This window comes from Tauraco erythrolophus, chromosome 18 (assembly GCF_009769465.1).
Source record: "Tauraco erythrolophus isolate bTauEry1 chromosome 18, bTauEry1.pri, whole genome shotgun sequence".
Lineage (NCBI taxonomy): Eukaryota > Metazoa > Chordata > Aves > Musophagiformes > Musophagidae > Tauraco > Tauraco erythrolophus.
This window is the reverse complement of record NC_141482.1, coordinates 6,401,609-6,471,005: the sequence shown is the minus strand read 5'-3', so window position 1 is coordinate 6,471,005 and position 69,397 is coordinate 6,401,609. Positions and strand designations below refer to the sequence as shown.

The window sequence follows — 69,397 nt, the reverse complement described above, 5'->3', positions numbered from 1 at the left end:
GAATAAAGGCTTGCAGGAGACCTCAGTCCAAAACCCTAAACTCTTTACTTGGGCTGTTATACTGTTTTAAAACACCTTTTGTCTTCCTCATCAGTCTGCTGAAAGCTGTTTCCATCTCCCAGCTATTGAGCAGGGAAGGTGAGCTCATGTTCCAGCCAGCAAGGGACCCCGCCAGCTGGCTGGTGGCAGAGAGCCCACATCCTGAGCCCACGTTCCCCATAGGAAGGTAAAAACCCAACTACCAGCCTTCCACTCTTCACGGGAAGTGGAAAAAAAGCTGAATACTTGGTGGTTTGGAGTTTTTTTTTAAATGGTGTTCAAAAGCTGAGATCCTTGGGGAATTGTGTCAAAGGGAGAGCTCTGAAGGCAGGGATCTGGCTTTGCTGATTTTTCTCCAAAGATGCCTGTAGTTCCCCTGCATCCTTGTGAATGAATTTTTAAATGAGTTGCTGCAGAGGGCAGCTAAGGCAAAGGCTGGTTAGACCAGCAGGCACTATTTAAAAAACAAACAAACATAAAAACCAGGAGAGGCAGAGGAGGAGAACATGATTTGTTTATCACAACTGTACTTGAAACTAATTTTAAATGTCAGTCTTCTGAGAGTAAGGAAATTCCTTTAGCTTCCAGCAGTAAATAACTGGGATGCTTTCAGCTCACAGCTGACCAACAGAGGGTGGTGAGTTTTCAACTAAAAAAAATAATTAACTCTCCAGTAAGGACAGTCCATTCCAAGCGTCACTAAACAACTGCGGAAAGAGAAGAGCCCTGACAAGCACGGTTCATATCACAAATAACCCTTGAACTTTGTATCTCTGCATACTGTCCCGGGTGGCTTGACAAATGGTTTTGAACAAATACAGTTTTCAAACCAAAGAGCAGATGACAGGGATTGTGTTTGGCTGGCAGGTGTGCAATTCGGACGCCTGGATCTCGCCCACAGAGATCTCAAATGAAATCCCAAGTCCGTTTTTCTCTTACTATCAATCCTAAAAGAAATGGTGAATATTTCAGAGAAAGGGAGAAGGTTGATTCCTGTGAGCTCTCAGGGATCAGCGGATGGTGGTAGGGACTGTGTAATTTCTCCATGCCCATTCTTCTCGGTGACTGAGTCGTGAAGCACCTGAAGTTAGCTGTGGTGAGGAGGACTTCTGAAGCTCAGCTTCCCATCAGATGTATCTCAGCAAAGGGTCTGGCTGTTAGGATGCTGAGCTCTCTTAATAGTCTGCCCAACTCTATGCCAGCAGGAACTATTGGGAAGTGGGGACTTTTGGAAGTCTATCACTTATGCGAGTACTAAAAAGGAGCTGGACTTTTTTGGAAAATGGTGTTCCATCTGAAGTAGCTGAAAACTTTTCACTCTGACCGTATACTTCTGAAGTTCTTGTGGATCAACGCTTTAGGCCACGCTGTTGTCTATTTAAGGAAATGGAAGAAAACCCTGTGCCGCTCTTGTAGTGTAGGTATGTGAACTGTAAGCATCAGGACCAAATCGTAGTTCTAGAATTAGACAGTGTCCCTAATTTCCCTCATTAGTTTTAAGTGGATGCAGCATTCTTCACTTAGAGTCTCAACTGTTGTGTTGCATTGTTGTATGGAGTTGAACATCTGCCCCTTCCAGCCACAAAAGTGGCTGTGTTCCAGTGATGGGTGGTTTCTTTCTATTCAGGGATCTTCCGAGGCCTGGAAAAGCTGGAGTATTAGGCATGACATACTGTCAACTGTTGCAGATCCCTTTGGCTCCCCTCCTTCCAACATCTGCAAGGCCAGAGCTGGCCATCTTGGTTTGTCTTTCTTGCATAGCACAGATAGATCCTGGCCCTGACAGCTGCTGAACAGGGAGTGAGGCCTCACCAGAAACCTGACCATCCAATGCCAAAAACATTTGTGGTCCCAGCCTCTAGGAAAGAGAAGATCTGTTGTCAGCTCCATAGGGAGGGCTGTGTTGCTGGGACCACAGCGCCAGGGTCCTTCCCCACCCCTAGCACCCTCGCTAGTGGATGCCCATCTTCCAGGCAGCAGCTCTGCTCTGGCAGTGCTGTCCCACCGCGTGGCAGGGAAAGCAGCAGGCAGAGCAGAACGGCCATGGCACCCAGCAGACCTCTGCAGGAGGTGCCTTCCCAACATCCAAAATGGTCGGGATGCTCGAGCAGAGCCAGAGGGGAACAAGGTGCCGGTCCCACACAGGTTTCAGTCCGGTATTTCTTTCCCCCGGTGTTGTGCTGGTGATTGACTGGCGATAGCTTGGCAAAAGCCTTTTGAATATTCGTTTGGCTGACGGGAGATGAGAGTCTGGTAGCTCCTTGAAATCAGCTTGGGGAGGGGAAGCAAATAAGACAGCGTTTTGCTTGCTGCTGGTGCTACTTGAACTCCCTCAAACGCATACTTCCCAGGGATAGATGATTGCGGAGACCTCAGCCTACCTAACAAGCCTGCTCTTGTAAAGCAGAAATCACAGCGCCTGCATACTTGCCATCCTCATTCAAAATCCCCTTCCTCATTAAGATCGCTTTATACATATTCTTATGGCTCGAAATGCCATTCCTCTTCTCCCCACCCATTTCCTTGACTGGCTGTGACATACAGGAACTACACCCAGTGCTTGACTCGCCTCTCCTGACCTTTTGTAACTTGGCTCCAAACTCCTTTTTTTGGGTCTTTTGCAAAACACTGTCAGAAGGGAAAAATCCTTTGTTAAAACACAGCCAACTCCTGCCTCAACGTGGAACAGTTTGTTCTGCTGAAAGAATGAGCCAGTTCAGTGAGCAGAAAAACATTGCCATAAACCGGCGGACTCAATAAGCTGCAAAAGCCATCGGCTGCGCTTGAGGTCTGAAAGGACGACTGAAGCAGGATCCATGGGGGAGGAAAAAATAAAAATCCACGATCCCGACCTGCCAAACCCCATTTCCTTACTTTCAGCCGAAGTATTTCACAGTTGTCTTTTTGGTTATAGCAACTGTAAGCGGGGGGGAACGAGAGGTGATGCTGAGCCAGAACGTAAGGCAGCGTTTGGAGCGAGCATATTGCAAAAGGGCACAGCGGAGGAAGTAATCCAAAAATGCTCAGCTGGGAAGGGGCTGCAGCACTGAAACAGTCTTCAGTCTGTGCTACAGATGATCAGCTCCAGCGCCCCACACTCGCTGTCTGGTACTATTTAGTAGCTCGGTTTAGTCCTTCCCACCCACATCTCGTTTTAAAGCTCTGGACGCTCTCTATTTCCCCGGAATTGCTGCAGGTCTGTCCCTTACGTGGCAGCTCGGTAGCTGGTGATCAGCCCATCTTCAGCAAGCGTTCCTTCGTTGCACAAGAGACTCGGATGCTCGGTGAGAAAACAGCCTGTGACCCTCTAGCAGGCTTTGGGGTTCGTGGTTGTGCAGCGGGATCGTTTCGGTGCTGGTATAAAAGCTGACGCTGGTTTTCTTTTAACAATAAATTTGGCGCTGGCATCTAGAGCTGTGGTTCCCAAATGTGGGTGATGGCTCCCGAATAGGATCACCCCTAAGGAGGTGGATGTGCAAACCTGGAGGTGGGGTTGTGAGCAGAAGTGCTGCAGAAACACGGGCTGGGGGGCTTCCCCCAAAGTGGCTCTTTGGGATGGGCAGGCAGCAGGAGCACTGAGAGCATGGTGGGCTCCGGCGCTTTGCGTGCTCTGTTCCCATCCGCTGTAGGCTCCTCACCAGCTTGGCTGAGCGTTTCCTGCTGATTTAAGAGACTCGAGTACCCTTGCCAGAAATTTAACATGGACTGAGATGTAACTCTGGTTCTCATTTTGCTTTGGGAACCGGGAGTCTTTACTCTGAGCTTCCCCAGTAATTTTTTTTTGGCTTGGAGCCAGTTCAGCAATTGCAGATGATAAAAATACAAAGAAGTGTATCTTAGGTGTAACCTAGCCCTTTCCATGTGCATTCCGTAGGGCTGCATCCACCAAAGCTGGTCTTGCCCTACCTAAATGGTGATTCTTGATAACGAGCTTGAAGCGTGGGATCGCAAGGCATGCAGCCAGTCTGAACGTGGTGTGTCAGAAGACTACTGACCTGTGTGAGGCCGGTTGATCAAGCTGCAATCACAGACAGATCACTGACAATGCAAGCAAAAAAGAAAACCTCCTAGAGAAAGCACAAGGAGCTGAAATTGGAGCTTCTGTGCATTTATAAATGTGACTGATGTTCTTGTACTGTCCTATTGAGGCATAAAGCACCCGCTGGTATTCACCAGCTGAGTGCGAGGTGATGGGAGACCCCGATACTGATGAGCTGAGGGACTTCTTGAAGCTCCGTTAGTGCTATCTGGTGTCCTCTGCTGGTAGCGTTAACCTCGGAGCTGGCTCTGTCAGGAGATGATTATCTGTCTGCTGGACCTTCTCCTTTGGGGGAATGCCAGGAATGTTTTGCAGCATGGGCGAAATGTGAGGATTGAAGCTATGGAGGTGGGTCCCTGGGATGCTGGGACTGTGAACCCTGCTAAGGTAGTAGAACTCGGAGTGAACCTGTCATGAAGCCTCTATGCTAGAAGAGTTTGGTTTATTTTTTTAAATATGTTAATGTTACGATTGGGTAACATTTATTTTGTGCTGGATCACACGGATGAGGGCAGAGGAAAAGGCGTGAGTGAGTTAATGTTAGTGATGTTCAAACAGAAGCACGCAAAGCTCTGAGGGATGATCAGTGGTTTTGTTTGGATGTGTGTTGTGTTTTGTGCTTTTTTTTATTATTTTTTTTATTCCTGTCATTCTCCTGAAATATAGCACGCAGGCTTGTCTCTAAGGGGGGCACATTGCCAGTAGTCTAAAGGTTATGTTATCCTAGTGACCTATTTTTGTACTCTAATTGCGTTCTGTTTCAGCCGCCCCTTTCTAGCCTTCCATCTCGCCTGGTTTTGTGCTCATCTGAAAAAAAAAAGTGGAGATAATTACCATTAGTCCCCAAGTGCTACGGCAGCGAGCCAGCCTCTACCCAGGTAACGACGGCAAAGGCGGGTTGCTGCTGTTTTGGAAGCACTGGAGCAATCCGAAAACACGGCTCGTAAACGGGTGATGACTTGAAACAGGCCGATGAGGGGTGTTGTGGGGCAGAGGAGAGAGGTCTTCCCTGAAAGGCACGTTTTAAATGAAGAAGTACAGCAGTCTGTAGAAGGGCGAAATTTTAATGAATAGCTCTGTTTAACTAGCCTAAATGGGAAAGATGCTTTTCTACTCCAGGCCTGCCAAGTAATGGAGAATGAATACGATTGTTCGGCCAGCCGGCTTCCACTGCCTTTCGACTGCACCCGCGTTTTCAAAGCCAGGCTTAGGCTGCAAAGCCCCCCGACCAGTCGTCATAAAGAGAAATTGTTCCTTAGTACAAATGTTGACTATGTGATGCTGCTTGAAGCTCGAAGCTGCTGAAATTTGTGCGTCTGTTTGTACATTTGTGCAGTGGAAAATAATAAGATGCGAAGAGGCTTTTCTTGCTCGCGTGGCTTCTCTCGGGCTGCGATTGTTTCATTGCTGGTTGCTTTCCTTGTTCTTGTTGAGAGCACCTGAATTTGAGTGCCCACAGTGTTAGCGCGGTAGCGATCTGCTCTGGAGGGGAAAACCTCGTTAACTGTTTCATGGGAACTTGCGGTCCCATGCAGGGTTAAATCCCAAAAGAATTAAGTGCATCATGACCCTGGTGTGGGTTATGGACCAGGCTCTGGGTCGTAGACAGTACCTACAGGTGCCAGCCCTGGGCAAGGGCAGGGCACGGCGTGGAGATGTGCACCGCTTGCCAGGGCGATGCTCTGCTGCTGGCATGTTTAGGCTTCTGGAGATGGTCCCAACCCGTGACTTCCCTTCCAGCTGCAGGCTTTGCAGAGTTGCTCAGGGAGGATGCTGGACCCTGGCTAGCTGGGATGCACGGCTGCAGAGCGGGAGCGGAGGAGCTCAGCCCTGCCAAATCTTGCTTTTTCTTCTCTGTTACAGAGCCATGCTGGCACAGCTAAAAGAGAGGTCCTGTCTGCACCTGGGAAGTTGGGATTTGCTCTGGAGAGGTGGGCTGCAGAGAGCACCCATTCCTTGGTGCTTGCCATAGGGATCTTTTATTTGCTGCTCTTTACTTGGTGATTACTGGTGGGGAGTTGGGAAGTCATCTGTGGACATCCCATAGACAGATGTGCGTCTTTTGGGCCTGGCTGGAGGTAGAGCCTAAAGGGGAGAGAGACAAAAACTCTCAAACATCAAATTTTTTTCCCTCCTTTGTTGTTGTGTTGTTTTTTTTTTCTCCTCTTTTTTTTTTTTTACCCCATATTATGTTATCAGCTGGGGCCTGCAGAGTTTCAGCTTAAAAACAAACCACTATTATTTAAAATGCCAATATTGTGCTTGGCTTCGTATGAGACAGAAACATCAACTTTGTCACTGGCCTGGGGAGTATGTCTGCCTACTTAGTAGGCACCAGAAGTGTTGAGAAAACTGTTATTTTACTTCTGTTTTGGTGTTCATATATATTTTTTTTAATTTTTTTTTTTTTAACTGAGCATTCACTTTTCAGAGTGCATCAAACACCAGAGCCCGCAGTAGAGTACATAACCATCCTACATGTCCACGTTGAGCCTTGTCCCTGATGTGAGCATTGAGCACTCAGGAGTTGGCTGCACTGGGGGCAGAGAAGGGCAACTGTCCCATCGTGCCCGTACCTGGGTGGTGGGACCAGAGTGGCTGTGCCCAGCTGTGGGCTGCCTGGCCGGTGATGCTGCCTGGTGGCTTTTCTGGTTGTTGTTTCTAGGCGAGGTTTGCAAAAGGTCACCAGAATTAATCTTCTAACTGGGGACCTTGGCACTGTGCAGGATGAATGTTTTGCATTAACAACCTAACTCGTTAATTCACTGAAACATTTAAAACCAAACCAGTTACATCCAGCCAAGCTGGAAAAAGCTGAAAATTCATACTCAGCAGTGCAGATTTCGAAACCTCCCTTTGTTAATCTCTGCAGAAGTAAATTTTCTGAAATTGCTAAGCTCACTTTGACTGCTCTCGGCATTGTTTTCCTCAGCGGAAGCAAAGCTACTCTGCAGAGGCTAGCGGTGTGTGCCTGGACCCGCTGACGGGGATGGGAAGGCTCCTGTGCTGGGAAGGAAGGAGCGTTGGTACAGGGACTTTGCAAGAGGGGAATGCTCACAGCATTGTAGGTTTTGGGCTGTCTCTGACAGAAATGCTGCTTTGTTTTCGTAGGTTGGGACCCCAGATTTAACAGTTTCCATCTTCCTCCTCTATTATGATTTTCTGAATTGCTAGGGGGACTTGAAATCACAGTCTGGCATGTCTTACGGTGCTGCTTGTACTTGTTGGTAAGCTGGAGGTGGGTCACTGGCATGGGGCCCTTGTGGGTCTCCTACATAGAGGAGCGATGGGCAGACCTGGGCGGTGCAGGAGCCTGCAGTTCCCCTGCCCGTGTCACTGGCTCGGGGTACAGGGCTTGCCTCTTCTGAGCCACAACCCTTGAGAAACTGAAGGGTGGCCACCAACCTGGCCATCCCTGTGGACACAACGTGGTGACAACAGCGTAAAACTGCATTTACCAGTGGAGGAAGCTTTCCCGTGGTGATCTTTTTCATAGAATCATAGAATGGTTTGGGTTGGAAGGGGCCTTAAAGATCATCTATTTCCAACCCCCCTGCCATGGTCAGGAAGTTGGGAGCTGTGTGGACAAGCATTCGTGGCTCTATGTCCAGGATGGGGAATGACAGCCCAACCCAAGCTGTTCCCCAGGGTTCGTGCCTGCCATGTGCGAAGGCTGGGCTGCTCTGCCCTGTCACGCACACGGCGCGCGCACAGTTGTCTCGTTGTCCTGTGCGCAAACATGCATCAGCCCCAGATTCAGTTCCTGATGCTTTTAGATACGAGAGGAACGTACCTCCAGCCACGTGCTGGGCTGGGATCCGACCTGGCCGAGGGAGCCAGTGGGCTGCCTTTCCTTCCAGCATTAGCTTCTCTGGGAGCATCACTGGGACGGAATCGGTTTGACTCTGCTTTGAGTCAGTTTTCCCTCAAATTTCCAGCAGCAGGGGCAGTTTTAGGTGCACAAGTATTTGACTTGCTTACTCAGCTACCTCACTATTAAATCAGCAGGTATAAATTAAATAGGAACTGTGAATTTAAGTCCAATCCCTTTGTCTTCCTGGCTGTTAGGTAGCTATTCCATTCAGCTAATGTCTCTTTGCTCCAGTTCATCATAAAATTATATATAGGAAACCAAATTCTTCACGCACAGCTGTATGAACTGGTCTGAGACATTCCCAGTGGTGGTATACTGAGGGCAGGTTGCAGGGCTGGTTTTTAATTGATTAATTTTTCTGCCATTAATTTACCCTATCCACTAAAACAGCCTCATTTACTTTAATGACAGAGAAATCGGTGAATTATCCGTTCTGTTATATATTAGTGGTGTATTAAAGTATTAGTACGTTCCAGGAGGTGAGCAGTGAATAAAACATGCTCCGAACATGTGGTTATGCAACTGTTCCATGGAAATGAAACGGACAAACAGTACACTTGATTAAATATTTTTTTCCCCAGTAAATTGGCACTGTGATTCACTTCCAGCTAAATTTGCAATCTGTGTTCTGAGGTGGCATTAATATTGGAGCCCCAGCAGGAGAGCTGTGGTGGCTGGGGCTGCTTTGATTGCGATTTTAACGAAAGTTGTTGGAGAGAGCACGGAGCTGGATGCAAATGTGCTGGTAAATTAAATGCAGAGCTTTTAGGTTCTCCATAGGTGGGTCAGACCATTCACATTTACTCAAAATAATAGTGACGACGTGCTAGGGAGAGGCTCTCCGCTAACGTGGCACAATGGGGGTCTTTGTGTATCTCTGTTGCTCTGTATCAAATTTACTCTGTTGACAGATAAAAATCATCTTTTTGATACCTGGCGACTCCATAAACACCAGGTAAGATCCGTCTGGGACTCCAGCTGTCTCCATAATGGAGACTGTGGAACTGGATCTCTATCAGGAGTTTGCTGGAAACGTAAAAGCTTGCAGAGGACCCAGCAGTTTCTCCCCAACCTGTGGTAGAGCTGCAGAATAAAATGAAGTAAGAATTCACTTTTACTGTTGCTTCCCTGACACGAAACTCCTTTCAGCCTTTAAAGCTATATTTTGTAGCCTTCAGGCTGGTCTTACTGCTTTTCTCCTAATTGACTCGACTTGGAAAGGTCATCGCACCCTGTTAGATTGTGTAATATTTAACTTAGCATCAAAAATGAGGATCCTGGGATTGGTGTCAAATGGATGCTGTGCCCTGCTGAATAGCAAAGCCCATTCATAGTCATCCAAGTATTCGACTTGCTAATGCTGATGAATAACTTTCTGGCCCTCTGCAGAGGGAAGGACTAACCACGAAAAGGTGGGATGAGGATGGCATAAAGCAGGTATTGAAAGTGTGCAATTTGCACCATCTAAATCTGGATCTCAGCTTTAATACCTTTTTTATTTATAGAGAGATTTTTTTTAAAGTTATAATTTCTAGCTTTTCATGAAGCTTCAGCATAGCAAACAGTCTTTTCTGATGCCAAGTTCGGTGATGACTAACGCTATTTACAGGACTGTTTTGTAATCTCAGATCAGCCCACATTAACGGGAAGTTACGTTTTCCCCTCAGTCTCTTAAATGGTGCCTGAGAGCTGCTGAGGCCACAGTCGACCATCTAGGCTCTCCTGTTCGGAAAAAATGATGTCAGCTTTCAGAACAATCTAAAAAAAAAAATTCTGATGAAGTTAGGGAGGTCGAATTGTGCTTCCTCCATTTGATTTTTGCATTAGGACCTTACATTCCTCTGTTCGAAAAGCCACTGACAAAAATAAGCAGAGGGGGTATTGCATAAGCACCACGAAGTCATTTGCCCGATCTGCATTTCTCGGTGCATGAGATCAGCTCAGAATATCCGATATGAGAAAGCTGCTGGTGCACAACTGCTGTAGCTGATAGGAGTTACCTCTGTGAGTCATCTAGTAGGATGGTAAGTTGGTGGGTTTTCTTTTTTTTTTTTAAGTTCAAATTTTTATGAGTATTTTTATAAAGCGCTGTCTCTATTACTGTAAATCCCAGGAAAATCTGGCACAGAGTCTTTGTAATATGAATCAGTGTGTCCATATGCTTCCAAGTGACCTTGCAATCTGGAAAAACACCATTTTATCCCTGTGTTTAAAAGAAAAAAAGCAGAGTTGCTGTAAAAAAGGTTCATGTAGGGGTTAAGGCAGTTGCTCCCTCAGAAGTGCTGCCTTGCCTGTCATCTGGACTCGTCACCAGGCAAGTGACTCCCGGTGCCAGCTGCAGCAGACAGCCTTCCTGCCCTCGGCTCGTGATCTCGGGCACGGAGCGTCCGCTGCGCAGATGGCAAAGCTACGCCAGACCGGGAATAAGGTTGTGGCTAATGCCTCAGTCTTCCACAGGCTGGAGCAGTTTGGGAACTGCTTTACCTTCAGGAAGAGAAAAGGAAAAAGTATTCTCTTTCTTTTTTTTTTTTTTTTTATGACAGATCTCTGGACACCCCAAGCCCAGAAAAACGGGCTTGAGTTGCAGAGAAATTACACTTTCTTAGGAAATACCACCGATGCACTGAGTTGTATGAATGCTGAAAGCTGCAAAGGTGGTGGGAGGGGAAGGCTGGGCGCCAGGAACATGTGTGTGATGCTGCACTTGTGTTTTGGGGCCTTACCTTCTCTTGCAGCTCCAGCCAAAGACTCAACAGATGCTCTTAAAACAGTAAGGAAGTGTGCACAGGGTGGGGAGGGAATCTCACTAACGCTTTGCGGGCTTGCTGAGCGAGGAGGGCTAAAATACGTGGCCCTGGCTGCAGCCTCCTTGCTGCCTGCAGCAGAGCTCCAGGCGTCTCTGCGGGCAGAGGCCCTTGGCACAGGCACGGTGCTTTGAGCTGGAGAGAAACTTCCCAACAGGACGGTTGGAAAATGCTGATTTTGAAGAAATCTAAATGTTCTGTGGTGAACGTGTCGATTTTTTGTATGGGTTTTTCTGGTGGAAAGCAAGTGGCTTTCTCAGGGTAACCCTGGCATTGCCTCCTGCACGCCATTGACCTGGGAGCCCGGGCACGCAGGGAGCCCTGGCACCACTCTCCCTGTCGAAATACTGGTGATGGGTCTTGACAGGGCAAGGCGAGGGGAAGCTTCGACGTTTTTCCTCCTCGGATGAGAATTTCATGCAGGCTGTAAAAGAGGCATGTTTGTGTGTTTGTTTTTTAAATAGGTAATTAATGGATTGTATATGTGAAAATATGGTAAATCCATGGTCAAGTTAAATGTTTCCAGCGAAAGAGACTGAAAATGATTTATTGAGTGAAACAGTTAAATACCAGGACAGTCGTGCTTTGTCTAATGCCAAAGGAACTAACCTCTCCTCCCTCTCCTTGTCCTCAGGTTCAGTGCCAAATATGAACATTTGTCAGCATTTGACAAGAACTCCTTGGGACATAATGAATTTGCTGGAATCTAGACCACAGAGCACTTGCAATAGCGCTTTTTAAATTTTAATTTAATTTAAATGAAAGAAAAATAATCATCTGGATTAACTGTAGTGATGGCTAGCAAAAGAAAATCCACAACTCCCTGCATGATACCAGTAAAAACACTGGTGCTTCAGGAGACTGAACTGGACGCTGTAGAAGGTGATCGTGAAGCAGCAACGCAACAAGACACCCCTGTGGAAGGGCCAGCAGCAAGTGATGCTGGTGCCAGTAATAACGGAGCTTTGTCTAATGGGCACCGCGGTATTGCCGATAGTGACACTTACATCTGCAAGTCTTGTGACTTTGGATCTCAAGACGTTCATCACTTCTTTGGGCACCTGGACTCTGAGCACTTGGACTTTAGCAAAGACCCTGCGTTTGCGTGTGTTGCGTGCAACTTCCTGGCAAATAGCCATGAAGGGCTCACGCAGCACAATGCGGAGTCACACGCTGGTGAAACGAGCTTCATCTGGAGGGTGGCGAAGCAAGACAATCGTACGACTGTGGAGCAAAGTCTCTGTGAGGCTGCCGGCAGCCATGACCTCCCAGGAGAGGTCCCTGAAGAAGGGGTGGACAGCCAGTCTGAAATTATCATTACCAAAACCCCCATCATGAAGATAATGAAAGGTAAACCGGAGGCCAAAAAAATCCACACACTGAAGGAGAACGTGTCAAGTCAGTTGGGCAGTGAGTCGGAGGTAAAAGATGGAGAGCATTCATTCCCAAATGGATCCGTGCCAGTCAGCCAGCCTGCTGCAAGTTCGACAAAATCATCTCATATAGTGAATGGCTCCATCATAGGAAACGTGCCCGTTCTGCAGGCGGGTGTTGCACAACTTGTGTCACTGCAGCAGCAACCCCCCTTGCATCAGCAGCTACCTACGTCCAAGTCCCTTCCCAAGGTGATGATCCCCCTGAGCAGCATTCCAACGTACAATGCTGCCATGGACTCCAACAGCTTCCTCAAAAACTCTTTCCACAAGTTTCCCTACCCCACAAAAGCCGAGCTCTGCTACTTGACTGTGGTGACAAAGTACCCAGAAGAGCAGCTGAAGATCTGGTTCACTGCCCAGAGATTGAAGCAGGGCATCAGCTGGTCACCGGAGGAGATCGAAGATGCCAGGAAGAAGATGTTCAACACCGTTATTCAGTCTGTGCCACAACCCACCATTACAGTTTTGAACACGCCGCTGGTTGCAAATCCTGGGACCGTCCCTCATCTTATCCAGGCCACTTTACCGGGCCATGTGGTGGGGCAGCCGGAGGGGACAGGGGGCCTGCTGGTCACGCAGCCCATCATGGCAAATGGGTTGAAGGGCACCAGCTCCTCCTTCGCCTTGGCGGTGACTTCTGTCCCCAAGCCGCAGCCGGCGGCGCAGCACGGCACGGTGAGCTCCGGCAGCGCGTCGGGGGTGAAGGTGGTCAACAGCGGCCAGTCGCTGCTCACCGCCTGCCCAGCAATCTCCTCGCAGACCTTCCTGGATCCCAACGTCTACAAAAACAAGAAGTCCCACGAGCAGCTCTCGGCCTTGAAGGGCAGCTTCTGCAGGAACCAGTTCCCCGGCCAGGCCGAAGTTGAGCGGCTGACGAAAATCACGGGCCTTTCCACCAAGGAGATTCGGAAATGGTTCAGCGATAGGAGGTACCACTACAGGAACGTGAGAGGCGGCCGCGCCGTCTTCCCTGGAGACAGCGCTCTGGATTCCCTGCCCGAAATCGCCTTCGACGTCTCGCCCAGAGGAGCCGAGCTGAGCTCGGCGGCGGCCGCGCCGGCCCCTCACCACCCGCCGCGGCGGCAGTCGTGGCACCAGGCGCCCGACTTCACGCCAACCAAGTACAAAGAGCGGGCGCCGGAGCAGCTGAAGGCCCTGGAGAGCAGTTTTGCCCAAAATCCTCTTCCCGCGGAGGAGGAGGTGAACCGTCTGAGGGGGGAAACGAAGATGACGCGGAGGGAGATCGATAGCTGGTTCTCGGAGAGGAGGAAGAAGAAGGTGGCGGAGGAGAATAAGAAGGTGGAGGAGGTGGCTCGGCAGGAGGAAGAGGAGGAGGCAGAAAATGGCGGTGCGGAAGGGGAGGACTCCTCAGACGAGCTGAGAGCTGCAAGCGAGAACGGCTCAGTCGACGCCTCCGGCACCAACCCCAACTCGGCGGAGCGGAAAGTGAGTCCCATCAAAATCAACCTGAAGAACCTCCGAGTGACCGAGTCCAACGGCAAAAGCGAGTTACCGGGGACCGTCGCCAACGAGAAAGGGGACGGCAGCTCCAGCCGGCCGCCCACCCCTCCGAAAGCCAAACTGAACTTCAAAAAAACAGCCCAGCAGCGGCACCTGCTGAAGCAGATGTTCGTGCAGACCCAGCGGCCCACCAACCAGGAGTACGACGCCATCGTGTCCCAGACGGGCCTGCCACGGGCAGAGGTCATCCGCTGGTTCGGGGACAGCCGCTACGGCTACAAGAATGGGCAGCTGAGGTGGTACGAGAACTACAGGCGAGGGGTGTTCCCCGCGGGGCTGCTGGAGGTCAGCCCCGCCGGCCGGGAGGTGCTGGAGGACTACTACGAGAAGCACCGGGGGCTGCGGGAGGAGGACGCACCCGGGCTCTGTGAGCGCGCCCGCCTCGACGCCCGGCAGCTCCGGCTGTGGTTCGCGGCGAGGGCAGAGGAGGAGAGCCGGGCCACCGGCCCCGAGGATGCCTGCGCCGACCAGACGGTGGGAAGCGGGAAGGGGCCGTGCGAGGCTGGCTCGGAGGCGTCGGAGAGCGGCGAGTCGCGGGAGCCGGGCGGTCAGGAAGGCAGTGCCGGCACCCTCGGCGCCCCTGGACCGCCACCGGCGCGACTCGGTGAGGATCCCGCTGCAGGCAGGGCTCGCTCCGCGGCAGGGTGTGGGTTTCGGTGAGCGTTTCCTGTGTGGGAGACAGAGGCTTTAGGGAAGAGTTTGGTGCCCGGTTCTGCTGTTTGGGATTTAACTGATGGGAAGCAGGGGGAACCACGGCAGGAGGATGAGGAGCTGCAGGCGCCGCTGCCGGCCCGCCCCAGCCTGCCTTGGCTGCTGGATGCTGCCGCCGCTCCAAAGGCAGATCCTGGCTTTATTTTAAGCCTAAGTAATACCAACGGGAGTGTCTGGTCCCTTTACCCGCCCTGGGGGAAGGTGGCCCTTGGGTTTATTTATGAAAGAGATGGGTATTTGGAAAGGAAAGGGCCTGGCTGCTCTGTCCCATGCCACTGGCTCCTTCCATGCCTCCCCCAGCCTCGGGCAGCAGACATAACCCGTGCCTGTGCAGGCAAGAGCCTCCTTCCTCCCTTCCCTGTCCCGCCGCAAGCATCCTGGTTTGGTGCAGGGCAAGGCTTGGGTGGTGAAGATGGAGGCTGCGAGGAGGGGAGAGGGCATGGAGGGCTGGTGTTTACAGCTGACCCTATACCCCTCCTCAAGGACTCGCTTTGGAAAGGCACAGAGGCAGGAGGTGCTCAGCAAGGGTGCATGGCTTTGGATAGCCACAGGCTGCATCCTGCCTTAGCCCTGCCACTGGCCAAAGCCCAGCTCTGCTCCCACAAGGATTTTGGTTTTCTGGCCCCGCTGAATGGGGCTGGCCTTTCTCTGTAGCTGACTCCATCAAGGCTCCCAGTTTTGCCCTTCTCAAGGCATTTCTGCACCCCTTCCTCCCCACCCAGCGCCCCACCTGGGTTGCAGGCCCCTGCTGCGAGCTGGAGCGTCTCTGACACCTCTGTTCTTTTTCAGAAACAGACTGAACTCAAACCACCAGCCTGGAGGATCCGCTCTTACCCTTGAGAAGAAATTTTTGGTCTTTAAGAAACCCATGGGCCAGCCTGATCCAAACGTCAGGAGCAGGACGCGGTGATAAAGCACTGCCATAAATGAGACCTTTGAGCACAGCACACCCGAGAGCACGCATGCGAAAACTGGGCACTTGGCGCAGAGCTCTCGGTGGCCCAGCCGAGGAGATGGCTGAGAGCTGGCAGAGGGGAAAGCTCAGCTCGCACCCAGGAAATAGGATGCTCTTGTTTGCTTTCCAGTGGACAGACTTTCAGATTTCGTATTCATATACCGATGCCTACAGCTGCCTATACAAGCATAACAAATCTCAGACATTGTGTAAACAAGGTCATTGCTTAGATATGGACTATCATGGCACAGTACTTTTTATTTTTTTTTTCATCTGTCTGTTAAGGTGTTTGTTCTCTAAAGGTTGGTATGGCTGCCTATATTCTCTCCACCCTTTCTGATCCTTAAGCCCTGGCAATGAAGGGCTTTGCGGGCACACCAGCGTGTGTGTGTGTGTTAGGAAAGGAAAGGTATCTGAGAAGAAAACTGCCAGTCTTGCATTGAAGTCCAGTGAGAGCTGAGTGAGATTTTCATCCCTACAGATGGGGTTAGATACAGCATTGCATATAAGTAGCAGGTTCCCAGACCCAGACAACCCAGGAGATGGAGTCTGGTGTCATTTGTCCCTTCCTGGCTAGAATATTTTTCCCTGTGCTCCTGCAGACTGACTGTAGCAGGCTGCTGAATCTCCAAGTCTCCCTTTAATCACTGAGAACTAGCACATCATAATTTTTCCATCCTGACCTGGAGTCCTTTTCATTGTTCAGAGAGAACAAGCTGTTCTTCAGAGAACAAATGCAGAGAATATGCAGTGTTGCTGTGAGTGGTTCAAGTCATTGTTGTCTCCAAGGGATCGGCGAGGCAGCAGCTCTTCTGCAATCAGGAAGTTTCCCTCTTGCAGCCCTACATGACAGATCCTCCTGCAAGCAGTGCTGGTAACTTCAAGTGTTTGCTCCAGTCTTTTTTTTTTTTTAATCTTTTTTTTTTAAATATCTATTTTTCCCCTTTTTTTTCCCCCCCTTTTTTTTTTCCTTTTCCTCCTCCCCGCCCCCAAGTTCATCTGCAATAGTTCTGGCGAAACAGCAAAATAGATTTCCCAGTTAACCTTCCTGCATCCCAGTATCTCTACATTTGTAACATGCCCATGTTGTCTTGAGTGGTTGCTGTGTTATGCAACTACTTGAAGATTTTTTAAATATTCTTTTCTAATAGAAAACAAGGTCTAGAAGGGAAACTCTTGAGCGGAATAATCCGGCCAATGCTGTGTCAGACCATTCTGTCACAAACTAATCAAATCCCAGCTCAAAATTGGTTCCATGTCTTGCCTTCACTTTTGCTCTTGGAAGGCTATTCCAGAACTTCACTGCCTTTGAGTGGTTAGAAACTTTATTTAAATTTCTAGTTTGAATTAATTCATGGCCAGTTCATTCCTGGTTCGTTTTGGAGCCAACATTGTCCTTTAACTTAAATAGTTTTTGGTGTTTATCCGCTGATGTATTTATGGAGACTAGTCATAGCTCCTAATTTTTGCCAAGTTAACTCAGCCAAGCTTTTTCAGTAGAAGGTTTTTATTTAGTGAGAGCTTTTTAATGTGGGAGACTTTATTGTTGGTGGTAAATGATATTTATTAGAAGGGTGGGTAGCAAGTCCCAAAGGATCAGATCCAGAGATTTACAAAAAAATCTGGTTTAAAAACAAAAAAAGCTCTTTCAGAACTTTTTCCAAAGATGGTGTCTGATTTCTACCTTTAATTGCCTTTGCTTTTCCAATTCTTTCTTCGTCCCTTCTTTAAGAGGCCGCCTTGCTCAGCTGCTAGGAGGGATTTTTATCTGCTCAGTGCTTTGCAAGAGAGAGGCACTTCCTCTTGCCTGGCGGGCTGTGCCTATGTGATACCTGCCCGCGCCTGAGCTCACGTAGCTCCCCTGGCACATGATGTAACCCCCGTGGCCAAGCGTCAGCATCTGCTTCGGAAGGAGATGACCTGCACCCTAAAGAGAGCCAGGGCGACGCGCTTAGCCACGGCCACCCGCACCACTGCCACCCCTTAGCAGCCAGACAAACCCTCCCCAAAACGCTGCGACCAGGGGTTCTGTCAACTCGGAGCTCCCTAAATTTCTTTCTCTTTAGAAGCATTGTGGCTGGTCATGCCGTGGTTGGAGGCAGCATCCCCGTGGCTCTCTGGGAGAGGCAGGGGCGGCCATGCCGTGAACACAACCAGAGCCCCAGGGCTTCACCCTTGCGAGCACAATCCTGCCCACCTTAAAATGTCGCAGCTGATGGGAGAATCTGGGTGGTCCTAGAGCTCGAGGCAGCAGATCTGGGAGTCGTGCGGCCCGAGGGTGTGAGTGTATGTACAGTGTTACCTTCAGAGAACAAATACAGGTAGGTCATTTACTCTCTAGTGTCTTATGTACGTGCAGGTTTAAGTACACTTATATACCGTTCAGATATGCCATTGATTCTTTATTGCATTAAGCTGTACATGAAAAATGTACACTTTTACTAACTACTCGCTATATAAATATGTTGGAAGTGTAGTTTGCCCATTCAAGGTGATTTTCTGTGGGATTTTTGGTGTACACTTGAAGGCCTATGGCTAATTGGAAGAGTGATCCTCGCTCCATCTACAGAAACGCTTAAGGTCCCTTTGAACCATTTTTCCATACACTAGCTGAAATTTTTTGCACTTGGATTGGATTCGGCCAGTTTTCCAGAAAAACTGAAAAGAGAAGTCTTGTGAGCTAGACGAAGAATTTCCCGGTGTACACAGAAAAACCAGCCTTGAGGGTTGGAAGCTGCTGAGGTTTTTGAGCTTTGTCTCCGTGCATTCATACAAGCACAGCAGGAGTTTTCTTTCTTTTGGGTTGGAGGAATTTTAAAAAGCGGTTCCATGCAGATCCCCCTCGGACGCGGCGACGGGGCTGGCAAGCCCTGTTGCGTAAGGAGGGTGAGATTTCGAGACAAAAAAACCAAAAAGTAATCAAGTTCCCGTTCTAACTCCTACATTCCTTGTTATCTGCATTTTTTTTAGTTGACTTGAAATCTCTGTGTAAGTATAAGCTGAAGATTTTTGAGCGTTTAGCTCTATGGTCCTCTGATTCCCTATTGCAGTTTTTGAAGCTGAGGAGAAGCAGGTGTCATCTCCAAATAGACTCAGGTTTTGGTGCAGGACATCAGAAACATGTTTGCATCTGAAACTGAAAGGAAGAATTGAGAGGTGGCTTGACAGTCCCAGCAGCAGCTCTTCTGGTGTTAAGAGGAAGCGTCACCACAATTCTATGCAGTGTGTGAATATTTATCATCATCTAATCAAAGATGACCATCTTGACTTGAAAGGAGGGGGGTGTAAGATAGAGGTCATGTAGCCAGCATCAGTAAGGAAGGGAAATTAAATTCTTCACCTCCATCCTCTGTGTGTGAGCTTGGCCTTGGCAGGCACAGTAGCAACCATCATTTTTAATCCATGTGAATCTTGTTACTTATGTCTGTGAGGCTGCTTGGATTAAGGGCACAATCCAATTGCTTAATAACCCAAAACCCTGATTTGTGCTGTACCCACTCGCTCGTGTAAGGGGCTGTTGGTTCTCCTGCTGCAAGGAACAGTTACTTCATTCGTTATCAGCAGGCCCTGCCATGAGATTTCTAGACATGGCTCTGTGTTTCACTTGGGTAGCTTATTTTTCAGCTCCTTAATTAGCATCCTGGAAATCATTCTTTTTTGTTGTTTGTTTTGGGGGTTGTTTTTGGGTTTTTTTTTTAGCAGAACACTAAACAAACCATAATTTACAGGCTCCTATTTCCGCTTGCCTGGGAGCTGAGCGCTGCTGCACATCAGGCCCGCAGCCACGGCGAGAGCAATGGGCACAGGTGCTTGCTGCGATGCGCAGCACGGCGAGCTCCAGCCGCAGGGATTTAGCGTGGCTGCATGTCCCCACCCTGCCAGGGGCTCATGGTCACCACGAGAAGGCACCAGCAAAAGCAGTAGCTGCTGGCAGCTGTGATGAGACATCCTGTCCGTAGTCAGCCCACAGCTTAACGCAGAACCTTAACCTGCCAGGGCGATGCTTGCACAGAAGCTGGAGCAAGATATCTGCTTGCTTCATCTTTGTTAGGTGTCCCCTGTCTGGTCAGGAGGGAAAGGAGGATGTAGAAGGCTGGTTTTCCATTTAGGGTTTTGGGTCACAAGTTCAAGTGCTGTATTGTCTTCCCTGCAACCCCTCTCTTGCAAGACATTACAGAGGCAACCTGATGGGAAGGTGATGTTCGGATGCTGGGTCCCTGGGAATCAGGAGCAAAAAATTATTTTCAGCACTTAGACACAAATTAGAAAGTTAACATGATGCTGCACCTTCCTGTCCAGTTGCTGGTATTTAAAATGCTTGTAAACTTTCTCCTGTTGCCCAGATAATTTTGGCTTCTCTCTTTTCAAATCCATCGGTGGCCTGATGCGATTCAGCTCACTGCAGTTAGCCTCTGTTGTAATTGCTCGGTTGATGACAAAACCAGCAGGGTAAGATTAGGCAACACTACAAATAGAGGAGGGGATGAGGCACTTGCAAGCTATACCTTTTTTTTTTTTATTTTATTTTCCAAGTTTAGATTCTGCTGTATGTTTTACTGGCAGTGGTCCCTGCCAGGAATGCTGGATTGGCATCACAAAACTTTAAAGCAGAGCAAGGGAGCTCTGTTAGCTAAGCAGTGATTTATTTTATTTTTATTTTCTTGTTATTGCTTGTTCCAGTAAAGAGTGCTCTGTCGGCTGACATTGGCCATATTTTGATGGCACAATTAAAGCCACTTTTTTTCCCTGTACTGATGGAGGGTGGTATCAGGAGGACTCTCTTACTGGTGCTAGTGACGGTTGGGCTAGGAATCCATGGCATAGAAAACTTCTTGCTAAAATTGCACTTTTTCTCTGCCCCATCTGGCTCGTGGTGGTGTCATGGGTACGTGGCTGTGATTCCCCTTGCACATACTAACATTGCACTAAAAGAGAGACTTTGGGAACAGTGTGTTGATCACTTTGTTTCTCAGCAGACCACAAAGTCAGCCTAATGGGGTCTCTTTTTTTTTTTTTCTTTTTAATTATTGTTATTTAGAAATCATGCTGGTGCTGAATGACCTGGAATTTTTGCTTGGATTTATCCAAAGGAAAATGTAATTGTAGCTGCAATGGGACCTTTCATAAGGGTGGCCGTGCAGCTAGGGAGCAGAGCAAGGGCTCTGCTGTGTAAACCGACTTTGTACCGGGGAGGTGTGGGGGGTTCCAGTGGGGTTATTATTGTGTTTTTTTTAAGACCACAATTTTAGATGGTCACCTTGGCAATCGTGTGAGACAGGAAATAGTTTTTACTTTTGGTAAAGGTTTCAAAGGGGAGAAAAAAAAAAAGTGAAGCTGCCTGTGGTTGTGGGCTGTGGCTATTAGTAGGGCTAGGGTAGCTTGTACCTGCTATGGACTTTACCTGCTCTTATTCTGAGGGCAAGAACTCCCTGTAGCAACAATGCCACTTCTGAGAAGTGAACGGCAAGTTTCCCTTCCTTTTGTATATGTGGATGTGAGGGTGGGCGAGGGGAAGAGCTTGCTTGTACAGTTTGTTGAAATGAAACCAGACATTTTTGGTTGTTCCTAAATAAAGAGCGTAAAAGACAAACGTGAGTTGACTGGTGTTTGCACTTGGGTTTGGGGAAGGCCACGGGGGTGTGGGGTGCTGCAGTGCCCAGGGGATGCCTTATCCCCAGTGCTGATAATGGTGAGAGCTGCCCCGTGCAGGGGGATATTTGCTTGTCCAGGAGCAGAGAATGCTCAGTCAAAAACCTCAATGTTCATTTTAAAAGCACAACTCCTTACCTGGGGGTAAGGCTGTGAGTGTATGACCTGGCAACGTGCTGGAGCCGATACCTCTGTCCCAAGAGCCCTTCTGCAGCCTGGAGTGACTGTTTGCCCCCCAGTCTGGTTCAGAAAAGCACCGTCAGCTGCAGCACATACCCTTGCCTTACCCTTTTCAGTGACCATTAAACCTGGGGCTGCTCCTGGTTAGTAGCTGCAAATCCCTGAAGTCAGGAGGCAGGAGAGAGCAGCACAGCCCCCCCAGGCAGGGCTGCACCCCCGCTCCTCGGTACAGGGGGAGGGCAAACCGTCGGACACCGGAACCACCACGCAGGTAATACTGACACTTTTATTGTCATTTAAAGCTAGAGCGGCCTTGTAAACGTAGAGTTTCACTACTGGGCCCATAGGCAGTGGCTACACAGGTAGGTAGATGCGATGCTGCCAGGACAGAGATATGTGCTGCCGTGGGCGCTGAAGTCCCCCCCCTTGCCCAGTGCGCCGGGAACGGGTACGGCAAAGGATGGCTGCAAAGGGCCTCCGGCAGCTGCGCAGGAGCGGGATCTCCGGGAATACAGGCAGAGCAGCGGCGGCAGAGGGCTGGTTGTGGAGGGGGGGTGTTTCTTTTTTTGGAGTCTCTTTCCGTGCTATTATAGACAGTTTCGTCTCTCACCTCGGCGGCTGGCAGGCTGTATGCGCCGATGCGCTTCGTTAAGGGCTTGGTGGTGAAGGTTGGTGGGCGGTTGGGCCTGGCTAGGGGTGTTTGTTTTTTTTTTTTTTCCAATTTTTTTTTTTTTTTTAGTTCTCCACGTGAACACACTTCAGCAGAGAAACTGGAAAAGCTGCCTGAAAGTAGGCCATAGCAGTGCCGTTTCCATAGAAACCAGTTCACAGCGTGCCGTGAGATTCACAAGCACTGGAGGTGCTTTCGCCCGCTGAGATGGGCTACAGCCGGTTGTCCCCGTTGACCCGGGTCCTCCGCAGTACCCTGCAGTGGGGCACAAAGAGAGGGGACACAGCTCAGCCTGACCAAGGGATGACCAAGGACAATGCCCCGGTGTCAAAAGCCACTCCATGGGAGGAAAGGGGGAAGGGGCTCAGCACATCTCCCATCCCAGGGAAAAGTGTCACTGGCTGCAGAGTGACGGCTCCTTGTCCCACCCTACCTCCCACAGACCCCAAAGCAGTGACTCCTCCAAGGCTTGGCACAACTTTCATGCTGAAATTGAGAGTTTCCACGCAGCAAACGTGGCTGCAGCTCTGCTCCGGACGATGGGGAGGCTGCATTTATCAGCCTGCGCCGAGGAGGCTAAACTGCTGGGGGGAGTCTCATGCTGGGAAGAGCTCAAAGAGCACTGGCAATACCTTCGTTCCCGGCTCTCGAAGTGGTCAGCCAGCTGCTCCTGTGACACACGGAAGTCCTCGAAGGGCTGCTGGTACCGCGACTCGAAGGACCCCTCTCTGCCTCTGCTCGCCAGCAGCTGATTGGAAGCGTCCCCTGCTCGTTCCCGTAGGGCTGAAGCACTGAAGAGGTTTATTTCACCATTCTCCTGCTTGGATCAGGAAAAAAAAAAACCACAATAGTAAAGGGCTTGGGATTTCAAAGCGTATGTCTTGTAGTGAAGGCAGCCCCCTGGCTGCCCTGCGAGTCGCCATGCCGCATGTCCATGGCTCACTGGGGCTTGGGGTTTGCAACATGCAGCTGCTCTGTCTTTAACAACCATCGCTGGTTCCCACCAGCGTCATTTTAAATGGAAAAAGAAAAGAAACATCTGTCTCTGAAGGAGCCCTGCCCTCTGCTTATGCCAACACAGGATGGCCTTGGGCCAGCTGGGCTCCGTGATGCTGAGCTGTACCTTCCCTGGAGCGCAGAGAGACAGGGACCGAGCAAACCTGCCTCCTCCCGCTTCTGCTGAAGGGATACCCAGGCAAGTCAAACACAGCCCAGGCACGGCCCTGCCTGAACGCCCTGGCTCGCTGCAGGAGGTGAGCCCAGTGCTGCTCACCCTGCCAGCTCCCCATGCAGCACTACAGTGCGCTGCGGAAAACTTGGCTGTCCTGCACGCCCCCAGGCCAGGCAGCGCTGAGCTTGGCCGCCCCGACCCCCTGGCAGAACAGAGCTGTGCCGCTGCGGGGGCAAGAAGCAGAACACTCTCATGTCCTCACCTTGCTAGGGAAAATGTCTATCTTGACGAGCAGGGAAGCCAGCTCCAGGTTCTCGCTGTAGTTGTTCTTCAGAGGAACAGCTCGGAAACCTGCAGTGGAGACAGCCCCGGTGTCACTCGCAGCAGAGGCAGTGACGTGACAGTCTCCAGGCACAGAACTCAAGGAGGCCTTCTCCAATACCCCGCAACTCCTCCCAAGTGGCAGCTGACCCTAAGGGATGTTAGCAAATGGCTTCTTGCTTCCTTTACCAGGTTGGGATGTGACCTGGCATGGGGACAGGAGCGACTGAGCCAGCCTGGGGACTGACAGCATCCTCCCATGAAACTCAGCGTGATGCAATTAGCAAACTGGTGAGGACCACCTTGACACCCCCCCCACACACACACTTCCCCAAGCACTTTACCTGTCTTCAAGCCTTTCACCAGGAAGGTGGCCTGAGCCAGGAAGTTCTCATCGCTGAACATGTCCTCCTCGTACACCACGAAGCGGAGGAAGGCGAAGTCGGGGTTGCTGACTTGAAAGTGGAACTGCTTTGGGGTCCAGAGAGGGTTCAGGCCATTGTCCGCTGGTCAGAAAACACCATGGTTAATCGGCAGCCCCCGTGGAGCCCCATGCTCCCTGCGGAGCCCCGTGCCCCGCTGCTGCCCACCACGGCCGATGCTGAGCTCGAGGGCAGCCCCCAGCCCAGGGCCAGGCCTTGCTGCAGTGCCCACGGCTCAGCCCACGGCCAGGAGTGGTGGTGCGTCCCTCCCTTCCCTTCACTAACCCACTCACCCACGATCTCGGTTTTCTGCTTGGCATTGTCATACTCCGCACCGGACACCTCCACCTCCACAAAAGGACAAACGATTCCCCTTCCGTTTTTGGGAAGGTGCCGAGCCCCCAGGACCTGGGCAGGGAGCAGGAGAGACTTGGTAAGAGATGGGAGAAAAGGGAAAAAAACATGTTTGCCTACCAAGACATTTTCTTTCCAAATAAATCACCCTGGCTCTGCTAATTGGAGAGAGAAGAGACACTAACAGCCAGCCTGGCGCAGCCTGCCTGGCGGAGAAAAACACCTCCCACCCTGGAAGCTGCTGTGGTGTTGCTGATCACCTATGTGACTTGGAAGACATAAAAAAAGGCAACTGGGCTGCTCCAGGTTCCTGTCTGCCACTGGCACAGCCAGGCCTGGGACCACAGCATCCCTCCTCCAGCCTGCCAAGCCGCCTTCCCCTGCCTCAACACCCCCTTCTTTGCCGAAACTTCTCAGCCCTCCTGCCTTGGCTTGAGGACAAAAAGGAGCTGCTCTGCCTCCTGTTCGTAGCACAGTCCGTGCTCAACTCAAATGACAACCTGCTTCCTTGCAGGAGAAGAAATCCCAGCTCCCCCTTGCCAGCAGCCATATGTCCCTCCAGCGCACTGCCTGCACGCTGCTGCTGCAGGGGAAGGACGTGCTGCCAACGCTGGATCATGTGCTTTGAGTCATGCTGGGCTCGAGACGGCTTCTCCATCCGTGAGAGCTGGCTTCAGTGGGGGCATCGGGCAGTTTCGCCAGGGGACAAAAGGCTGAGCCCGTCTCTTAAAGGAGACGGTGACAGGCTACGGCACAGCGACTCGTGACACCTTGCAGCTGCATCCCAGCATGCAGGAAGAGTTTGGAAAACAGACAGGGATTTTTAGAGAGATGGTGGATATGGGGTTGATGGTGCAGATGGGACGTGATGGGGTGTCCTCCCTGAGCAGGGCAGCGGCTTCCTGAGGTGGGATCACTCTGAAACCGAGGTGGCCTCAGAGCAGCTGCGGTTTGTGCGTGTTGTCAGAAACCTGTGAGCACCTAAGGGCAGGGTCTCCCCTGCCTGCTTGAGACCAAGGGACTTGCAGAGGACACTGCTGACCCACAGATAAGCGGTTAGCTCGGCTCCAAGACCCGAGGGATGCCTGTACAGGGTAGTGGGACAGCCATCGGTCCAAACTTGAGAGCCATCTGGTTTGGCACAGTCATGGCCTTCCCATCCCTCCAGGAGCTTTGTCTGGCAAGGTGTCCTACACCCCTGCAGACCTTCTGCCGTGCAGCACCGGGAGCTGACACAGGAACAGTCCAGCCCCAGTCCTGCCCTCCCGGAAGAAGATTCAACGACCACCTGCAGTCCCTCCTCCGGTACCCCCCACCAGCTGCCCCTGTCCTCTTATCACCACCAGCAGCGCAACACAGAAATGGGCTGAGTAGTCTGCTCCAACCTCGAGCATCTTCCCAAGAGGGGCCATGAGCAAGGGGACATGGAAACATTGAGCCCGGAGCTCAAGTGACAAGGAGGGGACAAGACCCAGCTCTTGTGTCACCCCAGCGTGTACAATGCCAGCTCCAGCCAAGCTCTGGGGACAGAGAAGCCACCTCTGCGGCTCGTGGATGCCACCTGCTGGCACCAGACCCCGGGCAGGAGGGGTCCCGGGGGGAGCACCCAGGGATGCTCCTGCTGTTCCTCTCCAGGCACCCAAGGGTGGTCAGTGGCCTGTACTCCAGCAGCACTCATGGGTCTCCCCAAGGCTGCGCAGCGGGACAGCTTGGAAGAGGGGGCTGAGGGGGTTTTGGTGAGGAACAGCTGCAGACAGGAGCCAGGAACCCAACAAAAAAAATCACTGTATCATCACCCCCTGGGCCCCAAGCTCAGTATGACCGCCTGGACCCAACCCCATCTTCCTGGGAGGAGGTACTGACCTCAATGGAGATGGAGAGTGGCTCGACTCCCCGCAGCGTGCTCTTGTCGAAGGGGTCAAAGATGTCGTCCCGCATGTTGGTTGGCTGCAAGACGTACCCGCACTGGCCGCTGGACATGAACAAGGCCTGGTTCATCTGCATGGGCTTGTCTGGAGAGCACAGGCAGGAGATGGAGGGAGGAGGCCCTGTGCCCTTTCCACAAGCCACACCACCTGGGTTATTGGTGCCTCATGCAAGGTCCTTTGCAAGAGAACGTGGCTCATCCCTTGGTCATGCCTCGTGCACCATGGCCTCGCTGCATTGCTGTGGCCACGGGGTGACCTTCTTATGCATGATCTGCCCCACTACCCAGTGCTCCACGGGTCACTCCCTTCTTTTCCTCCCTCTCCTTTTCTCCCCGTGTTGGCTCTAGTGTTTGCCAAACCACCCTGTGAGATACTTGAATTCACAAAAGGAACGAAAAAGCCAGCAGGAGAAAAAAAAGCAGGTAGTTTTCTGGTGGGTTGTCAGCTGAATGGGCTCACAGCTGGGGAAAGGGGAAGGCTGGACTGCACGGCAGGAGCAGGAGTGGAAAGCGCAGAAAGGTGAGCAGAGCTGGGAGCTTGACTCAGACCCTGCAACCAGCCCGCATCCCAAAACTGGGGCTGCACTGTCGCCTTTGGCACATCCCCTGCCCACCCTGCTTGCTGTCGAGGACCTCGCAGGAACTCCCTACTTGCTGTTTCATCTTGTCCTTGTGGCACCACAATCTCCTGGAGCACATCCCCCCTGTGGCAACTACACGTCTGGACACAAACACTGGGTCCTGCTCCCTGCACGGGGACCCCAGAGCCCCTCCTAGATCCCCCTGTTTGCCAGGGTTGGGTTGGCAGAGGTGCAGGCTGGTGGCTCAGCAGAGGTAGAGGGCACCCAGCCACCTGCCCACCTTCTCCCACTGCCCTCACCTGGGGTCTGGAAGTTGAGTGCTACCAGCTGGCTGCCACAGATCCACATGGGCAGGGGGTCGTAGTTGGAGGAGTCCAGGCGCTGGCCCTTGGGGTAGATGCGGGAGAGCTGCAGGCGGTTGTACTGCAGGAACTTCTTGCCTTTGATCTTGTTGACGTACTTTTCCGCCTTGGTCTCGGGGAAGGACGACATATCTCGGTAACAGGCTCTCTCTGTGCCGATCTCTGGCAGGAGACAGTACAAGGTAAGCCAGGAGCACGTTCCCTTTCCACTTTGACCACCTTAGGCCCCTCCTAACACTGTCTTCTCCTCCCCTGGCTCAGTCACCACCAGGTCATGGAGACCCTGCTCTGCCCTGGCCGGTGTTTGCTCTGTGCCCAACACCGATGGCCAAAAGCATCAAAACCGCTCTCAGCGATGGGACCCAACGCTCTCCAGCCCGGCTTCCCTGGCAGCTGCTCCAGATGGTGACAGATCCCAGCAGCAGAGGGACGGGGAAAGGAACTTCCACCTTCTGGAGAAGATTTCCAGAGCTCCAAAGGAAACTGGTTCCAACTTGCTTTGGAGACCTGCCCTCTGCTGAGATCCAGCCACAGCAGCACCTCAGGGCACCCCGCAGGGTTTGTGACACCACGGTGACTGCCTGCGGTGGCCACCAGACCAGCAGATGCTCACTCTCTTCATCGAAGGGCACAGGTCGGCAATAAACCACCAGTTCTGAAAGCTCCAGGGCAATCTTCTTCCTCCTCTCCATCATCTTCCCTTCAGAGAGCTGCCAAGAGGGGAAAGAGAAGTGTCAGGGCCAAGTGAGAGCAGCAGTGCTGGATAACCCAGCTCACCAACTGCAGTCAGCAGCAGAGCAAGAACCACCAGCAAGTCTGCTGGGTCTGCAGGTGGATCACCAGAGAAGCACCCATGGGAAGGGCCCTTGACAGGTCCTACCTCCTGCCCGGAGCAGGACTGGCACCAGTACCAGTGCAGGGCAACTGTGGCCTTGTAGCTGAGCCTTGCCACCCTCCACAGATGGAGATCCCCCACCTCCCAAGGCTGCACCACCCTCCTGATGGACCAGTCTTCCCAGATGTCCAGCCTGAACCTCTCAAGCCACAATGCACGACCACTACCTCTTGCTATATCGTCAGAGATGACTCTGGCTTTATCATTTTCATAACTGCCCTGCCAGTCGTTGCAGGCTGCCATCTCACCACCTTCCCCACCAGCCTCCACCTGCTCCTTGGCTCCCGGGAAATCCAGAACTTGGGAAGATGTCTCCCCAGCCAAGGGCTCTCCAGACTCACCCGTGCGTCAGCCGTCTGGGCTGCCTCCCGGATCTTCTTCACCCAGTCCAGCAAGTCCTCGTACGTATCAGCCGCCACATCAAGGGACAAGCGTGACACCGAGGCCATGCTAATGGAGAAGACGAAGAGGCGGTTGTTCTTTCCCTCGGGGCGGATGGCTGTGTGGGGAGAGGGAGCAGAGAGCAAGATCACGAGCAGACGCTGAGCCAAGTCCTCCACACCGCAGAGGGGACAGACATTGAGGGACTCTCATGGCTGCCCCGGACTCTCCAGCTAAGAGGAGAAGCTCCCATTGTGCACAGCAAGCACACACCATAGCCTGGAGCTCACTCGCAGTGGGCACAGGGGTGCCCAGAGGCAGACAGAGACTGAAGCCCTTCGGCCCAGAAGATCCATGAACATCCCACGCAGGGCAGTACCATCCCCCAGTCCCCCACCCCTCCCTGGTGCTCACCGATCTGGCAGGAGGGCACGTCCAGGACCCCTCCGAGCAGGTCTCCCAGGGGGCTGTTCTCATCCAGCTGCTGCGGGAACAAAGCACAGGCAGGATGGCATCGGGCAGCGTGGTCGGGCAGCGTGGTCGGGTGCGGGGGGCTGCACAGCCGTGCTCCTCCCCACCACCCCTGCTCAGGCACACACTCACCTCCCGCTCTGGCTCCAGGCTGCTGGGACCAGTAATTTCCTCTACGTAGTTGGAAGGGAACCACAGCTGCTTCTTGCCACCGTAATCTCCTCTCCACCTGGAAGAGAGGGACGGGGCAGCGTCAGCACCTGCCACAGGATCCCACAGCATCCTGACTGGGGGCACAGGGGATAGGCAGCTCCTCCATCATCTGCTTTTAGGGTTCGTGAGGCTTTGGGGCTGTGCAGCTCATAGGTGATCCCCAAACAGACCCAACCCTAGAGGGGACACACCTTTGTAGGGATGGTGACACCAAGGTTTGAATGTGTCCCTGAGGGAAAAAGGGAGACCAACTCACCAGCCTCCTTCCTGTTTCTCCACATTCTGGATGATGGCATTTTTGGTGAAGGTGAGCTCGTCTTCCCGCTGTGCCTTGTAGTCGAAGAGGGCTTTGACTGCGCACTGCAATGAGGAGTGGTCCCATGAGGCCGGGCAGTGGACAGACACATGGACAACAAGTCCACGGGATGAGAGATCACCTCCCACTGCACATGTGTTAGTTCTGGGAGCTGTAAGGCACATTGTGTGCCAGCAGCATTCAATCCTGCTGCCAGAGGCTGCCAGAACCTAGTGACCTTGCAGAACAAATCAAGGCCCCCATTTATGCCAAATCAGAGGTCATGGGTCTGGCATGGCTCTGCATAGACACTCCTTTGGGCCAGAGCCACTGATGGGTTTAGTTCCAACAGTTTAAAACAAGAGGCAGCCCAGCCTGGGAACCTGCCAGCTCAGCCTGGAGTGTGTCTCCCTTCATGGTCTAGAATCATAGAATGGTTTGGGTTGGAAGAGACCTTAAAGACCATCTAGTCCCAACCCCCCTGCCACGGGCAGGGACACCTTCCACTACACCAGGTTGGTCAAAGCCTCATCCAACCTGGCCTTGAACGCTTCCAGGGATGGGGCATCCACAGCTTCTCTGGGCAACCTGTTCCAGTGTTTCATCACCCTTACTGTAAAAAATTTCTTTCTTATATCTAACTGAAATCTCTCCTCTTTCAGTGCCCCTTATCCTATCACTACACGCCCTTGTAAAAAGCTCCTCTCCAGCTTTCTTGTAGGTCCCCTTTAGAAATAAGTGTACAAAATAATACAGCTCTTGGAAAACAGAGACACTTGCTAAACCTTCAGGCCGTGCTGGTTGTTTCAGGCCAAGCAGCGACAGCGTACCTTGAAGGTGGGCATGGGGTTGGCCTCCACGTAGAACCCGGGGTGGCGGCCCTCGTAAAGGGCTCCGTAGTCCGGCTCCTGTCAAAGCAAAGGGCCAGTGGTGACTCTGCAGGAGAGCAGGTCCCCTACCCTGGGGAGGTAGGAAGAACGCCCAGGGAAGGCACAAGACCAAAGATGATGCTGCACACAGCAAACAGATGCCCAAGCCCACACTCTCTGCTGACCTGGGTCAGAGGGGCAGCAATAAATCTCACTCAAGCCAATAAGTGTTTCCAACAGGGCATGAAGCCCCAAGAGGTGTGGGCTGTGAGGCACAGCTGGCTCACACAACATCGCTTCATGGCACCAGCTCAAAACAGACCCGTCCATCATCCTTTGGCTTAGCTCCTCCAACGGCCACCCACACTCACCGCTGTCCCTATCTTCTCCAGCGTCTCCTCGTTGATGGGGTATCTCAGCTTCATCTTGCGGTACAGCGGGTGCTTTTCATAGTAGCTGATCAAGTCCACCAGGCTCTCGAACTCGGAGTTGCCGAGCAGCACAGTCTGGCCCTCCTGCTGCACTCGGCAGTGTTTGATCTTCCCTTCCGCCCTGGCAGGTGGAAAGACAGAGAGAAGCCCCTTGGCACCTGGCAAGAGAAGGTCTCTGCCAAAATAAAGACACCCAAGCAAAAGGAGCCTGAAGGCTGGCTGCCAAGCCCAGCTATCTCCCATCAGGAGATGAGAGGAGGAGCGGGGTCCTGAAGGCTCTCAAGGGGCTGTAAGGTTTATCCAGGGCCATCCAGGAGTGAGAAGAGGTCTGGGAGAGCTGACGTCAGGCTCATGGCCCTTCTCCTGCCCTTTCACACCCTGCAGCATCCCAGCCCACCACCCTTCTTCCCAGGGACGCACCGGAAGGAGATGGCGTAGGAGCTGGGCTCGCTCCTCTTGCGCACCAGGAAGGCTCCATCGCGTGGCACCCTCATCAGCATGTGCTCGGCTTGGGCCCGGGTGAGGTTGGCATGGTACCACCTTTGGGGAAAGACACGTCACTGGGCACAGGTCTCTGCACACCCAGCCCACCCCACACCCCTGCCGTGTCACAGTTTCCCCTCCAGCCCACAAAAGGCTGCCTGGATCCTGAAAAGGAGGACAGGGAGCAGAGATCATCACACATGTCACACTGCAACAGTCTTCTCCTTTCTGTGGGACAGGCAGGAGCAGAGCCATTTGGTGACATGCGGCATGGGCAAGGGCAGCCCAGCCAAGCCCAGCACCTCCTTCCTCTGCACTGAGCCTCCAAGATGTGCTGGCTTTGGCTGGGATAGAGTTAATTTTCTTCACAGTAGCTGTATGGGGCTGTGTTCTGCATTTGTGCTGGGAACAGTGTTGATAACACAGGGATGTTTTCATTCTTGCTGAGCAGTGCTTACACAGCATTGAAGCCTTTTCTGCTTCTCACCCCACCAGGGAGTGGGCTGGGGGTGCACAAGAAGCTGGGAGAGGACACAGCTGGGACAGCTGATCCCAACTGACCAGAGGGATATTCCATAGCATATGACGTCATGCTCAGCATATAAAGCTGGGAGAATAAAAAGAAAGGGGCGAACGTTCAGAGTGATGGCATTTGTCTTCCCAAGTAACCATTACGTGTGATGGAGCTCTGCTTTCCTGGAGATGGCTGAACCCTGCCTGCTGATGGGAAGGAGTGAACAAATTCCTTGTTTTGCTTTGCTTGTGCATGTGGCTTTTGCTTTACCTGTTAAACTGTCTTTACCTCAACCCATGAGTTTTCTCACTTTTACCCTTCTGATTCTCTCCCTCATCCCACTGGACGGGGGGTGAGCGAGCGGCTGGGTGAGACTTAGCTGCTGGCTGGGGTTAAACCACGACACAAGACAACCAGCTCCATCAACAGTGAAGCTGGCCAGCATGGCTGCTGTGACACGGGGAGCATGTGGGGACCGGAGAGCCCCAGCAGAGAAGGAATGATCGCGGAGAGGCCTGGAAGGGTCTTCCACGGGGTCCCAGCTGCCCAGTGGACACGACCCACCCACCCCAAACACCCACTCACTCTTTGCTCTCATGGGCATTGGTCTGTGGGACTGGCTCTGTCAGCCTCATCTCAAACTCGTTGCACCTCAGCGGCACCTCCTGGTAGTGGGTGATGAGGTCGTAGAGGCTGTCGAACACCAGGTTGTCCGTCAAGAAGAACTTGGGGCTGCCGGCATCCTGCCGTGAGTGGATCCGGCAGTGCTGCACCTTCCCGTTGCGCCTGCGGAGGAGGGAGGGGCTAAACCAGGGACGTCTGTGGAGATGTTGCACCTGCCTCAGGCACAGCTCCAGCCTGGACACAGCATCCCTGCCCCACAGCAGACCCCTCCTGCAAGGGTCCCAAGGAATTTGACCCTTCCGCACTGGGACAGTGAGTTGACGTGACGCTGGGACACAGAAAGAAGGGAGAAATCCGCTCGTGGACCCCTGCGGAACAGGACCCCACCACTGAAGATGGTGTCCAGATGAAGACTACCCCTGGAGCGACCCAGAGCAGCGGGCTGGTGCCCATGGCCCTCACCAGAAGGAGAGGGTGTAGTCTCCAACAAAGGTCTCGCTCTCCCTGACGAGGAAGGAGCCGTCGGGGGCCCCCGTCTCGATGCAGTACTCCGTCAGCAGCCGCTCCGCGATGTGCCGCCCGTCGCGTCCCGCTCCCAGCTTGCCATGAAACCACTTCTCCGTGGAGTGAAGCTCGGTGCTGTTGCTCACCTGGCAGAAGAAGAACCCACCACCCTGGGTCACTGAGGGCAGGCTCGCCGTGCCAGCAACTGCTCTGCTCAGGGGCTTCCAACCAGGGCCAGGGAGTTTCCGAAGCAGCTCCCACCCTTCCCACCATGGGATCTCCCACTGAAGTCAGTTGGCAGTGGAGATGCTCAGCTCCATGGGCAGCCAAGTCCTTTCTCTAGGAGAACAACTTGCCATCACACAAGGGAGCCCTCACCTCCTTTTGCTCTTCCTCATCCTCGTTTCCTTGGTCACTGGTGGTCTCCCCAGAGTAATAGATCTTGCTGCTGGTCAGGACAAAGTAATGCGGGTTCCACTCCTGCAAGGAAACAAACTCTGGGCAAAGAGACCTCCTGAGGAAGCACCAAGCTGGCCCATCACCTGTCTCTTGGATCTTTCCTCCTTGATCAGCACAAGCAGTGAGGGGTGATTGGGTTTGCAAAGAAGAGTCACCAGCAATGCTGATTTCAGTGGAGTCACAGGAGCTTCCATGACATCTCTGAGATCCGAAGCACGGATTTATCAGTAGCAAAAAACCAGCATGTGATCGTTCTTACATAAGATGGGACTGCAGATCACACTGCAAGCACCTCAGCAGGTATTAGAAAGAGATGCCCAAATGAAGAGCAAATCAATGCAAAAGGAACCACTCTGCATGGACTCAGCACGGGGCTGTCAGAGGTGAGGCTGCCAGAGACGGTTATGTGGCTTTACCATCGCCCTTCCCTATTTTCCCAAAACCTGTTTCATTCACACGTGACTCTGCCTGACGGATCCTGAGCAAAGCGAAGCAGCTGAAGTGGACTGTGTGTAAACACACACAGTGAAACGAACGCTCGGCGCTACACAAAGCAGAACGCTGGGTCAGGGGTGTTCAGTGCCTGGGCACTTGGCAGGAGGCAGGTCCAGAAGGGCAGGCCAGCGCCAGGACGTACTGCAGCAGCAGACAACAGGCTACACGGATTACAAAGAGCAGCTGCAGAGCATCAGCCCAGAGCTCCCTCTAGCTCAGCCTTCTGCCTCTAGCAAGGGCCAACACGAGATGCCTGGGGAAGAGCACAGGAGACCGCCGGTGTAAAACCTCCCCCCGGCTTTGGAGACTCCTGAGAAACAGGACAGACCAACTGCCTCTTAGACTGTTTGCACCACAGCCCTTCCTTCCAGCACCACACAGTGCCCTACAGAGTTACCGTGTCATCCACGGAGATAGACATACGTGATTGATGGGGTCTTCCAGGTAGAGGATCCCATTCTTGATGGAGTTGCTGATGTCGTTCTCTGAATACATGACAGATGTGGGCAGCTCCTCGTAAGCGCTGCCCTCTGCCAGCTTCTTGTGCTGTGGGACAAGAGAGTGGGTCAGGCACTTGGAGGGGAGCAGGCACCCAAAATGCAGCGTGGATTTCCTGGTGAACAACCCTGAAACTCCAACTCTGCTGCATTGGGTTCCCTCCAGACTGAAAGGATCAAGGTAAGCCTCATGCCACAGAGACCATCAAATGGCACTAAAGTCCCACTCTTTCTTCCCAGAGGTGATTTCTGCAGCAGAAACACCAACATACCCCAAGCTCCCAAGAAAGGCGGCACCCAGCTGTTGAGCTCCTTTCCCAGCAGCATCTCTGAAGCGAGAGAGCTCTTTGTTTCCATTTGTTTCTAGCATCAGGTCTCCACTTCCACCTCATGCCAATCAGTCCCTTCCAGAGGTAAGCAGCTCCCCTTGGTCCCACATCCTCACCCCACCTGCCCCCGTTCTCCCCACTTTGGAGCCTTGCTGGGGAGTTCACCTTAATGAGAATCTTCCTCTTGAGCTGGTTTGGAGAGGGAAGGCCATCAGCAGAAATATCTACTGGTTTGGTCAAGAGCATGTCCCCAAAGACCTTCTTGAAATTCTGAGCCATGTTCCTCTGCTGAGCAATGCTGCAGTGGTCCTCAATGGACAGAATGACTGGGAAACTGGGAGAAGGAAAAGAGCCGTCAGTACCAGGGCAGTGTCTGGACAGGACCAATGCCTTCTGAGCTTCACTTCAAAATCTGGCCTTTGTGCCCTCAAAGAGCAGTTTGCATCATCAGAGATTTGTGCTCTCTTGAGCGTTCAATGCAACCACCCTACAGCAAGGTGTCCCCACCGCTGCTGGCAATGGACCGAGTGAAGAAGGACTGGAAAACTACTGGGATTTACCCAAGGCCTTCCCTTCCACAACTTTTTTCTGGGTGAAGTCTCCCTTTGGCTGGGAGGCACAACATGCTTTCTTCTCACCGAATCCCAGGTGTGTGATCTTGTGTGGGGTCTATGCATAAAAGTGGGTTTCACTTTGCTACAGCCTTGGCTCTACCCTCTCTTTGCCTTCCTGGCAGCTCTGCTAGCTGAAGTTCAGGACCCTGCCATACTTACTCGGAGGTGACAAAGGCATGCTCCTTGATAGTGACCAAGACGTCAGAGAACTTGATCTTGGTGGTTAAGGTGTGTCCATGGTAGATGACCGGCATGCCATCGGGACCGTCCCAGCAATCCACTGAAAGAGACCCAGAGGGTAAACTTAGCCCAAAGGCTGCAATATAGACATGACACGGACAGGAGATGGACTGAACTACACACTGCTGGGAACCGCATTGGATGGCAATGAAGGAGCGAGGTGAAAGTCAAAATCCTTCTTGGAGAGAAAAAGCTTGGACATGTACCACCCAGTTCCACAAAGCAAACCACCTCAGCCCTTTCAGCACATCACGGTGACAATGCTGCCACCAGCAAGTCAACCTTCAGCCCTGCCTTCCACACAAAGCCTTCCCCGACTGCCACAACCCGTCACGGTGACAGAGACAGAAGTGCCGGCTCCGGGTACTCACGTTCGATGCAGCGACATCCCATGCGCAAGCAGCGGGCGTACGCCTCCAGCGAGGACTCACTCGAGAACTGATCCCCCGTCAAGTACCTTTCATGTGAGAGAAAAGGTGAGGGGTTCCACTCTGCCCCTACTGCAAGGGGCTCCAAGCCCTGCTTGGATGTCCAGCCTTGCTGCTGGCTCTTGAGATAAGTCTCAGAGAGTGATATCAGTGTTGGAGCCACAAAGAGCCACCTGCCCCGGACAGACGCAGCCTGAGAGCGGAGTTAAACCAGCTCTTGCAGGCAGGCAGGAGCTCACCGCCTGCCCTCTGGCTGCTCAGGTCCCCGCTGGCTTAGGCTCACGGTCCTGTAAATTTGGGCTGCAGTTCTGTCACTGCATCCTGTGAATGTGGAGCACAGATAGAGCCTGTCTGCAAAGAATGCAGTTCCTGCAAGATTCTTTTAGCAGCAGAGAAGGAAAATGGCCAGTTTCGGCCTGGCAGGTTTTTGTCACATCTGTCCTTAGAGGCTGTGGAAGATGACATTGCTAATTAGATCTAAGGAAGAAATTTTTCACAATGAGGGTGGTGAGGCACTGGAACAGGTTGCCCAGGAAAGTTGTGGATGCCCCATCCCTGGAAGTGTTCAAGGCCAGGTTGGATGAGGCTTTGAGCAATGTGGTGTAGTGGAAGGTGTCCCTGCCCATGGCAGGGGGTTGGAACTGGATGATTTTTAAGGTCCCTTCCAACCCAAACCATTCTGTGATTCTATGGATGGCAAGAAATGACCAGAGTGACGGCCTGAAAGCAGAGTCTGTGCCGCTGACAACACCAGAGCAAAACACTGACGGTAAATGATGGAGGGAGGACTGGGGCACCATGAGGAAGGTCTCTGATGTACTGACCCCAGGCTGGAAAAGTCTACCTGTCACATCACTGGGATGGGCAAAAGCAGGAGAGTCCCACCCTGGCATGGGAAAACGAGTGGAGAGAGCCATCCCCTAGTCCTTACGTGTTGTGTGAGGAGGAGATCCAGTAATGGGAGAGGGGGTTGTTCATGTTCTCCAGACACACCATGTCCAGTTGTGAGTTCCAGATGCTGTTCTCTTTGGAAAACAGGAAGGTGAGAAACTGCTCAGGAAGAAACAGAAGCGTGTTAATGATGCGGAGGAGCCGGGTGCTGTGGTTCAGCTTCACACACATCTCGCCCTCCCTGTCAGCAGCTACTGAGCAGGGACCTATTTTCTCAGCTCATCACAAACTGACCAGAGGCAACCAAGACAGCACACAGCCACCTGACCCAGCATGCTCCAGTAACCCCAGTGTCAGGCCTTGCCACCTGCCCTGAGCTGTGCCAGAGAGCTTTGTACAAATCCTTTGATCCAGCTGGCCACAAATGAATTGCTCTGCATTTTATTTTGCAGCTCACATTGCAGTTGACAGTTCCTTAAGGCCATATGGATTGGGGGACCTTTACATGGGAGTCCTAAAGGTCCCAACTGCCAGGGACATGGTCATCTCCAGATGTTTTTATTCTTTTGTTTTCAGCAATTCTTACTTTGAAGAAATCCTTACATGCCCCAAAGAGGCACTAAGCCAAACACAGTCCCTTTCCTCCCCGAAACGAACTGCCTAATGAGCGCTCCCAGCTGCACCCGTTCAGCACCAGAAGGGAGCCCAGAAGTCATTCCCTTCACCAGCCAGCTCTCCTGCAACGTGGTGACCCACCACATTCACCCACCACGTTCATCTCATACGCAGCTCGCAGGAGACACAACCCTTTAAGCACCACCACCCTGCAGTGAGGACAGACATTAGAGCTGTCACACCACAGCACGCGTCACGCTGGGGATGTCACCCCCTGCTCCACCCCACGCCATCCACTCCAGCGTTCAGCATGTCTTACTTCGTCCAGGGTGAAATAAGGCTCATCAATCTCTCTCAAAGGGTCTCTCAGAAAGTTGAACATGAATTCCTGTACCTGGAGGGCATCTGCAGCCCAGAGCTCCTGCAAACCCCAAAAGAGACATAAACCAGAAACAGTTACACAAGGTGTTATTCAAAACCACATGCAGCTCGTCCAGCTAGAAGCTTTAACCATTAAAGAGGCAGTTTTTAGTGCAAGACCATCTCTGCCAGGAATTCAACTGTTGGCACAAATGCCAGCTAGCACACAACTGCAGAAACCTGCCCTGTTCCTAAGGGGTCTTCGTTTTCTCAATGCCTGCCCTGTTTCTAAGGGGTCTTTGTTTTCTCCATGCCATGCATTTTTCTCTCTGACAGCCCCTTTGCACACATCTGCCATCCCATCTCCTTGTCCCTCCCCTGGGCCCATGTCCTGCTTACCCTCTGGTACTCCAGCAAGAAGTTCTGCAACTCCAGCAGCGAAACCCTGAAGTGCTCGGACCTTTCTCCAACCCTGAGAGCAGAGAGAAGCTTCCATCACTCACGCAGCACATCAGGACCAACATCATGTGAGATGCCACCCGCCACCACCACGGCATGTGCAAGAAAGATTTGCGCAGAGCGCGCGGCACTGCAAGAGTGGAGCAGGATGCGCAGAGAGAGGCAAGGAAGGTACAACTGCAAACACAGCAGCTGAGATTATAAGTCCACACCTTGGAGCCAGGGAGTGCTCCAGGAGCAGTCCAGGAGTCACACTGCCACAGGTACGACAATGTGAAAGTCTGGTAAAAGGCAGCAAAAATCATCAGAGGGACTGATTTATACAAAAAATAGAGGGGCTGGCTTGTACAACAATGAAAAGAACTAAATAGGTGCAGGGTAGTTGAGGGGTGATGTAGACAGGACAGACCTGCAGGTACCCAGAGGACATGGACTCAAGGAGACAAGGCAGAGAATGAAGGAGGAAACCGTTTGTAGGTGATTATCTCAAAAAATTTGTCCATGACTGTACCAAGCCTCAATGGGCAGCCACGGGCCATGCTGGGGACTGACACCAAATAAAATCAGAAAGGGATTGGGCAGCGCTGGCTGCTCTGGGCAGAGGGATGACTCAGATGGTCTGCTGAGGTCCTGCCAGTGCCCTTTTCTATGGTTATAGGAAAAAAAAGAGAGAAAACCATGGGGAATTACCTGGAAAAGTTAATACGTTTTTCACTCTTTAGCTTCTGTGTCTAAATTCAAGCTGGTTTTACCAGGGCTGAGATGTGCACAGGGCAGGGGAGGGCACAGCTGGCGATGGCGCCACAGGCACAGCCTGCACAGTCCCTGGCATTGTGGCCAACCAGCACCACCCACAAGGATAACCTTTCGGAGCTGGCTCACGGTCTGATTACTTCACATAAACCAACTGGTCATTTATGGAGGTGACTGACCTGAGCTGGATCTCAGTGGGATGCCAGGGAGGAAGGGAGCCCTTACTGACCCAGGCTGAAGCGTCCACAGCAAAGAGTGCAAAAACACACAAAGTGCGGTGGCAAGAGGTCTGCAGCACCCGACACACTGCTGCGGGCACCAAAGCACCTTATGGAGCAAAAGAAAACAGCCCCTTCCCCAGCAAACACAGAGAATTATCCACCTTTCTAGGAACGGGACATCCATCTGCAAAAGAAGAAGCACAGGCGTTGGGTTCGCACTCGATCTCACCGACGCGTGTGAAAGCACAAATCGATCAGGAAGGGAACGGGCACGGCAAACCAGCACTGCGCAGCTCTGCCTCCCGTGCAGCCAGCGCCCACCCACCGCCTCCCCCCGCCCCAGCAGCCCCCAGCTAACCAGCCGAAGGCAGTAATGTCTCTACTCCCCACCATCCCTGGCCCAGAGGTAGGAGACAAGAGCTATTAGCCGAGGGCAGCAGGATTAAAAAGGCAATTAAGAGGGAACGCCCAGTAACAAACACGGTCTCTCCCTCCCCTTCCCGACCCTGGGGAATTCAGCTCTTACCATTTTCTGGGCGCTGAACATCAGGCTGCGGTAGAGCTGTGCAAACTGCCCGTACGTGATATCCCCGTTCCTCTGCTCCACGTCCTGCGGCAAAAAAAAACCCTCAGAGGTTTTACAGGGGCCACGGGCAACTCTGCATGGCCCAAGGAGCGTCACCTCCCACCAGGACTCCCGGGGGGAAAAAACAAGGAGGAAAAGACCAAAACCTGGCCAGGCTTTGCCTCCCGCCTTTGCCCATCTCTGCCAGGGCCAGGGGGAGCCCGTAGTGCCCAGGACACAGGCACATCCCAAACCAAGTCAGGCGAACCTCCAAAGGCACCGCAGCACTGACCAAAAGCGTTACCGCTTACTCCAACAGTTACGAGAGGATCATTTTAATTTTTTGTTCACAGGGAGCATCTGAAGCATGTGGAAACTACAAGACCCCAAGCACATGCCCTTCCTTGGACATGCCGCTCTTTGGTCTCGGAGTCCAGCGCTGGTGGAAAGGGCTGGTCACAATGAGATGACCCTTCGCTCCCGGGTCTGCGGCGATGCCGGCAGGGCCGGCCATCCATCACCCGACCAGGGCAAAGCCCTAGACCAGAGCCAGGAGCAACGCAGGGCACGGGGGAGGCAGGGTGGGGCGAGGAGATGGTGCTGGCCACAAACAGGCCAAGGTGCGGCACCCAGTGGGAGCTGGCACCTCTTCAGTTGCCGCTGTGGGTGGGGGCCCTCCTGGGAATGGCGGGGAGCCTCTGCTATATGCAAACGTGCCGTGGGAGTTTAACCACCACCAGGTTTTGCTGAAAGGCAGGCAACGGTCCGCCAAGAGTCCCCAGCGCAGACAAGTCACACACTCACCGTGAGCCTCTCCCGCAGGAACCTCATGTTGGGGACCCGGTAGTTGACCTGAGACAGCATGTTCTTCAGATCCTTGGCGGAGATCCTGGCTCAGCAGGGGAAAGAGGGGAAACATGTTCAGGAGCTCTGGGATGGAGGGGTCCCACCCCGAGACCCGGACACCACACGCACCAAGTGGCCGTGCCCAGAGGGGCATCAGCTGTCACACACCAGGACGAACGTGCATCCCTGGCAGGACACCGGGGTTGGGACCAAAGGCAGAGCAGAAGAACTCTTTCCACCCCAATGAACTCTGGGTCTGTGCTGGATGTGGGGAGCAGAGAGAGATGCTCGTATCTCCATGGGAACTGCAAACGCTGCTCCTGCAAGCTCCCAGCACCGCAGGGCGAGTCCCAGCACCCTCAGCCTGCTCGAGCCGATGCCGCGATGGGCACATGGTGCCTACTGCTTTACTGGAAGCGTTTTTCAAGTATCTGTGCCCCAACATGGATGTGGGTGACCAAACCACTTCCAAAATCCACTCCCTGGCCCGCAGAGGGAGCTGGAGGAGGGTAGGCTTTGCAAGTGGTTTGGACCCGGCTAATTTTATCTTAAAGAGAGGAAAAAAAGGCATTTTCAGTGTCTAGCCACAGGCACAGCGCTGCCACGTCATGCCCAGCTGCGCTCCTCCAGCCATTGCCACGCATACTGCTGGCACAGGGCAGCCGGCACAGCTGTCCTCCCCCACCTCGAGGCCCTTCACACCAAACATGCTGGTTCTCGGACCAGGGAGGGCTCCAGTGCCAATCCCAAGCAGAATCCCACACCTGTGCAGGCAGACAGAGGCAGCAGGAGCCCTGGGCCGCCCCTGCCTACTCCGACGCAGTTTCCCCATGGGGCAACGGCCCTGCAGGGAGGAAAAATGTGGATGTCTCCCATCTGCAGGATTTAAGAAGCCAAGAGGTCTGCACACAATCATTTTCTGGCAGCTCCTGCCTTCAAAGCAAGTCCTCTGAGTCCATCCCAGCAATCACAGATGCTGCTTTTGCCCCCCGCCAAGCGAGTGGGAGCCCAGGACTCTACAGAATGCTCCCCCATTTTGTAAAGCACAGGGCAGGTCTGACCCTGGGAACACTCATGGCTTTGAGGTGCAAGTACAAATTTGGGAGGATGATGTCCTGTGTAGGGGTCACGCTGTCACCTGCAGTGATGCAGAGGGGCAGCGTGAACCGTGTCTCTTTTATGCTTTCTCCTGGAAACGGGGTGATCTCGACCGACACAGAAAGGAGGAAGGATGGAGGGAGCCCCAAGGAGAGGGAGAAACTGGCTGGTGTCAGGCGCTGCAGAGACGAGGGCCACCGCAGCCGCTGGGACACAGAGAGCCCTTGTTCCTGGGCTCAGAGCTGTGGGGAGCTGGGACACACGCACGGCCAGAGCAGGACCTGGCCGGGCTCCCGTGCCGTGCCCGGCTGGCTGAGAACGTGCAGGCAGTCCTGCCACTCACTGGCAGGGCAGGAAAAACAAAAAAAACACCAAAACAAAAAAACAAACAAAAGCTGGCAAATGGCCCCAGCCTCCTCTTCCCGCCTAGCTGTGCCAGCTCAGAGCCAGTCACACTCAGCACGAGTGGCAGCTTTGGTATCATCCCCCTACACCTCCACCTCCCCCAGAAGTTACCCCGGGGGCCAAGGGTGAGCATTTTGGGGAGAGGAGCCTGTCCTTCCCCTCCTCCAATGCACCCAGCATCCATGGCCACACGCTGGGTGCTGTGCAATCTCTGGGGCTGGTGGGTCCCTGCTACGGGGTCCTGGGTGACAGGAAAATGGGCAGCAAGCCAGGAGTGCAATGGTGACCCATGAGAGATGCCCTCATGTGTCAGGGACCACAGCACGCAACAGCCGTCCTGGAACCCCTGACGGGACACTCAAAGTCCCCAGGACCACCCAGAAGCAATCCCCCCTTGGTGAGAAGCTGACGCTGCAAAAAAGCTCTTGGAAAAAGAGCAGGAGGGGCTGCAGCAGCAGGAGCAGCAGCAGGATCGGGCTGGAGCCAGCGCCCAGCTCAGGGGCCACTGGGCTGTTTCACTGGGAGATGATGGACCATGGCACTGCTCGTCAACGTGACGGCACCAGCAGAGGCAAGAGCAAACCCTGTAATAGCTGTGACCAGCATTTCCCTCTCCACTTCAGTAGGAGGATGGGGTATGGAAGGATTTTATTTGCTGTGTGTTGAAGTGTTGGAGACCTTGGATAAATAGCTTGGTACTATTTTAAGCCTAGAAAGTAAAAACTAAATAAATAAACTAATTTCTTCTACAGAAGTTTCTGAAGGTCTTATGACAAATAGGCCAAAGGACAGATCCAGCTCTCTTGCAGGGGATGAAAACATCCCCCCCACCCAGTGCTGGAACTCTGCTCCCAGCCACCGGCAGCTCTCCTAGCCAGAGGTGAAACATCTCCTCCACAGCAGTTAGGAAAAAAAAACCCAGCATCCTGTTATCCTCCTCTTTCCACCTAACCTCCCTTGGAAAAACAAATACCCAAAGGCCCAGCAGCCAGTGAAAACAGCCAACATCTGCCGGCGCGCGGGAAGGTACGCACCGGCACCCAGCGGGAGCAGGCGGAAAGGAAAGGGCCCGGCGCAGGAGGCTGGGGCGTGGGGAACGCGAACAGTGGGAATGATTTCTTCAGCCGGCAAAAAACTGCCCATTCTGCAAAGGACCAAGGATGGTTTGCAAAAGAAGTGGTTTTTTTTAAAAAAAAAAAACCACCCACAACTTGCTGTTCCCTTTTCAAACCCATTTCCGGGCTCGGAAGCAGAAGCAAAGATCCCAACAACACCAAAGTCAGTGCTGAGACACCTCGTAAGGGCCAGGATTTCATCCAAGAGATGTACACGCCCCTTTACTGCTGCCTCTACTTTACAGAAAACATATGGATTCTCGGAAAATGGGGAGACCCAAAGTCTTTCCTCATTCCCCCTCTGCTGCTGTTTTGCTCCTTTTGTCGCCTGGGCTGGAGCAGCAGCTCTTCCACTTCAGTGGTTTGCATGGAACTCCCTTCCCTGGACTGACAGGTGAGGAATATATTGTATTTTGCCGGCTTCATTCTAAACGCCAACGGAAAGGTGACATTAAGAAAAGCAACAGGAGAGATGCAGCCGGCTGGCTGAAAAGCTCTGCTGAACACGCCTGGGGCAGCCGAATCTGGATATTCCATCTCTCTCGTCCTGTCTGGATGATGCCATCTCATCAGTTTTGCTGTATAACCAGATGAAAAAAAGGACCAATTTTTTTCCATTTCTCCTGCATTCACGCTCCAAAACCCCCACGCAGCCACCCCTGTGCCTGCCTCAGTGCTCTCCGTGGCTGAATTAGAAAACGTTATGCCCGGTCACCACTGAAAACCAGTACACTGTGTGTGGAACCCAAGCCTGGATTTGAAAGATGTGTGGCACAAGCAGAGCAGCTGCAACAGATTAAAGGCACCTCTCCTTCCCTTTCCGCCTCCGCGAGGGTGTATCCCTCCTCCGCAAAATCCCCGTGCCCCAACAGTGCTCTCGTCATGCCACGATATAAACCATTGCAAAGACAAAAATGTCCAGTGCAGCAGGATTTCCCCCATGCAACAGCTCCCGCTCTGCTCCGAGATGGAGACAAGTTGAATTTAACCCCCGGCTGCCCGGCAGCGGGTTCGTCCACCTGCCCTGGAGCAGCACGCTGGGGCCAGGAGGCAGGGACACAGCAACAGGAACCGAGCAGGATGAGAGGACCCGCTCACTTCTCCTGGTGGGTACAGAGCCATGATTTTCACCTGCTGATCCGCAGGACAGACCTGTCTGACTGCGGTCACCCACGGCTCCTGAGAGCCATGGCCCTGGCACAGGGTTTGCGGGATGAGTTTCTTGGCAGGAGCTTGCTGCGAGGATGAGGAGGACTCCAGGGCTCAGCATGAAGGATGGAAATCGGCAACAGCGTGAGATCAATAGTGTTGGCAGGGACCAAGCGGAGGATGCTCTGGAGCCCAGGGATGTGCCCAGTGCTCTGCAGTGAGCCCTGCCTGGGCACCCAGGTACACAAAGGGGGCAAATGGGGCCTGGGGGCTCCACCGCAGCCGTGGGCATGAGTTGACATGTAAGCGATGTCTCCAGAGCAGGACTGGAGGAACCCCCCTACCCCAGGGGAGCACAATAACATGGAAATCAATGCTGAAAGGTTAATGGGCTCAGTTAATGTCATGGGGGAGAAACGTGACCCAGGGATGGAGGAGGCAAAGAACAGGACCTCAGGAGGAGGGGACTGGCCGCGGAAAGCTGGTTACGGCAGCGGCGGCAGAAAGCAGAGCGCAGTAGAACTCGCCTCCTTGACAGGGAAACAGAAACATCCTCTCCCTTATCTCCTCATCATGGATCAGCTCCCAGCTCCCCTCCCTCATCTCCTCACGACGGGTTCAAGTCTGACATGTCACCTGCTAGGACATGACTAAGCATTCACCCAAGAAACCCAACAAGCAGCAGTCCTGCTGCAACCCATCAGCCTAGGAGCTGAGCAGTGGGATGATCCATGGCCTCATGGACCTCAGAGGAGGAGAATAATCGAAACAGGGTGGAGAGTAGCAAACACAACCAGAACAGCCCTGACGGGGTGGCCAGAGCTGCCTGTTGGCTCTTTGGTGTTTGCTTCCTTGGGGGATGCCAGCTGGGGGTGAAGAGGTTTCACAGTTACTGGGTCTAAACAGCTGGGAAATAGGTCAGGGAAGCAAGACAATTTTTGGATGCTTTTTTAATTCAATGAAAATCAGCCAGGGAAGTATTGGGACTGGAATTAAGGTTCCTTGGAAATGAAAATTAAAAACCTAAAGAATCCAACAAAAAATTCAAAGCAAAGGCTGGGCTTTTCAAGTGAAAGGTAAACTTTTGGAGCTCAAACCTGTCTATAAAAGTGCATATTTGTGCAAGTGAGCCTCTTCTCTCTTCTTACCTGTCTTCCCGGTTGCGATCCAGCGAGTAGAACTGCTTCCGCAGCCACCTAAACCGAAAGGCACAAACACACACACACACTCAGACCAGCCCGTTCGGTTTGCTCCCGTCTCTGGAAGATGCTCATTGCGACACCGTCTGCTTCCACAACCCTCCTTCCCACTTGGCTCTGCTCCCCTTCCAGAGGCAGCCGACCCTATATTTTCACGCAGGGAACCTGCCCCCCTTTAAAACTGCCTCTGCGTGAACATGAGCCCACAGATAATACAGGCTGTGCACACATAAAAACATCCATTTCATGGTAAAGCTCCTTTTCCCTGCGCGCGTGTCAGACCAAGCTCTGGCCGCAGACGAGGCGGCACAGCGGGTCAACGCGATGAAGCCGCTCGGGCGCAGAGGCAGGAGGTGCCAGGTCAGCGCAGCTCAGAGAGGGAATGAGATGATGTCGCTGTGCTCACCTTTTTCTGTCAAAAAAGACAGAAAAGGAAAAAAAAACAAAACCAAACAAAACAAGTGTAGGACAAGGACAAGCTCCTCACCTTTCAATCTGCAGGGGGGTGGCAGCCCTCAGCGTGTCTGCCACCAGCCAGTTCAGCCCCTTGATCCACATGTTGACCTCGTCCTCAGAAGTGGCTGTGGAGAGGGCACAGGAGAGATGGCAGGAAGGGACGTAGGAGCCGATCAGCAGCCTGAACCTCTTGGGACTATCCCCAGCATATCAAACCCCTTATTCCTTCCTTCATCCCCCTTCCAACGAAAGCCCATCTTGTGCAGATGTGGCCGCTCCTCTCCCTGCCAAGCTCCTGCTCTCCTCCCACAGGATGTCAGTGGCTGGCTGGACCCCTCGCCCCTGCATGCCATGCTCCTTCCTCCCTTTGCTTCCCAAGAGCTGCGGGGTTATCTTTGTCCCCAGGCAGAAATGTCCTGGCTGACAGGCCAGCACCTCCTTGGGAACGTGTGCCAGCTGCTCCATGCCCTCCCTGTCAGCAGCTCCATCCTTTCTGCAGGCAGAAGCGCTGTCTCTGTCCCTGCGTCCTGCAGCATTGCCCAGAAGGCAGATCTGCCAGGGATGTTATGGAGGCAGCACCGCTGCCTCCATTGGCGCTTGGATACGTGGCTTAAACAAGACACAGGACTGTGTCCTGTGAGCAGAAAAAGACATCGTCCATCAGCTGAACTGCAGCCAGTGACAATGAGCCCATCCTCCATCTGAAGCGAGTGAGATTTTACTGCTTCTTGGAGGGGGCCGGTTACCACAACGCAGCTGATGAACACCAACACGCCAAGCTGAGATAAAACACTTGATTTCAAGCACACATTTGAACTATGGGGTTCAGTTCACCCAACTTTGGGGTTTACCAGGTGAATTAACTGACTTAACTAGGAATTGAATGTGTATCCTTCAGGGAACCGGTGTCACCTTCTTGCAAAGACACCCCCTTGGTGTGGTGAAAGACACATCTGCCCAGGGATATTTTACGGATCACTCATGGAAGGATGCATCGAAAGTTTGGGTCCTGGGGTGACGAGATACCTCTCCAACCCTGCCCTGGCACAACCCAGAGGCCATGAGTGCTTTACCTTGCAAGCTGAGGGTCTTCAGCCTGAATTCTGTGCCATAAAGGACAACAAAGCAATGAGATTGGTCCGGCCGGAAACATGGATCCTCCTGGTAGCGGTCAAAGTCACGTGAATTTTTCCCTGGACGAATCTCTTTGATTTCACGAATATCCACTAGGAGAGAAAGGGAAAACAAAAGGGATGCTCAGCAAATAGCCTGAAATTCCCATGAAGACGGAGGAGAAGAAAGGGCATGGACACAGCAGTTTTGGTCATCTGAAGAGCTGGATTACCACCCATCACACGATGGCACATCCAGGCATGCCTATAGTACTGGGCTCTGAAAAGCTCAGCTCCAGGAGCTGTGCTCCCTGGCTATGCTGGGAAGCAGGATGGGACAACTGCCCCAACCCAGGCAGAGAGCTGCCAGGGCTCCAAGGATGGTGGGCAGGAGCTGGGGATGGTGCCCTGGAGAGGAATCACTGCATTGAGGCCACAAGTGAGCCATCTCAGCAGCCTCCAGCTCCTCTCCTGCCATGGGCTGAGCAGCTCGCTGCACCCAGAGCCCCAGCACGGCACCGTCAGTCCGGTCCTCAGGTCCCCCTGAGTAGCTGCCTGCACCTCTCACCTTAGACATGCCCTTGAAGAGCTCCAGCTCGCTCCTCGACCTTCCAGAGCAGCACAGAGATCTCACTGCTTATCTCGCACATCTGCTGCGCGTACGGGTTGTGCACACACCAGCCTGCGAGCACAGCCCCTTCTACTGGCTCCCCGGGAAGCCTCCCCAGTCACCACCCCCTGTTCCCCTCCGTGCCCCCCAAGAACGGTTGGATGTCTCGCCCGCGGTGATCCCCAAGCACGTCGAGGTAGCGCTACCGCTACTGCAACCTCCATCCCCCTTTGGCTTCACACCTCATGCTTTCCTCTTCCTCCACCCAACATACATCTGCAAACTGTACCTTTTTTTTTTTTTTGGCCTTTCAAAAGAGCAACTTTACTTTTTTCTTTTTCAAGAAAGCCTTTCTACCAAGCTGAACCCTCTGAGGGCACAGCCTCCTGCCCAGCTGGGTGAAATCCCATTTGCAGCTACTGCATCTTGCAAACACTGCGGATTTAAGATCCGCTCCTCTCCAAATTCAAGTTAGATGCTGAAACTTGAGTTGATTCCTGGTTTAAGCAACTCAATGGTGCCCCCGCCTCCCCCCTCACCACTTTCGCCCTGAATCATGCCTGTAGTTTCTGGCATCTCCCCCTTGCCCCACTGGCATCCTCACGGTTCCTCCGAGCACTACCAAGATGCCCAGGGCAGTCCCTACCTTCATACATGCACTGTCTTTACCAAAAAAACTCTGTCCTTCCCTAGCCAAAGAGGGACAAAACATTTGTCACCTTCAGAAGTCCACAGAAGAAAGCACAGTGCAAGAATCAACCAAGCCCAACCTCTGGAGATCCAGCTGTGGTGGATCTGCCACCGCTCTGGAGCAGACTCGACTGCAGCAATCTCACCGTGTTCCAGGCAGAATCCCCCTCCCCACCTCACTGCCAAACACCTTCTAGAGAGAAAACATGAGAAAAAGCATGAAAACAGCCACATCTCAGGAGATCATTTGAACTACAGAGACCACCAGGGAGGTCTGGTATCAAGAACCTGAACGTATGCAAGGTGCTGGTCAGAACCAGAGCAGGGGGAAGTGGGAAAACAGCTCAGGGCTCCCACCTCTCACAGTTTTGTACCATACATGTAAAACAAGTCCCATGGACTTTATTTTTAAAATCCTAGCTTCTCTTTGAACCCCACAGGTTCGGCTGTGAGCGTGCCGAGGCATCGAACACCAAGCAAGGAGAAGGAGCTGAAGAGACATGGGTAAGGGAATGTCTCGCAGCCTCCCTCCCCGGAGGAAATTCTGGGAAAGGACTCTCATTGCCATAAAACAAAGAGAAAACAGCAACAAGAAAAAAAAAAATCACACCAAACCCAAAACCCAAGAATCTCTGCTTCCTGGAAAAATGGTTTCTTAAATGCTCAAGGGAATCAAATAACAACATTTCTGAGTCACGTTTCCAAAGCAGATGATGCTTCTGAGCAATGTGGGACGGAGATTACTGCAAACCTGGCGTGTAATTCATCCCAATTAAACTCCACTTACTGCACTCACTGCTGATCGACTCGCCTTTCATTTCAATTTACTGCAGCTTACAACTAGGCTGAAACGCGACCTGCTCATCACCCAAACCACGTCGCGAGAGAAGGTGCTCGCTCCCAACAACCACCACGCAAGCCAGCCACGGGGCTCGGTTTTCGGGAGACTCGTGAGCCCGACACAAGGAACACGGGATCCTCTTGGCAGGACACGCTGCACAGCACCGTGGTGTGGGTCTGGAGATGGTGGCAGCCCACGCGTTGCCTGACGTGGGACGTGTCCAGCCCGATCAACGCAGTAACCCCCAAAGTTCAGCAGCTTGGGAAAAGTCACAGCCAGCTCCCTGGGGCTGCAAAGGGCAGCTGGACAGGCTCCCTAAAATAAGCAAGGGTGGGACTTTTTAAGGCATCACTTACACTTTGGAAATGAGCTGGCTGGAAGTTCAAACATTAGCGTGCCCTGCCGTAACCTGCCCATGGGCTCACAGCCTTAGTGACACAGCATGTTGTTTTAGCCCTTAAAAAAAAAACAACTTATCACCGTTAAGGTCTTTGCACCTTAACATTAAGGACATGCACAGCAGGGCTGGAGGCTAACCCTGTCTTTGAAAGATGCAGGGCTTGGCCAACACAGAGGGAAAGAACCGGCAGCTGGGGCTTCGTGGCAGCGTGCTAGGCAATAACTGCTGAAGGAAGGTGCCAAAATACTAATGGCCTTCCTTTGCACCATGCTGCAAGCGTCTCGTCTCCGCTTCGGGACGCCACAGCGTGCTAACCATGCCCTGCGCTCACCTCTCGCTGCACGGAGCACCGGCGGGTTAGTAAGCGAGTAGTAAGACAGAGCTATTGTTACAAACTGCATACCTAAAATCCACGCAATGGAGAGAGCCCTGGAGAACGCAAGGCGCTTAGGAGAGACAGAAGCACGAAGGGAATTCCTGGGACGAAGGGCAGCCTGTGTGAGGACCGCACAGCCGGAGGGAGCGGGGTAAAAGCCTCCAGCCCACGCGAGCTTGCAGCTGCTTGCTCATCTCTCTCATCCTCCCAAACATGCCTGCGTGTGCCGGGGAGAAGGCGCTTTCGGGTTTGGTTTGTGCAGCCCTCTGCTTGCCGCAGAGCAGCAGATCGGCCTCTCAAACCCCACTGCCTCTGCCGACTCAAACACCTTCCCGGCCCTCCAGCAGCATGGAAGGAAATGACTCTTGGCAGGAAGCACAGCGAGCACAAATGCCACCATCCCGACCAAGCAACTGCTGAAACGCTGCTTCTAAATGCACCGGCCCCTGCCTCCGTCCTGCCGCGGGTCCCCCCTCCAGCACCCTCTGCCAGCGCAGCACCAGGAGCCAGAGAGGAAGGAGAGATGGGGAAGGAATGTTGAAGGCATCTTGCCATAGCCTGGGACTCGCTGGGGTTTCCTCTCGCCGATTTTGCTCGTGTTGGCTCTGCGAGCTGCTGCAGCTCCTGGGGCAACCCCAGCTTTGCACAGCACCAGCCGCGGCCCGCTGCCGCAGGTGCAGAGCCTGCTCCGGGTGGGTTTGGCAGCCCGGGCTGAGCACTGCTCAACCTCAGCTTTGCTACTCGCAGAAAGGCTGCAGGCAAGCTTGCGACCCGCCTGCGGGCAACAAAGGCAGAGCCTACGAGCCCCGTCTCCCCTTGCCCTCCCCTGGCTCACGCTAACTCCTCTCTCCCACACCCTGGTGCCACTCTCCCCATCCTCCCGCCTGTCCCCACCACCGCCACAGCCAGGCACATTATTCCAGACAACAAACCAAACTCCAACCCATAACTATTTCCACCGCAGTGTGCAAGAGCCCCGAGTCGAACACGGCTGTCTCCGCATGCCCCAGCCACCCTCCTGCCCGTAAACAGGAAACCCAGCGCCCGCGGCAGCCTCCCCGCGCTCCCAGTCTGGGCCACCTCCGCCCGTTGATCCCCCCCAGCCTGCTCCCACTGCGGCTGCTGCAGTAAGTGCCGTTGGCTGCTGATCCCACGCACTTGGATCCACTTGCCGGTGCCTGCGTTAACTCAGGCAGAGCCCTGCGGCTTTGCAAACCTGCAGGGAGGGTTGTGGGGGGTGCTGGGCCCCCCCAGGGGAACCTGGCAGCCAGCCTTGAGCAGGGAGTGGAGATTACAAAGGAGAGGGCAGACGAGCGGAGGTGAGCTGGAAGCATGGCAGAGGTTCTCCATGAGTGCAATGAATGGAGAACTGCAGAGAGCACGCTGGGAATGATGTCTAACCCCTGCTCCACCAGGCTCAGCACCAGCAAGCTCCCAGGTGAGTGGCAGCGTGGGCTCTGTAACAGCGTTCCACGTGTCCCACCATGGGTCTGCACCTTGGGTCCTTCCTGTGACAGACCTACCAGGGATGTGGCCAAAGACTTGGGGATGAGCGTCCGAAGAGGCCCCAGCATCGTGGGTCACACACACGCCCGGGCAGAGGAACAAGGGGCAGGTAATCCAGGATGAACCCTTCAAAGATAAGTGCCCTTCACCAAGGTGAGCCATGTCTCCTCCTCCCCAAACCGCCCTCTCCCAGAGCGTGCTGTGGAAGGGAGTGGTCACTGTAGAAGGTAGAAACTGGTCTTCATCCAGCAGATAGTGGCAGGAGGAGAAAGAACTTGGTGCTACAGCAAAGGCAGAGGTAGAGGGAAGCTCTCTGCTGTGATACAAACCCCGCTGTAGGCTGGCAGGGCTGAGATCTCAGAGCAGGGACCAGCAGCAAGCAAGGATAGACGAGTAGCGGCTGAGATGGGAGGCCCAGAGCACGCTGGCCATCCTCCAGCCCTCCCAGGCGGGCGTGCAGGCAGCAGCCAGGAGAGGCTCCGGGAAGGAGGCAGCGAAGCCCATCCAGCCCAGAGATGCTCTGAGCTCCTTACACAGTTCCATGTTGCATGCTGAGCCGTGCCTCTGCCATGCAAACAGGTTGTACCCTCCACAGCCTTCCAAACCTCGCCCCCAGCCCATGACCAGCAGAAAGGGTTGGCCCTCCGCTTGCCTGCAGCACCTAAAAGAAAGGACACGATCACATTTCTGGGCAAAGAGCCTTCCTTTCAGCAGGAGCAGGTTGCATCAGAAGGAAAAAGCTGACCCCAGATCCACCCCCCGCATCGTTTAAGAGAAAAAAAAAAAAAATTACCCTCTGGTTACATGAAAACCAGATCCACCCTTAAAGTCATTTAAAACCGAAGCTTTGTCCAAGCCTCATTTAACCACTGATGGATGGGGTGTTGTAAGGATAAAGACACCCTGGAACAGGCTCCGAGGGTTGCAAAATCTCCACCACCAGAGGATTTTTGAAAAGATGTAAAATTGATTAAATAATTAAAGAAAACCCACCTTAACAAGCCAAGGCGAGGTTGGATGAGGCTTTGAGCAACCTGGTGTAGTGGAGGGTGTCCCTGCCCATGGCACGGGGGTTGGAACTAGATGATCTTTGAGGTCCCTTCCAACCCAAACCATTCTACGATTCTATGACAAAAGGAGGGTTGAGCCCAGATTACCTTCCGGGATGGATCTGTCAGCGACAGCCTCCAAGAAAACACCCACCCGCTCAACAGCCATCGCTCGGTGCCGCGTGTCTCCCTGGGGACAAGCGGTGCAGTGACAGCCACATGGTCACTCCCAGCCCAGCCTGACCTCGGCTGCTGACATGGACTGATCCTACTCCAGGGCAGCAGAAAAGCCTCTAGGCTACTCACTCTGGTGAAGAAAAAGAGTTTTTTTTAAAAAAACAACAAACTTTTCCTGCTCTTTAACGTTGTGGATCCCGGTGAGCACAACCCTGTGCCTGTCCCCAGGCTTCCCATCACTGGAAGGAGTGCTGGGGGGTCGAGCCCCGAGGGAAAAGGAAAAAGAAGAAAAAAAGACATGACTTCTATGTGCATGTGGATAAAAATAAGAGAAATCTATGACGCAACAGCATGGAGAATAAAGTAGCACCATCTCCCTCTTAACATTTCAGTGGAAGCCCCCTGGAATGGACATTCAGGCTAGTGCCATCTATCAAGAGCTGCAGCAGTCTGGAAGGGGACTGCAGCCAACCTTCTCATTCACCAGCTGGTTTATCACCCCATGAGCAGCCCTGCCCAGTCTGGGCACCCGCTCGACGCTTTGCATTCGCTGACTGCAACCAAACACCGCTCAGCAGGATAAAAAAAAAAAAAAAAAAAAATCAAACCCAACCAAAAATCCCCCATGATTTGAGGGGAACGGTGAAGCGTGCGCTAAGTGCTTTGCTGGACGGGGGCCAGAGCCTTCAGCACCTCGCAGTCTGGAGCCCTGCCGCCTGCCCTTCGCCGGTTATCGAGCTCCTTCTGCCTGCAAAGCTCCAGGGGAGCCCAACTTTTGTCCTCGCATGGACCCATCCCCACGTCCAGTGGGGATGCCGGAGGAATCGGGCAGACAGCAACTATCTGAGCTTCGATTTGGCCAGGCTGCAAAAATTAAGGTGGCTCTTACGAAACACACGTTGTACCCACAACGATCGCAGAAAGGGGCGTCCTGCACCTTCCAGCCCCTCCGCAAGAAGCACAGCGGTGAGCCCAGCCTATTAGAGACACATTTCAGGGGGAAGAGCCACGCGTCTCTCCTTAGTACAGGTTTTCAGAGGGACAATAGCTCAAGCTCTCAACCCCCCAGGCTCCCCTTAATAGAGGGGGCTAAGTCAGACTGCAATGGTGAATTAAAAGTCTCTGCCCGGAGACGCAGAGATGGGGTTACTGCATCCTCCTCCCAGCTGCGCTCGCCGCCGCGCCTGCCATCAGCGTTGCTGTGCATCAGCTATCAGGTTTCGGAAGGACAAGCCCATGCCATTAACAGATGGCTTATCCAGACAGGACAACAAGAAACCAGCTGAGGCTTCTAATTCAACCTTAGTACTTTTTCAGAGGGCAGGAAGTCTTCACGGAGGCCAACAGAAACACCAGACCAGCAGCACGCTGTGCCCCAGTGAACCCCTCATCCTCTAGGAACTAAAACCGGCCACACTGCCCTTGCAGTGAGACACCAAAACCCCTGTAAAAACCCCTCTCGCCCCCATGACTGACCCAGGGAGGGACACAGCCACCCTGGTGCTCAGAGGTTGAGTCCCACTGCTCTTGTTGCTGTAACATGCAGCTACTTCTCCTGCCTCAGGAGAAGATGCAGGTCAAGCTATTTTCCCCTCCAGACTCAGCTCAGTTGTGTCTTGGGTCACTCCAGCAAGTTGCTTCATCTTCACCCGCTGCCTGCATCAGCAATTTTTGCTCCATGCAATATCAATGCAGAGAGCGCCCTGGGAGAGATGCTGGGAAAAAAAAAAAACAGCTCAACAGGCTGGAGATGGGACAAGAGGGAGGCCCCAGTTAGCCAGGATGACTGGGACTAGCCTGGATCCTGACTCGAAGCCTGGCTCACCTCTCAACGATCTCCATCAGTCAGCATGGAGCACGAGGCAGAGAGCTTAAATGCCACCTGGGGAGCTGGCACCTCTGCCCAGGCACTGGCAGCGCACGTTGGGCAGCCCACGCAGGACACGCCGGGACGTGCCGGCTGCTCTGCAGACACCAGTGTTTCCTGCCCATGGCACCAGCTGCTGCTGCCTCTGCTGCTCCCCTGGGCCACGTGTCCTGTGGCTTCTGAGCTCCAGCTCCTCCCTCCTCCGTCCCCCCCAAAATCCTTATCAACTGCAGGGGAAACTCGGGGCGATGCGCAGGGAGATTAGGAGATGCTGCGCAGCTGCGTCACTCTGCGGGTCGGGGAGAGGAGGTGAGGAGCTGCTCTTCCCTCCTGCATCCCACGCTACGGGCTGGAGCAGGGAGGCGAAGGTCCTGCACACCCTCCCCAGGCTGGCCCGCACCTCGCTGCCCCACCAGCTTCAGCCTCACATCAGTGGCCTTCAAGGGCTCACGAACGCCCTCCCAGCGCTGGAGGCAGAGGCAGCCATGGGCGGGCAGCTGCCTATCCTGTACCGTCAGCACATCTCTGCCGCTTACTCTCAGCTGCAAGAAAATACGAGTTGAAAAAAAAAAAACAAAACCAAAAACGAGTGAGCGAAGCAGGATGCTGCCATCTCACAGCCTCTGCCCACAGACCGAGGACGCGAAGGCTGGCAGCTTCCACTCTCCTGGTCTCAGCATCCCGGGGACAACTCCACGCTCAGACCCACCCAGTCCGAGCCACCCCCTTGCCAGCACTGCCACTTGTCCATCACCACCGCTTAAGGACCTCAGCGCAGCTGAGAAGGTGGTGTTGGACCCAGCTCTGGCTCTGGTGGGCTGCGTGGCCTCCAGTAAAGCACTTCAGCTCCGTCCCCAGCTCCACTGCAGCCCTGGGGCCGTGGGGGATGGGGTGAGCATGTCACTGGCGGACCCAGGGCAACTGCTGCAAACGCTGCACTGGTACGCCCATCCCAACGCCAGAGGAGAAACCACAACAGCAAACGAAGCAAAGGAGCAGAGGTGGGACACTGATCCCCAGACACGGTCACTTGTTGCAGTCACAGCCTGAGCCCCTGAAGAAGCACCAGGAGCCCCCCACTCCCAAAATCCATCCACACCCCACGAGCGGGCACCTGCAGCCAACACCTCTCCAATAAGGAGAGGGAGGAAGAGAGGCTTGGGAGAAACAGGGATAGGAGACATCCCCCAATGTATCCTGCCCTAACACCAGCTAATGGCCAGCAATTAATTAGCAGGGTAATTACAGGGAACACCTCTGCACCCCCAGAGGGACCAGCTCTCGGCTCTCCCGACTGCCCTCTTCCCTCAGGAGGGGTGTTCATGGTGCACACGGGGGGCTTGCTGGATGCACAAAGCAAGCCTTGCCCCTGTCCCGTGGCCAAGTCCTCCTCCTCGAGCAGATGAACTTCTCGTAGGGGATGCTATGCTCTCGCTGGCTCTCCTGGTCTCCCTCGAGCCTTTTCCCATGTCACTGAAAATGGGACATCCCATGGAAGTTGGTCACTGGGGCTCCCTTTGCAGTCTGAGGAGCGATGGGCACTTCAGTCCAATCCTACACAAGCCTAGAAGGTAGGTGGTAAGAAACTTCTTAGGAGACACATCTCTTCCACAGCTTCTGGAGAGAGCAGGTCTGGCCCATTCCTCATCCCTGGGGTGGCGAGAGGGGAACGTCGCGGAAAGAGCAAAGAATAGGGCGAGCCCATTTGATATTTCCCTCCAGACAACCTCCAAGAGAGACCCCAAACTGCAGAGTGTTGGATGGTGGGAGGGTATCTTACTTGTCTACAGCAGGGTGCAGGCACCCAACGATAGGACTGCCACTATGAGGAGGGGCGAACCCCAACCAACGCGAATCGTCCGCAAAGCACGAGAGCAGAGTCACAGCTCACGGTGCAGAACTGACCCAGCTCAGCGCTGGGTCTGGGAAGCACGAACACCAGCAACCCCGTCCCTCCAGCAAAGCCCTGTGAGGGCAGCGGTGGGGAGCTCAAGGAGACAGGCACTAGATGGCAAACACCCGGTGAGGGCCCAGCAATCTCCCTCCTGGGATGCTTCGGGCTATCCTCTTGTCCTCCACGGAAATTTTGTCTGCATGAAGTCGCGAGGTTTTGTACCAGGATTTCTGGATGGTGCTGGGCATCCACAACTGCCGGCCACATCCACTGCCACCTGCAAGACTGGCGCCCATGAGAGTGCTGGGCTTGCTGCACTTTGCAGGACACTGGAGCATGTTTCCACCCCAAACACAAGCAGAGCTACTCCAGGTAGGATGAGCCCCAGTTTTCATTTTCACAGATGCTGCTCCCGTGTCCCTTCCCCAGATGAAGTCAGGCTGGTGGCAGCCTGCAGAGCCACCCTTCAGTCACCAGCCTGGTCTGCTTGGAGGCACAAGCTTCCACTGACTCAAATGGAAAGGGGAAGCTTGGCACCGGTGCTTCTGGACAGACGGTCTGTCTAGGGACGGCTCTGTAAACCACCCCCAAGGTGACCTTCTTCCTGTGTGGCATCAAGAGCTCCATCCCCCTCAGCCCTGCTTCAGCGAGAAACGTGACGGTACAGGAGCACAGTAAATGGGTGGGAGGATGGGGAGAGCTGACGATCTGCGAGCACAGCTCCTCCAACCCACCTCTCTCTCCCTCCCAGGTGGACACGCAGCAGTAGGGAGCTCTGAGAGGTACCAGAGGGCAGGGATGGGTGATAGGCACCTGACAGCACTGCGTTTCGGCATGGGTCGGAGGGGAGATGCTGAAGGAAGCTGCTCCCTGGGCAGGTGTCCCCCATGGAAGGGCCCAACAGGGAGCACTTCTGTGCAACATCCCTGCACTCCTCCCCTTGAGCTAGCAGGGTCACTGATGTCCCCTGGAGAGGGTCACTGATGTCCCCTGCTCTCAGCCAGCTGGAGGACTCCCACCCATTGCCAGCGCTGTCAGGGATGGGAAGGGGATGCAACCAAGCAGATGGGCAAAAAACAAGGAGGAAAGAAGGGCAGACATGGCAATCCAGCAGTGCCTGAGCACACAAGGCAAAGCACAGCTCACAGTGTGACAGCCGGGAGCTTGGCAGGGACAACGAGGAAGCCCTGGCACAGGTGGATCTGGGGACCCGGCTGTCCAACAGCAGCAAGCTCTCCTTGGAGCTCTTTGGGGATCTTTGCACCCAACATAGGTGCCTTCTTGACTCTTTCTTGCCCAGGGAATCACACCCCATCACAAAGCAAATGGAGACAGGAGTGACCACACGCTGTCCCCAGGACAGGGCACAATGGCAAGGAGTGAAAACTGAAGGACAGAAAAGATCTGTCACGCTGTCGGCAAATGGCAGTGGTGTTCAGATGCCATGACTCAGTTTTCATCCGTCCCACCAGTCGATGCAATCGAGTTTCCGTGACAGCGATTTAACAGCAAAGACGACTGCTGGCCAGGACATTCCACGGGCAGCAGGGAGATGGCTCGTTCCTGTCGCCACCAGGGCTTGAGCTCTTCAGCATCAAAGAGAACAGGATGAAGAACCCATCTGCTGCTGAGCCATCTGAGGTCACCACAACAGCCTGACCTCTTCCCCCACCACGCTCAACTCAAAAGCTCTTTTGAGACAGCAAGGACTGAGCATTCACTAAAGCACACATGTGATTTCCAGATGTGTGCCCTTCCCTACATCTCCCTGTGTGCCATTATCTGTGGGGGAGGCTCCAGAGGGCTGGACTATCTCCACCAACAATGCAGGGAGTAGTTGAAGCACCTCCTTGTGTCACCTCCTCCTCCTCCTCCCCAGACTGACCACACGAGTCCCTTCCACCCACCACACCGTGAACCAGAGAAAGAGGCAGAGATACCAGAGCAGCTGTTGGTGAAATCAAACCTGCTCTGTCCCAGAGTGGTTAAAAATGAAAACAATGGCTCTCCTCTTGCCTTTTCACCATTTTTAGTCTATCTGCACTACCCATGATGGGACCACTGGTGGTGCTGGCTTCACCTTCCATCGCCAAGGCAAGAGTATGGTTGATAGTCAATGGCATCTTGTTACAGTGCCATCCAACTGAAGATCCCCAGGCACTGAGCAGATACTACCTAAGCCACACACCGCCCTAGCAGGAGACATTATCTTCAGTTTATGTTTACATGGGAGAGGCAAGAGCTCTTGGTGACGGTCTTCACACCAGGCTCCTCTACCACTCAGGTTTGTTTTTTTCCTAATGACTTCACCTCAGATTTATTTGGTCCTCAGAACCGGAGACCTCCTCCTGCTTGCACACCGACCTGCTCCATGGTTCATATCCAGCCTCCATAGCCAATGCTCTAAAATTTCACACTCATCTCTAGGCCTTTTCATAACATGCCCCAAAGCCTGAGCTGCTGGGGATGACGGGGACCGTACTCCAACCAGCAGCATGACCTCAAGAATAGGCTGACACAAAGCATTAGATGACATATGAGACCCTGAAGACGAAAAAAAAAAAAAGATAAAACCATTTGTGCTGCTTTGCTGGGACTTAGAGCCAACTTGTGTCCCAGCAGAGCCAATTCCCCACTGCCCAGCAAGCCCGAGGAGCCCGGCACCGCTCGGGGTCTGCTCACAGACCTGGGACAACTTCTGGGTCCTCTGAAGTTGAGGAGGGCTGTGAGTGGGCAAGGATTAGCAGGACAAGGACTGCAGGCTTGAAGGAAAGGGGGCACCCAAAATACCCCGGGATCCTGGCCAGAGAAACCAGAGGTGGATGAGTGATGCCCGCAGGACGGGCACTCGCAGAGGCACCGTAACGTGTGAGCAGAGCTCAGACAGACAAGGCAGCAGGGTCTCTGCTGCTGCTCTCATGCAGTCCAGGAGCACGAGAGCCTTGCCCTTCGCCCACACCAAGAAGGACCATGGCAGACAGAGCCCGAACGCTCGGCAAACAAACCAAGCCACCCCCCACCCCACCTTTCCACCAGCTGCACAGCAGATTTATAGGGTGCAGACTTACAGGGCAGGGTGCCAAGGGGGTTAAAGTCCTCTTGGACATCCTGTGCTCCCAACAGGGCTGAACACTCGTCCACAGCCACCAGTTATCTGACCTGGCTTACAGGCTGGGGACCGCATGCGTGAAGATACCCACCCCAAGTAAGGGTGAGGAGGAGGAGGGATGAAGGATGCACCGGCACACGTGGGAGGGATGTCCTTTAATCATCACATCACCCCGCACTTCTGGGAGCGAGTAAACAGGAAAAAGACTCTCGAGCAGCTGCTCTACCCAGCGTCCCCGCGGGGCACAGCCTGCCGCGACGGCCTTCCTTGACATCCCCTCTTAGTGACAACAATTTCCAACTCCAGCTGGTCCAGCCCTAGCACGGAGAGATGCTCAACTGGAGCAGGATGGGGCCCTGCACGGCTCAAGCCCAGGAGGAGGGAGCAAGGCACACCACAGAGCGAATTGGGGGAGCTCCAGCAGAGACAGAGAGCAGGACATCGCCACGTCAGAGCAGCTCATGGCGTCAGGAGCAGCCACAGCATCGCTGCGTGCTGCTGGGAGCGCAGCATCCCTTCCGCACCCATCCTGCCAGGTGTCCTGAGCCCAGCAGTGCAGCGGGACGGACCGTGGCATAGTGATCACGCATCCAGCTCCCAGGTGACGAGTTTTGAAAGCAGAGGGAACAGGCAACCCAAGACAACATCAGTCCCTGAGGACAATTCGCCCCGCAGGTCGCTCCCCGCAATGGGTAAAGGCTGGGGATGAGCAGAGAGGCTGAGCTGCAAACAAGAGGCAGCGCAGCTCTGGGCGTGAGGATTTCATGTGTCAAGGCAGAGAAAAAGAGTCACGTTGCAAGAAAAAGAAAATAAATGCATTTGTAATGAGCTGGAGAGAAAACACAACGCGCAAGGCACAGTCCTGTCTCTTCTGCCATGGCTATTAGCCGCTTCATCCTCAAGGCCAGCGGACAAAGCCAGCTCAGCTTCCCGTTGATGGAAGCTCACGTGCTGCACCACAACCTTCACCACGACACTTTTAAACCACCGGTGTGGGTCTGCCTGCCTGCAGACGGCCAGGCGTGCACTGGGGCTCCGTACTAACGGCACGAGAAGACACGATTGACCAAAACCTCAGAACAACTACAAGTGTTTGCAAACAGAAAGTAGGAGCTGCAGAGGAAAGCAAGAGAGGAATCTGTTCCAGACTCTGGAAGGCTTTCCACAGCTTTCCAGCCAGCCCAATTCAGGACCGCCAGCTCCAAACTGAGCTAAAGAGCCACGAGACCATGCAGGCAGCAGAGATGGGGCTGAAAAGCAGGTTGAAAATCAGAGACTTTCAGAGCATGAGCTGTCAGCGTCGTAAAGCTCTGCTGACTTCAACAAATTTAGAGTTTCCAGCTTCTGTCAGAGACACCAGCCCTTTGGGTACTCCACAACCACATGTTCTCCTGCCGTCTGACACATCAAGGTGTTTGATATGTGATGGGAATATACCAAGAGGCAGCAAAGTGCCCAGAGATAAGGAGAGCTGGGACAGGAGGGATGCGCCAGGCACAGGCGCCGGCCAGAAGCACAGCCCTGCCCGGAGCTCCAAGTGCTGGGGGATCTTCAGAAAGGCAGAAAATTCTCAGAAATGAGGAAGTTTCATTTGAATCAACATCAAAAAGCTTTTTCCAAACAGCTCTTTGTGCAACATAAAAATCCTCAACATTTGAAAGATTAAAACCGTTTTGAAGGAAAGCTTTCTCCAGCACTGCAGAGTCCCTTTGGAAACAGCCATTGTCACCGTGTCCCCCTCCCGAGGGCTCTCCCCAGTCTGGGAGACACCCTCCTGCCGCTGCCTGGCATAACACCTCTGGCACAGAAACCACGCTGGGCGGAACAGATGAGCAGGGACAGCGGAGCGGAGGAAAAGCCATGAGATCACCCACCCACCCCCGTCCAGGGCAGGATACAGTCACCGCACAGAAGATGTGCTAGATATTAAACCCATCTCCTACGCGACACCGGCAGGAGAGAGTCAGCAGCAGCAAACATCGTGAGCGAGGCGAGCCCCACGGGTACGCGTGTGCTGTGATGGCTGCAGGTTTCTGCCAGCATCCCTGATCGTCAGATACCAAACCATTTTCTCCATGCAGCTGCAGGTATCCGTCGAACACACAAACCTTTCTTCTTTCATCCTTTTCTAGATAAGTATCCTCCCAGTTGCTCTATTTCAGCACCATCTTCCACCATCCGCTCTCCAGGCTCGCCTGGCCAAGGGGAAGCCAGGAGGATGTGGTAGGTAACTTCTCAAAAGCGTTGTAAGGACGTCAACATTTAAGCCCCACTGATTTCTGATTTCTACTGCCCTTAAACCTCAGAGCACACTAGAAAAGAAAAAAGTCTTCTCACTGACTTCAGACATTTCCTTTTACTGTCTAACAAGGCTCAGCCGATGGTTTCAACTCAGAGCTGCACGTGGTTTCTGTGATCGAAGCCCCACACCCCCTCACCACATGCTGCAAGCTCTTCCTGGGCTCCCCGCACCCCTCCTTCACCGCGTGTTTACAGCAGGTCCTACCGAACCCGCGACACTTCGGGAAAAGGGACACAGCACAAGAGGCTCGCTGCAGCCCCAGCCAGGCCACCCAGCTCCGAGAAGCACTGTCAGACACCTCCGAACACAAACCACCAGCCCAGCTTTTGGTTAATCTACCATTAAGCAGAGACTACCACTGTTGGTCCCTTCATCTAAAGAGCTATATGGCCACCAACGGTGTGGTCCTGCTGTATTTTTACAGCCACGCAGGACTGGCGATCACTGTGCTCAGTGGAGGGATGACATGGAAGAAGTCTCACAGCTCCTGCCACCAGTTTCACAGCCTGGATGAGATGCTCAGCACAAACCGTTTGCAACACCGACCACAGCAGGATCCCACCTCGGCAGAGACAGAGGAGACGGATGTGCAATCAAATGTGCTCCACTTCCAGCAGCTTCAGAAGTTCCCATCCACAGGCTGAGCTGCTGCAGCTGGTCAAGGCAGGACAGAAGTAGAAATCTTGTGATGTAGCCAAAACCATAAAGCAGCCTCAACTGAGTGCTTGTACTCACAGAGCTCCTGCTCCATCCCAAGTGTCAGCAAGGTTTACATTCTGGCCAGTCTGCCCGTCCTGGTGCAGAGGCATCACTTGGGTCCCTTCCCAAGGGACACAAGGGTCTCAGTGCTCTCTGGAGGGGAAGGCCCCAGCCAAAGAGCAGCACCCAAGTTCCCGGGACCACAAAAACGAAATGAAGGCCGTACCCTTGGAGTAAGTCAGTGGTTAAGCGTGCTCCACTACACGCAACGCTTGGGGATGGGGACCTTCGCACTGCTCAGGGATGAGGACTTTAGCATCGACTGCCCCCCGACCCCCCTCAGGCTCCTGCTGAGACTGCAGACAAGCCTCTTCTCCATCTGCAATCTGCAAGATACGCGGAAGGTCACACGCCTGCTGGCGCAGGGACAGGCGATGGGCATCGCTAACATCGGCATCTCTTCGGGAGGTTCGCAGCCCACACCACTGCGATTAGATAACGGAGCTGAGCAAACGCTGATAAGAACAACTACCCGCCCTGCAGGCAAGGGCGCTGAAACAAAGAGCAGTAAAAAGATCACAGATTGGGTTGGGCGGCTGTTGGCTCAGCACAGAGATGGGGTGCATTAAAAGTCCTGTACGAAATCCCACGACAAAACTGGCCCTGGAGATGGGAGGTGACGGCACCGAGCACGCGAGGTGCTCCTCCGCAAAGCCAGATGTTCAGATCCAGCTTACTCAGATGCTCCTCTCAGCACACGTGGTGTCCAGCCAACACGGCTGCCTGCAGGCAGGGAGGAAGCCAAGCCACAGCGCTTCTGCCCTGAAAAACCCTTGGCGTAGGTGAGAAGCAATCGCTACGCAAAACCTCTCCAGCACGTTTTAATTAGCGGGCTTAAAACCCATAAGCCAATACCTTCCACGTGGCTGACTGGCAAACGAAGGAATCGGATGGACAACGCGGGTGCAGCACCGGAGCGGAGCACAGCTGGCTGACCTGGGGAGCGGCTCTCCAGGTTGCAGAGAAGCTTTTGAGATGCCAAGGGAGGAGGTAATTTGTGCCGTGTCTTAGTACTGCATGAGTAGGGGTCTTCTAACCTGTTCCTCCTGGGAGACGCTACCAAGAAGAAAAAGGAGAGATGACGAAGGGATGCGAAGCGAAGGGAAAGAGGCTGTTTCAGTTTGGAGGTGAAGGCAGAGTAGAGCTCGTGCGCCTTCCCCGGTTTAACACAAGTATCCCAGTGAGCAAGAAGGGGACTGGTGACGACACAAAAAACCCCGCACTCAAGAAACTCCCACAGTAGAGCTTCAGCAGCGGAAGCTTTGCCCATGACGACGGTCACAAGCCATGCTCTCACCTTCCCACACCAGCAATTTCTGCAGCCCCCTGCTCCAGGCACCTCGGGAGCAAGCTCTCCTCTTCCCAGCCCCTGCTTGTGGCCGGGGGGCAGCAGAGCAGGAGGGGGACCGGTGCAGGACTCGAAGGGGATCTGACCCTAAAGTTAGTTTATCCTCGAAAGCCATTTCTAGCTTGCTCGCTGCTCAAGAGCTCCAAGCCTCTCTGCTTATTCAGATGGCCTTAAAACCACAAAATTAAAATAAATAAATAAAAATTAAAATTAAAACGCTGGGCCTCGGTGGACTAACGACAGAGGCAGGTAGTTGGAAAGGATGAGGTATGAGAAATCCTCCGGAGTCACTTTGTATTAATATTTTACAGTCCCTGCCTTTTCTTTTGCACAGACAACGGCTTTTCTCCACCTCCATGGGAGTGAGCTCATTTCACTGAAAGCAAGAACGCAACCAGGGTTTTTTCGAGGTGGATTTTTCCCCCCCTCCTCTCTCTCCCCTATAAAAGAAACATCTGCTCCAAATTTTCAGCTCGCTCTCCGAGCAAACTCTCTGAATTTTCTGACATGTTTCAAGGCAAACAGATCAATTAGAAGGTGGCCTATAACCCCCCAGCATGTGAAGTCACGAACACGAGACCCTTTTATATTAAAAAAAGAATTACATAACACAGGAAGTTTTTTTTAAAAAAAAAACACCAAAAAAGCATAAAAGACAACTGACTCGAGGGATTAGCTCTACTTTGCTTTGGGTGATTAACAAAAAGAACAGAAAATTATTAGAGCTCTTCCCATTGTAACAGCCAGGCCCTCTGCAGAGTTGATTAGCGAGAAAGCAATGCTTTGGTAATTAGAGCTGGCTGAAACCCTTTTGGATAAAAACAAATATTAATTGAAAAAAAAAAACCAACTTTTTTTTTTTTCATTTTGCACAGTTTCAGTTATAAGAAAGTTCAGGAGAAGGAGGTGACGGCTTTTCAAAGCCAAAGGCTCCCCACACAGACAGGTCTGCCCCCTCCTCCCTGTCCCTCAGCTGATTCCTCTTGTCCAGGGTGCTCCAGGGGAGCCGAAGAGTTAACGAAGAGTGCGAGATGGGTCCTTTCCAACAGGAGAGGTTCTTCGGCTGGGAGCCCAGCTGCCCGGAGCTCCCGCTGTGCTACACGAGGGTCACAAAGCGAGGGGACGAGGTCACTCCAGCAAGGGCTTCCCTTTCCTCTTGGCACCAACCTACCGTGACGCCAACACCTCCTGGCTCTCGAGCAGGAGGGCAGGGCTGGGTGGTTTGATGGTGGCCAACAAGGCTGGTGGGTTCCCTGTCCACCTACGGCATGTGTGGTGCTGCCACCCAGCCCATCACACACAAGCTACTCCCCAGTCAGCATCCCTCCGGTCCGATCTCACCACTGTTAGGAGACTCTGTTCAGCACTAAGGGCTTCAGCCTTCCGTGCCAAAAGATCCTTCCAGAGGCCAGCCAGATCCTGCTTGCTTCCGTAAGTAACTTGAAAGATGTCCCAACTCCTCTGAGCACAAGCAGTGTGGCCAGTGGAGTTGTTTGGTCAGGGAGAAGCTGTCAGACCGACAGCACACTGCTGCTGAGGCACCAAAGGCACAGAGGATGGGGGTATCCCCGGACCTTCTCCAGGTGTGCTCCTCTCCAGCGGTGGGGTGACCTGAAGCCTGCTCAGGCTCTGCTCCCCTGTAAGCTCCAGGTCAGCATGCACCAGAAAGCCAAGCACCACCAAAAGAGCCCTCTCCTCCCATGACACTGCAGCTTTAGCCCACGTGCCTGAGGCCACCTGGAGATGATCCAGCTGATCCTCCATTCCCTCGTGCACTGCCTATCACGCAGTGGAAGGCTTCCTGAGCTGCAGCCATGGAGGCTATGCTCTTCCCAACAGGGCCAGTAATAGAGCCAGGTCCCCCACTGGGGGGCCACTGCCCACCCCTCCTTGGGACAAATACAGATCTTGTTTCTGCTAAACCCACCAGATGCAGAGAAAGGAGCACAGATCCTCCATGCTGGAGTGTTCATGGAGACAGATACCTCTGCAAGACATGGCCATCTACACAGACGTGCCCTGAGTCCAAGACCTCCATATGTGAGTATCCATGGATACTCACCTACTCTGAAATGGATAAACACCCAGGATTATTCCTACTTAGACAACTAACTTGTGTCCAGGGAGTTCTGAAGCTCCTTGCTGGTCTCCATATCCCAAGAAACACAAGAACATTCACTACCGATCCATGAACAGACCAGTCTTTGACCTGTAGACCCCCAGGCATTGTCCGGTGGAGATGTTGTTCCATGGGAAGGAACATCTCACCTCCTGACAGCTAGCTGCTCTCCTCTGCTCATGACCTCACTAATTTTGCATGTTAGAGCCAATCCAGTACTGCCATGAAAACCAAGCCCCAGTCTTCCTGCCAGACCCAACCTCCTGCTTCCCACGCCAGCATGGCTTGTCTTCACAGGGAGAACTGGGTCAGCCATTGCTCAGGGTTAAAACTACCCTGCACTGAAAGTGATTAGCTTGACTCCAGGTCACTTCCCCCTCCGGCTCTCACCACGGCCATGTGAACACTGTGCCAGTAAAGGCTGGTCATCAACGGAGGGATAAGCCAGGAGAGGAACACATCAGTGTCTTTGCCACGTGTCATGCCACACACCTGGGTTTCCCCAGGCATCCTTTTTCTGCCCAGAAAGCGCATCCAGATGAAAATAGGGAAGCTGGCCAACAACCTAGTATCGCTGGCCATCGATCGCGAGGCTTTGCCTCGCCTGCCTAGATACACAGTCACTATTTGTGTACACAAGCCGGTATTTCCACCTGGAGCTCCCACGCTTCTGTCCAGGAAACATTAAAGCAAAACTCTCCTTCCTCAGCCCTGTGAAGGAAGAGGGGCGAGGGGATGGGTGCTGCTCAGGGTGACACCAGAGGAGGGACTGAGGACAGGGCAAGGTGCTCACGTGCAGACAAGAGGCCACGGGGAAAGCATCCGGCACCAGACAGATGGGGCTGAAGATATGGCAGCTCTTCAGGCTGACGTCCTCTCTCTCCAGCACGGCCCACCTTGCCTTCAGGAGGGTTGCACGCACTGCAGGAACATCACACGTGTTGGGAGGCACGTGCCAGGGAACCCAGAGCCCATGGCCACCAGCCGGCCAACTCGCCTGAGGTGCAGCAGAGGAGTCTCAAATAATTTTCTACTGAAAATATCAACAGGTGACGTTGAAAAGAACACAAGGGAACCAGCTGTCCCTTGTTTTGCTTTTCTTTCACTAGAAACCTGTGGATTTTATTAATTTTTTAATTTGATCACCTTGGTCCCTGGGACGCACTCTCTGCTTTTACCGATCTGCTCTTGGCTGTCTGCACAGCACAAGAAGTCCTTGCAGCCATGACATTATCATCACTGTTACCAACACAGTTTTGGTACAGAAGTTAAAGTCCTCTAAATTTCCCTGAAGTTAAGGTCCCAACCTTACCAGGACTGCAGTGGCTGCTGAGGTTTGCCCACAGGAACAATCGCCCATGTAGACATCGGTGGGGACCTCTGTCCCACCATGGGCCATGGACCCACATGGCCTGTAGACACTGCCAGAAACCAGCACCTCACCAACAAAACAAATGGGTGCTTTGCCGTAGCTTAAGAACAACTTAAGCCTAGGGCCAACGGAGCACTGCACTCTCCTCCCTCTCCCACTGCCTCAAAGCTCCTCAAGGCCACCCTGAGAAAGGTATAGGGGACCTTCACATCCAGCGATGCTAACAGAGCCCAAGGCTTCTTCCAGATCTGCCTGGAGATGCCACTGGGCAGAAGCTAGAGGACTCCAAGGGTCTTAAGGCAAACCAAAGCCTCAACCTGGAAGCATCAGCATTTTGTGGTTCTGCCACAGAGACACGACCATCATCTCCACCGCCTTTCTCCACCTGAGCCCCCTGGCAATACCAACAGCATCCAACCTTTACTCCCTGGGCCAGCAGCACTTGCCAGGAGGGATGACAACTTCTCCACAGCCTCGCTGTGCCCCAGCTGCACCCCTCGACGTGGGGAAGGCTGGCGCTAACACGCCGCCACGCCAAGGCCAGCACCAGGGATTTACGTCACGTTGCCTTTGTGCGTGTCCCCTCTTCCTCGCCTCCAGCATCGCACAGAGACCCTGTCCTTGTGCTGGCGCGCGTGGGAGCGGGAAAGGTAATTTAAGAGAAACAGCAGTAACCTGGGAAACCAACGCCGAGGTTAAAAGTTTCCCAGTGCGGGGCCTCCCTGCTCTCTCCCACTTCCCACCCATCTTTGTGGTTTGACGCTCGCTTCTCTTACGAATCTTTTCCCCTGCCCTCCTCGTGCTACAGGTCCACATCACATGTGGGAAAACGAAGCCCACAAGCTGCTCTGCCGGTAACGGCACCCACCGCTGCAAACGGGCTGCGCGGAACCCGGCTCAATGCCAACCGTGCTCCACCTGACCCTGTGCCATCATCCTTGGGCAGATGCGCAAAGGGGAGAAGGGAAGAGGAGGAAATTGCATTACAATATTTTGGGTTGGTTTCCGTGTCATCTCATCTGTTGCTCCAAGGTGCAACCTCAAAAGGGCTCAAACTAATCCTGCCTCCTTTTGAGGCTCTTAGGTGCTGTTAGCCAAGGTACCACCCGCGAAAAGGCACTCAGTTTACCCCAGGGGAAGTCTGATGCCGAAGTGGGATGCGGAAAGTTGGGAGGCGGTGCTGGGGCGGCCATGGCGGTACCCGGCCCGCGCATCTCCCGCGGCAGCCGCGCACCGTGCGGCCGGAGCCGGCCCCGGGCAGGGACACCGGACACCTTCTCCGCCATCTGAGCTGCTGCGGGGGAGATGCCGGGCGCAGAGGGGTTGGGGTTTATTGTTTGTTTGTTTTTTCTCTTCCTCCTCCCCACCGAGCCTCACGCCGCTTTCCGAGCCGGGGAACGGCGGCTCCCCGGTTCGGCTCCGGCCGGGGCCGCCCCGCACCCATCGCCCCGAGGGATCCAGAGTCCTTTTCCTCCCCTTCCTGCCCGGGTTTCCCGGCCATCCCTCCCTTCCCTGCCCCGCACTCACCGGCTCCCTCGATCTTCTCGGAGCCGCGGCTCCAGGTGACCTGCCGCGTTTCCAGCTTCACCTGGAAAGTTTTCCGTTCGGGTCGCTGCGACTTTTTGGAGTAGAAGAGGGTCATGACGGTGCCCACCTCCAGGCTGCGGCAGAGGTGGGCTGCCTCCGCCTCGCTGGGCGCCCCGGGGCCGCTGCCCGGCCCGGCCGCCATCAGCGCCGCGAACAAAGGGGAGCGGGAGCGCCCGGAGCGCCGCCGCCGCCGCGCTCAGCGCCGCCCGCCGCGCCCCATGCCCGCCCGCCCGCCGCCGGCCGCGGGGAGGGGGAGGAGGAGGAGGAGGAGGAGCGAGGAAGGAGGCGGGAGGGGAGGGGAGGGAAGGGAAGGGGGCGGTGGCGCGGGGCGGAGCGCGGCCCCGTGCGGTGGGACGGGCACGGGGGAGGCGGTCGCTGCGAGCCGGGGG

The 69,397-nt window shown here is 53.7% G+C and overlaps 2 protein-coding genes across 4 annotated transcripts; one reads left to right on the top strand and one right to left on the bottom strand.

The window, feature by feature from the left end:
• Positions 1 to 11,550: 11,550 nt before the first annotated feature.
• On the top strand, positions 11,551 to 15,234 carry ZHX3 (zinc fingers and homeoboxes 3). Its single transcript, XM_086622892.1, has 2 exons — positions 11,551 to 14,317; positions 15,214 to 15,234. The coding sequence occupies exons 1-2, from the start codon at positions 11,551 to 11,553 to the stop codon at positions 15,222 to 15,224; spliced, it is 2,778 nt and encodes a 925-aa protein (XP_086479018.1). The 3' UTR covers positions 15,225 to 15,234.
• Positions 15,235 to 22,067: 6,833 nt separating this feature from the next.
• On the bottom strand, positions 22,068 to 69,150 carry PLCG1 (phospholipase C gamma 1). Of its 3 annotated transcripts, none has more exons than XM_086622698.1 (32): positions 68,949 to 69,150; positions 46,964 to 47,116; positions 45,922 to 46,015; positions 45,384 to 45,431; positions 40,427 to 40,511; positions 39,584 to 39,667; positions 39,219 to 39,241; positions 38,024 to 38,096; positions 37,584 to 37,685; positions 36,690 to 36,808; positions 35,702 to 35,787; positions 35,250 to 35,370; positions 34,642 to 34,810; positions 34,074 to 34,196; positions 33,075 to 33,176; positions 32,655 to 32,842; positions 32,154 to 32,354; positions 30,992 to 31,111; positions 30,512 to 30,692; positions 30,102 to 30,179; positions 29,233 to 29,336; positions 28,890 to 28,992; positions 28,707 to 28,773; positions 28,253 to 28,410; positions 27,630 to 27,726; positions 26,954 to 27,178; positions 26,010 to 26,158; positions 24,086 to 24,200; positions 23,715 to 23,876; positions 23,312 to 23,400; positions 22,511 to 22,698; positions 22,068 to 22,133 (listed from the first exon to the last, which is right to left on the bottom strand). In XM_086622698.1, exons 1-32 carry the CDS (start codon positions 69,148 to 69,150, stop codon positions 22,091 to 22,093), a joined length of 3,852 nt encoding a protein of 1,283 aa, XP_086478824.1. In that variant the 3' UTR covers positions 22,068 to 22,090. The 3 variants fall into 3 exon arrangements, with proteins under 3 accessions (XP_086478824.1, XP_086478823.1, XP_086478825.1); XM_086622697.1 differs by having other exon boundaries at positions 28,707 to 28,776; positions 28,896 to 28,992; XM_086622699.1 differs by lacking the exon at positions 45,384 to 45,431 and having other exon boundaries at positions 28,707 to 28,776; positions 28,896 to 28,992; positions 68,949 to 69,092.
• Between the last annotated feature and the right edge of the window lie 247 nt (positions 69,151 to 69,397).

Bases quoted from the DNA above. Each gene is read 5' to 3' on its own strand.
- PLCG1 (XM_086622698.1), bottom strand. From the start codon at position 69,150: ATGGCGGCCGGGCCGGGCAGCGGCCCCGGGGCGCCCAGCGAGGCGGAG. The intron at 39,242-39,583 runs GTAAGAGCTGAA...CTTCTTTTGCAG, and splicing joins TGTTCAGCGCCCAGAAAATG to ATGGATGTCCCGTTCCTAGA. The intron at 32,843-33,074 runs GTGAGGGCTCCC...TTCTTCTGCCAG, and splicing joins ATGAGGAAGAGCAAAAGGAG to GTGAGCAACAGCACCGAGCT.
- ZHX3 (XM_086622892.1), top strand. From the start codon at position 11,551: ATGGCTAGCAAAAGAAAATCCACAACTCCCTGCATGATACCAGTAAAA.